This window comes from Ambystoma mexicanum, chromosome 2q (genome assembly GCF_040938575.1).
Source record: "Ambystoma mexicanum isolate Mex_15411 chromosome 2q, UKY_AmexF1_1, whole genome shotgun sequence".
In the NCBI taxonomy this organism is placed as follows: domain Eukaryota; kingdom Metazoa; phylum Chordata; class Amphibia; order Caudata; family Ambystomatidae; genus Ambystoma; species Ambystoma mexicanum.
In genome coordinates, this window is record NC_090924.1 from 452,090,810 (window position 1) to 452,162,898 (window position 72,089).

The window sequence follows — 72,089 nt, forward strand, 5'->3', positions numbered from 1 at the left end:
CATCCAGAGTTTTCACAGCAGCAGCAGTTCTCGTCCTCGGTTGGCATTAGCTTGCACCGATTGCATGTACACCAGGTGGAAACACCGTCCATGCGACTAGGTCCGGGGTCTTGATCCGTTGATTCGGCCTGCCAACTGCCGCCCAAAGCCCCATCGTTTTCGCATGTTTCCCTTTCCAGTAGTTCCTCCTCGGTATACTCGGGTTTGTACATGTAGGGCATTATTGTAGCCATTGTGTGGTAAACAAACTAAAATAATTTATAGCGATGGTACAGGTATCTGTTCACACGTGCTACAAGCGGCGAAGGTAGCTGACCAGAGCACAGAAACGAGTCACAGAATATTTAAAGTAACACAGAGCGAGGAATGGAATCGAAAATCTGCTGCTGTGTGTTGTCAAATGGTCTGTTTATACTTATTGAGTAAAGAGGCATCCTGCCATTTCCATGGTGACACGTCATTAGCTGAAGCGCAGCGATTGTTCACACGAGATGTGCTTTGGCGTTGGGAAATGGGTGGTACGCATCTGCTGATGACAGGCTCAGGGGCGGGGGATGTGATCTAGTGCCACAAAAGCAGGTCACCCAGGGCGATGGGGCAAGATTACCACAAAATGGCGGCGCCCTGCTGCATGTTTTCGCGTGTGTTTAGTAGACGAAAACTCAGGTAAGGTCTATAGGAAATTTTTCTACAATTGACCGACTTAGGCTTAAAAACACATGGCCGACCCGCAGGGACAATCAAAATTTCTGACCGAACCAATCCTTTAAATATTGACTTGCCAATCTTGGCAAAGGTAGTAGGGAATAAGCTAGAATGTTGATCCATGGGGGCCAGCTCAGATTCACAGGGTGCAGATAACCGTTGAAAAACACTAGAGCTAATATGGTTGGCACAGGAAGAGGGTAGGGACGCATGCCTTGCATCATTGGATGTCGAAAAAGCATTCAACTGAGTGGAGTGGGCATTTTTACGTGCTGGTCTAGAAAAAGTAGGTATTCGACAGAACTTCCTAACCTGGGTAGGTGCAAGTTATAATAAGCTGAAAGCTAAAGTTAGACTGAACCGGGTGATGTTAGAAGAATTCCAACTTTGCAGGTGAACAAGGCAAGGATGCCCCCTTTTGCAATTGGGATACAGCACCTAGCATTAGCAATATACAAAAACACAAACATTAAGTGACTCGCAAGTGAGGTGGAGGGAGGTGGAATTTAAGTTATCAATATTTGAAGATGACATTTTATTGTACCTCATGAACACGGCAAGTTCGATCCAACACCCAAGGGAGGAACTGGTAAAATATGGCAAACTGGGAGGGTTTAAAGTTACCCACACAAAATCAAGCATGCTACCGCTAACGGGGAAATAATTTGCCACAGGAAATATAAGGGAAATGCGAATAAAGAAGATAAAATACTTAGGAATATGGATAACGAGAGATCTAACAAAATTATATGACCTTAACTTTGAACCCTTGCTGCATACATTAAAGGCCAACCTTGGCAGATGGAACCAATGCGTGGCTTGGCCAGATGAGAGTGGTCAACATGAACTAATTATGACAGGTATTGGTCCTTTTTACAATGCAAATAGTGAAAGTTTCGGATGACTTCTCTCAGATAACAAGTAACAGAAAGTGCCACAAAACCAGTTACCCACCTATACACGCATTAGATGTGCTTAGTTGTAACAAGTGCTACTTAACATGTCGGTCAACAGATCCAAACAGAGAGAATAGAGATGAACATTTTAATCAATACATATAAAAACACTTGGAATATTTTCCATGTAAGACGATGGACAAAAATGCATTTTGTTGACAAACAGAAAAAAAGTATCACATAAAAAACAAACTCATGTGACGGTCATGTTTTTCAATAATTAAACAGAACCACAAACTTCATAAAGTGGCAACATTGTGATGTTAGTGGTAATGTGTGATGAACACATAATGATTTTCATAGTTTTTGAATGGTAATCGCTAGTCCTTGACTCCGTCGACACAGAGAAATGTGTTTCTGGGAAACAGTGATGATGCTTGGAAAGAATCTATAGCCGCCTTTAACCGCTAATAGATGTATACTGAACCCGTCTTCAGGACGAAAGATGGTGACATCACATAAATAGTGTCAAAATGGAGGGTGAGGAACCGTCAAATAACTTTTCCTGTTATGGCAATCTAAAAACCAAAAGGCACAAAGAATGGCAAATTGGTAACGTGAAAGTATAAAAACCAAACTTGAGGATGGCATATCTCTATTAAAGTTCACTTACAACTCATTACACTAACCTTTCAATTGCTTTGGTAACGTGTATGGTCGCGAATAGGGAGGATGGTTTAACCAAATTTGGCTTCTATCACTGTGTGGTCTCGCAGTGATTAGAGCTAAAATGAACAAAAAATGAAAGTAACTTAGGGAAACTCGCATTTTGCAAAATGTTTCTTGTTGTTTTTATCTATAAGCAAATTAGTATCATTATTTTCGTGAGCATCACGTGGACTTCTACACGTTAAATTTGTTATTCGTAATTGAAAGTGCTCGCACGCAAATCAGTGCATAATTATTACTGATATTGCAGTGGTGCCATACTGGCACCTGATGTGTGCAACCGTGAAACCAGCATGTGAACAGGAAGTTATTCACCACATGCAGAAGCTGATGGCATTTAAATGACATAATGTATAGAAATACCTCATATGGATGTTCCCGCAAACGAGGTAGTTGAATGTCTGTACGCATGGCCAGCGTATTGCTTAGCATTTCATGGTGCCGGACTGCATAAAAACGAAAAATTTAATATTTTTAGCCAGGCATAGTGTTAAGTACGAAAGACTTGGAAAAAGATGTGAGTGCACCGCGGCTTAGCTTACCTTCCGTTTATGTTTGCGATGTTATATCAGAGACCCGCTCCTCGTTTGGATGCAACTAGACGTCGTGCTGTATCAGGAAGTGGTTTAGTAGAGAGGCTGTGAAAGCCAAGGCAGGCAGAAACACAACACGGTTGTGTTTCTGCCTAAATCTGCTTTCCCATTTGGGGCTCTCGGGCTCCCCACGGGGGGGCCCGAGAGCCCCAAATGGGAAGGCAGATTTAGGCAGAAACACTGTAGCATTTAGCATTTCCCATTTGGGGCTCTCGGGCCCCCCCGTGGGGAGCCCGAGAGCCCCAAATGGGAAATCAGCTGTAGGCAGAAACACTGTGGCATGTAAACACAACCGTGTTGTGTTTCTGCCTGCCTTGGCTTTCACTTTGGGTCTCCGGTGCTCCCCTGGGGGAGCACCGGAGACCCAAAGTGATAGCCACAGCAGGCATAAACACAACGCGGTTGTGTTTGAAAATGCTGCGGTTTTTCTTTCCGAGTTTCTCAGGCTCCTCCGAGCCGGAGGAGCCTGAGAAACTTGGAAAGAAAAACCGCAGCGTTTTCAAACACAACGTTGTATTTATGTTTGCTGTCACTTCAAAAGCGACCGCAAACATAAATACAACGTTTTTAAAGCTGCGGTTTTATTTCTAAGTTTTCCGGGCTCCTCCAGCCTGGAAAACTTAGAAAAAACCCCGCAACTACTGCTTATTTTTTAAAAAAAATAAATAGCACTTACCGAGATTCAGCTGCAGCTTTCCTGTTCTGGTCTCCGGTCCGTGTCCTCCGAGTCCCGGCACCAATGAAGGAAAAGCCACCCAGCGGTAGCTTTTGTTTACTACAGCTGGCTGGCTTTTCCTTCATTGGTGCCGCAAAAGCAAAAGCCAGCACAGGCGGGCATCCATTTCACAAAATGGACGCGCCCATGTGCTTGCTTTTGCGAATTTTGAGCTTGAATAGCTCAAAATTTTCCATAGGAAGTTTAAAAAAAAATAGTGCTAGTATTATTTTTTTTATATTGCCTATCTATTTTTTACATATATTTTTTTACTGGACTATCCCTTTAACAAGGAAATGGAATGAAAAGGCTAATTGTGCACACACACACAGCTGGAAAAGATCTGGAATACAGCACAAAGTAGGAAAGGGATGAAAGTCAAAAGCTTTACAAAGCTCTACTAATTAGCGAGCCAACAAAATGCAAGATTCAGAAGACAATGCAAAATAACTTTGGATTCACATTCCCAGAAAAGCGCTGGAAGATCTTCAATACAACTTTCAGGGGTAATCTATCGATCAACACATTGATCCTTAACGATGGCACCATATCCCGGTTAAAATATCGAGACTGTACGTGGCAAGCTTTCCTATGTGTCCTAGAGGATGTGGTAAACCAGGCACTTACTTCCATATGTGGTGGGAATGGTCCATTATTCACATTTACTTAAGCAAACTCCTGAGCTGGATAATAGAAATCAAGGGAGAACGGTTGCACAAAAAAAATAACAAGGATATTTGGGGTACCCCCAAAAGATTACAGGTCCTATAGATTTTCAAAAATGCATGAAGCACTGCTCAGAGCAGGTAAAATTGTGCTAGCCCAAAGATGACAGTCCCCCGCTACCTCAGAAAGAGTGGAGTAGCTGGTCAAGGTGTGGGATGTGTTTATGATGGAAAAGGTCACATTCATGGCCTGCTGCAAAGTAGGCGAGTTTATGGAAGAATGGTGTTTCTTCCTCAGGAAACACTTGGAAACAGCAGAGCGTTTTCCAATACCATAGAAAATTGCCCAATTTCCTATTTATTGAGGACATTGGGAGTGACACAAATAGGGCAGAAGGGGAACAAATATTGGCAATGCAAATAGTTTTGGCGTTTACTGCTGTTAATTGCATTTTGCATTTATAGGTATCAGGGTGCAAGGAGGAGGGTGCAAAGTTTTAAAGGTGGAATGCGATAAGGGGTGCAGGTGTGCAAGAGAATGAGAAGGAAAGAGAATAGAGGAAGGGAGCAAATAATTCAGAGAGGGTGCCATTGATGATGAGTGTTAGGCAGAAACCTGTGCAGTTCCTTTAGGGACCACTGCAAAAGATTTAGGACTACAGGTGGTTGGCAGTAAACCCAATTGGTAGCAGTCTGTACCACCCAGATTTACCTGGTAGCTGTGGCACAGCAGTCAGACTTCTCTCAAGATGAGTTAGGCAGTATATAGAGTATACACAATAGGTACAGAGATATAGTAGCACAAGCAAACACTGACCAGAGCTTTGGTGTAAAAGTATATAATTATTTATTTAAAGACGCACTTGTAAATTACACTAGCACAAAGAGAGGTAAATAAATTCAACACACAGTCACTATTATATATATACAACCCTAATTACTTATTAGACAAGTCTTAATGAGAAACACCACTTATTTTCAGACAGAGGTGAGCGCTTAACATAAGATGGCACTCTAATAAATTATTTAAAAGGGAGGGGAAAAGGCAGAGTTATGAAAGCACACAAATTTCAATACTTTTCAAAGAACCACAGTGAGGCAGGTTGGGCAAAGTCTACTGGAGAGCAAGAAAGTTCAAATGCCAGGCCCACTCTTGGAGAGAGCAAGCAGAATGTGTCCAGGATCACACAGTGGGGTTATGCCCAAAGAGTCTTTGTAAATAGTTCGCAAAAAGGTTGAGATCAAGTCAGAAAAGTTAGTTAACAGGTCCCAGGCTAACCCGGGTTAGAAAGTCGAGGATTTACTGTCACCCCGAACGGTCTGTCGCAAGGGAAGCCAAGCGGGACACAGTGGCCCTCATTATGAGTCGGGCGGTACAGGGTTAACGGCACCGGTAAAGGTGCCGGTGCTGTCAACCCCATACCGCCCGATTCCGAGTTCCCCTCGCAGGACCCGCTCTGCACATCTGGTCTCACCAGACGTGCAGAGCGGGTCCCGCGAGGGGAAGAGGGAGCAAACAACGGGCCAACTCGTAATGGCCCGTTTTTTGCTCCCTCTCCCATTCCCATTTAGCCCTATAGGGGCTGAAATGGGAATGGGGAAGAACCGGTCCGGGTCCTCGGAGGGAGGAATTACCGGGCCTTCCGACCTCGGAAAGGCCCGGTAAGTCCTCATTCCGAGGACCCGGACCCGACGCGATTTCAGCAGCAGCCATGCCGCCAATAGCGGCATGGTTACCGCCGAACTCGTAATGAGGGCCAGTACCTGAAAGTGGGAAGAACGCTCCAGCGGGGTAGTTGTTCCTGGCAGCGTGTGCAAGTCAGTGTTTCGTCCAGAGGAAGAGGAGGTCTCGACGTGGAGGAAAGCTGAAGGTTGTTGCGCTGCCAGGGAAGAAACCAGCCGCAGAGTTTCCCGGTTACAAGGTACCACCCTTTTCTTCGCGGTAGTAGTAAACTGTGGTATTCCGGTTGCCGGGGTGCTTGGCACGGGTAAGGCGGCCACGAAATGTCCAGGAAGGCGAAAAGAGGGGCAAACTGGTTATCCCCACCAGTCAAAGGAAGAAGACTCTCCGGATTGGAGATCTCCTCTGTCGTCGGGAAAAGTGGTGAGACGGTTCAGCAGGACTCCACCGGTGGTGTCGTCGTTGCAGGTCGGCTCAGCTTCTCCCTCCTCGGATTCTTTAGGTCCTGTGGCGACTTCTGAAGTTCCAGTCCCCAAAGCCCTGCTTTTATGCAGAAAACCCCCATTCATTCAGCCTAGCTGTCACTCAAACATGCCAAGTGGGGAGCCGGGCGGCTCACCACTTGGGCCAATCACACAAGAGTGCGACTTGAGTTGCCGAGGCAACTCAGTCCAGGGTGCCTAAACCCCCTCCCACACCCCCTGTGGTACCCAGACAGAGTGGCACCACTTTTGGAGGCTTCTGTGGAGAAGCCCGCCAAAAGTTGAACAAAGGGCTCGACTTGGGTTGGATAACAGAAGCGAACACAAACGCCATTTTGGAACCAAGTTTCGGCAAAAAATACCAACTGGTGAATTTATATTAACTTAATAAACCGGCGGTATGTTCGAGGCTATTTTAAAAAGTGGTAGCCTCGAACAATGGGAAAATCCCATAGGAATATATTTGCGGTTGAATATAAAAAGTAGTATCCACTGCCACCAGCCAAAACTCGGTCGGGGGGGACTGGACAGTGCCCCCTCGAACAACAGACCCCGGGGCAATCGAATTGCCCCGACCAGTATGTCCACAATAGGATGGTTTGTACTGGTTCTGTTCACAATTTGAGACTAGTAAAGCCAATGGTGACTTTACATGCCCTGGGAGACAGTAGTCAGTCCCAGGGTATGGAGCCTATGTTTGGGGGTCGCTACGACACCCCTGGGTTATGGCACAGAGGGTGCTGTGTAACCCATATACCAAAAACACATGAAGCCCTATGGGGTAAAGGACCCCATAGCCCATAAAACACATACAAAGTCAAAGGAACACCTCAAATCATGTCTAAGAGTGGGAGGAAAAGAGTCTCACTCTTAGCAGGAGAAAAAAATAAACCCAAAAAATCCAGCAAAGCTGCTCGGGGACTCACTAGGTTTGGGAAATTAGCCTTTTTCAGAGAATTCTCCCTAACAATGAGCAAAAGGAAATATGACCGAGAAAGGATGAGTGTGATAGGGTAAGAAATAAAGCAAGTGTGTGAAGAAGGATGAGAGAGGGAATAGTGGTGGTGAGGTGGGCAAGTGGGTTGTAGAGAGAGTTGGTTGGGTGGTGGTAGAGATAGTGGGGGTAGAAAGTGGAGGAGGTAGGGTGGAGGTAGAGAGAGGGTGGGGGTATAGAGAGTCAGTAAGGGTGGGTGGGGTACAAATCTGTGTAATAAAAGATAGTTAAATGTTGTGGTTTGTGTTAAAGAGCAAGGAGATCCCAAATCATATAGTTACCTTGCATAGGGGTACTTGGAAATAGCTTTCCGATTGTTCGAATACCTTGCTTCTGGTATACAATTAATGAACATGCATCCGATTGTGTTTCCATCGACTGTTCTCTGTCATAAACACGTCAATTGCATCACGCTCCCGTTGCCCATATTAGAAAAAAGCATTTTCATTTAAGTGCAGTTTCCAGCGGGCATCAATACCAGCTGCTCCTTGGACAGTGCCAGTGCTGACACTTGAGTTGGGTTGGGAGTCAAAAGCCCAATTTAGAGGCAACACTTCGAGGACAAGGTGGAGAGCAGAAGAAATCACTGCACGGAACCTCCTCCTGCATGCAAAAGTTAAACAGAATACAAGCTAACTTTACATATTGTAACCCTCAAAAGAATTGGGGATGGAGCGGGCTATAAAATCACTGTAGAGCAGCCAGAAAAATACCAATTACTAGCTAAAGCAGCACACAGGACGGACAACCCACACTTATTTCTGAAAAATAAATTACAATCATCCCTTTCCTTTCCTAGTCTAAAAGGGGTGGTAAACAAGCGCATATCATTTTCCAAAAATAACAGACCATGTTAACACTTAAGAAAGGGTTTCACGTTTGAAAGGGTTTTTTTATTGAAACTTAGACCGTATTGAAACTTAGACCGTAAGGTAAGTACCTTAGATGTTTCACAGACAGAGTAAGGGTGAATTGGCACTAACTCAATGAGGATAAAAATGAGTGAGGGTGCCACCTGGAATTGTTTGCTTTGCAGGGTGAGCTAGAAGGCTGGTGTCAGTCAGGGCAAGAGACATGCCAGTGGAATGTAATATTGGGTGGAAACAGCAGGTCACTCAATCATTGGCTTGCAACCCAGGAGCAACTGGATGCCGGGATTTTCTTTTTTTAATAGGCAAACACATTCCTGGCCGCTTCGGAACTGTGCAGCTTTCCGAAGAAAAAAAATGCGGTGTGGTCTCCTAAGCTTCGGCAGCGCAAGGCTACTTGTGAGAGAAAAACACAGAAAATATTCACAGTGCACTAGTGAGCCGCGCACATGGGGGGCTGAACATGAACGCTTGCGGGCTGGTTTGGAGGCTGCTTAGCAGCATGATAAAGGGCAAGTTCGGGTAGAAAGACTTTGATGCGTGCGCCGGTTGAGCAGTTTGCAAAGTAAATCCGTTCTTTGTTTTCAGGTCAGTTATAGAATTTAGCATGGTTTTACAATTCAGCAGTGTGGCGTTGCCCGATGACGGGCGAACGCGGCGGCGTGACGCGTCACGCCGCCGCGTGGTGTTTAAATAAAGGGGGCGTTCCCGGCCGCAGCAGAGCGACCGGGAAGCCCGAACGAACAACACCGTGTCTCCGTGTGCTGTCTGTTGTGGGGCTTGCGGGACCGCATCGGGGGCGCGGATGGCGACCCCCAACAGTGGCGACGAGGTGTAGAGGAGACCCGGGCCCGGCGGTGAATGTATTCATCACAATTTTTCTCGTGGGAGCGGATCGAAGATTCGCTCCGATCAAGGCCGGGTCGCGAGGACGCACACGCGGCCGGCGGCCATTTTGTTTGAAGGCCATAAATATTTCGAAGGCTCCGGTTCGGAGCGGAATCACTTTATGGGCCTAATTTTTGGACACATCAGGAGCGGACAGCTCCATCTGCACGCCCATACCTGTGAAATGGTTTTTTGAGTTTTCCTGGGACTCACACGTCGTGTAGAAGCCCGGAGAAGGATTGCCATGTCTGGGCTTGCCTGATACCAATCCAATGCTCCAGGCTTAATTTTTGGAACTTTCTGAGGTGGAAGGGACATGACACAGTGGCTGCATGCAATTTTCTTCATCTCCCTCATCATCAGTGTGCTGTGCATTCTTTTTCGTCTCCTTCATCATCAGGTGGGTCTGAGTTGCGGCCCCCAACGCTGTGGCTGGGGGTGCCTGTGCGCTCAAGTCCATGGATGAATCGGATGGTGCTGACAGTGACTCTTCATTAACGTCGCAGCCCCGGGATCAGAGCCAGGTGACTGCCCCGCTGACCAACCAACAGCCTGCTGCTGCAACACCAGGTCGGCCACTGGGTCAACCTGCACCCCCCATCATGGCTCAACTCCCGGTGCCCATCGCACATGCAGCTCTGCAGCCCATCCCGGAGTTTGATGCATCGGGTCCGCCCTCAAGCATGGGGCCTCGATGGAGGAGATGGGTGAGTCGTCTGGACATGTATTTCAGGGCGGCACACGTGACGGATGACGACAGCCGAATTGCCACTATGCTGTACTCGGCTGGGTCGGCAGTCCAAGACATTTTTGAGTCCCTGACGCCTGCCAACAACACATATGATGCGGCCAAAGCGGCACTCCTGAATCATTTTATCCCCCTCGCCAACGCGGACTATGAGAGGTTTATCATGCTCTCGGCCAAACAGAAGGAGGAAGAGACGCTAGACACTTTCTATGGTCGCCTACGCCGTCTCTCTCTGGGATGTGCATGGGGTGATGCGGACGACATGATGCGCACTATGCTCATTCAAGCATGTTCTTCCGGAAAACTCAGGAGACAAATCCTCCGGGAGCCCGGTATCACGCTACAGCGCATACTGGAACTAGGCCGGTGCCATGAGGTAGCGGAGGCCAGGGCCGTCAAGATGGAGTCTGGATCTCGATCAGTGAGGTCGGAGGAGGTGTGTGCCGTGTGGCGAGGTGGGCGAGGAGTGAGGCGTCCAGGCGGAGGACCCAGAGACAGGGCAGGGAGAGCCGGTGAGTCATGCCAAAAGTGTGGCTACGACCTCCCTCATACCGCGGAGTGCCCGGCGGCCGGAAAGGTCTGTGGAAGATGCGGACTGGCAGATCATTTCTCGAGGGTGTGCCGGGCCGCCCTGCCCGTGATGGTGCCGAGAGGTCAGGCTAGGATATGGGCCCCTCGCCAATACCAGCAGCCCAGCGTAGCCCAGGTGGAACAGGGTGAAGGTGATCCTCAGGCGGAGGTGGCGGATGAAGAGGACGAGGAAAACATATTCATCATCTCGAGCGTGGGGATGCTTAAAGGAAAGAGCAGAAGGCAACCACGGTGTATTGTAGGGATCAACAACGCCCCGGTCCCAGTCCTGGTGGACACAGGTGCCTCGGTCAATGTGATGGCCAGGGAACATTATGACTCTCTCAGGCCTTCCCCAGTTTTGGTAACGCCGAGGGCCCGCATATTTGCGTTTGGTGGTCAAGATCCCATACCACTGGACGGGGCATTTATAGCGCAGGTGGAACATGATGGGTCGCACATCAAGGCTCGATTCTACGTAACACCAATCAGTAGCAACACCTTGCTCAGTTGTGCGGCTGCGGAGGCGTTGGGAATCGTAAAATTTGCGTACGCCGTGCACCGAGAGGACATCAGCGACCTCCTAGACCGCTATGCCAAGCTCTTCAAGGGGATCGGCAAGATGGCTGGAGAACCGATCCGATTGCATATTGACGAGTCCGTGCAACCGGTGGCGCTGAAACACCGCAGAGTGCCATTCCACCTCAGAGAACTTGTGGACAAAGAGTTAGACAATTTGGTACAACTCGACATCATCGAGAAAGTGGAGGGCCCGACACCGTGGGTGTCCCCGATCGTGGTTGCCAGAAAGCCCAAGCAACCTGACTCAGTACGCATTTGCGTCGACATGAGGCTCCCCAATAAGGCCATCCGAAGGGAGCGGCACCTTACACCGACTATTGATGACATTATTGCGGAGGTTCAAGGGGCTCGCGTATTCTCCAAGCTGGACCTCCGAGCGGGCTACCATCAAGTCGTACTCCACCCTGAGTCCCGGTACATTACGACCTTCACCACCCATCGGGGATTGTACCGGTACAAGCGGCTGAGCTTTGGAGTGTCATCGGCCGCCGAGGTATTCCAGAATATCATCAGGGGCGCGCTGGCAGATCTGGAGGGCGTCCTGAATATAAGTGATGACATTCTGGTGTTTGCCAGGACCGAAGCGGACCACATGCAGAGACTGGACAAGACCCTGGAGCGGCTCCTGTCGCTGGGCCTCACCCTTCACCGGGAAAAATGTGAGTTCCTGCGCTCGTCGATCGAGTTCTTTGGATTCATATTTAAGGAGGGTGGGGTATCGCCAGATCCAAAGAAAGTCCAAGACATTAAGGCGGCGAAAGCACCTGAGTCTGTCACGGAGGTGAGGAGCTTCCTAGGTATGGTCACATACTGTGGGCGGTTCATCCAAAGTCTGGCCTCAAGATCGGAACCCCTCCGGGCGCTCACCAAGAAGGACACGCTGTGGCACTGGGGCCCACTGGAACAAGCTGCCTTCGACGACATCAAAGGTGCCCTCGCCAGGGAGGATACGATGGCATTCTTCGACCCAGCGCTGGAGTCCGAAATTGTGGTAGACGCGAGCCCTTTCGGGCTGGGCGCTGTGTTGACCCAAATTGATATCACTGGGACCATCAAGCCCGTGGCGTACGCCAGCAAGGCTCTCACGGACACGGAACAGAGATACTCCCAAATCGAACGGGAGGCTCTAGCGGTGTTGTGGGGCTGCCGCCATTTCCGGCTCTACGTGCTGGGGCGCCCGGTGACGGTGGTGACAGACCACAAGCCACTGATCCCAATACTGGCGGGGTCCTCATCTAAACCCCCGGCAAGGATCGAGAGATGGATGCTGGCCCTACTGGAATACTCCGTAACACTTGTTTACAGACCAGGAGCTAACAATGCGGCGGACTATCTATCCCGCCATCCTGGAGCGAGTGGGGGAGAGGAGGACGAGGCCTGTGAAGAGGAAACTGACAGTCACATACGCATGGTCGTGGAGGCGGCAACACCAAACGCGATGTCCATAGAAGAACTGGAAGTCGCCGCCGCAGGAGATGAGTGCTTCCGAATTCTGAAACAAGCCATGCACAGTGGGTCCTGGAAGTCCGTGCTGGAGGCCGGGGCTGGACGCACGCCAGGAGCGAGAGCATGCCTGGAACAGTTGTGGAAGGTCAAGGAAGAGCTATCCTTCTCTAACTCCGGGCTGCTGCTCCGGGGGGACCGCATTGTCGTTCCACAGTCAAAGGTTCTTGAGGTAATCAGCCTTGCACACCATGGTCATCAAGGAGCTGCCAAGACCAAGGCGCGACTCCGTTTGAAGGTTTGGTTTCCCGAGCTCGAGAGGAAGGTCGACGAGTTCGTGGCCGCATGTGTGTGGTGTCAAGCGGCATCCCCCCTCCAACGGGAGCCCGCCATTCAGGCCATGCCCCGGGGCACGAGGCCGTGGGAGATCGTCCATGCGGACTTTGGCTCGACATCGGTGGGGACCCATTTCCTGGTGATCATAGATGAATACTCCAGATATCCAGAGGTTGAGTTCGTGGAGTCCGTAGCATTCGAACATGTGGTGATCGCCGTGGAGAAAATATTTGCGGCCCATGGTTTTCCACACACGCTCTGTTCCGACAATGGTTCACCGTTTCAAAGTGAGAGATTCTCTGAGCTGATGGAGAGCTGTGGAGTACATCACCGGAAGGTGTCCCCCCGGTGGCCCCGGGCCAATGGGGATGCCGAGAGACTCATGCGGACCTTGAACAAAACATTCAGAATTGCTCAGGGACAAGGCCAATCACTACAACGGGCCCTGTACCAGTTTCTCCGTGTGTATCGCACCACTCCCCACGCCGCCACTGGAGTGGCCCCGGCGGAGGTGTTGTTCCAGAGGTGCCCCCGAGGACTGCTGCCGGAAGTGGGGGACAGGGAACCAGGGGTCATCGATGATAATCGTGTTGAGAGTGAAAGACGGCTTCGGATTGAGCAGGAAAATCTACGACGGGGCCTCCAACCACAGAGTCTTGAGCCAGGGGATGAGGTTTTAATACGGAATAGACGTCCCCAGGGCAAACTATCACTCCCCTACGAACCCGACCCCCTGGACGTGGTGGCGGTGAAGGGTTCCATGATCACGGCCTCGGACGGCAGGTCGGCCGTCACCCGGAACGTTAGTTTCTTTAAGAAGTTGGGTGATTCGCGAACTGAAACCCCCCCTGAGCCTGATCCCCCCTACACGTTGTTCAATGACAGTTTCCCGGCCGAAGTGCCGGAGTCTCCCATCCGAGGTGAAGGAGCCGAGGGGCATCAAGTGCCAGAGGTAGGCCGGAGGTACCCCCAGAGACCTGGGCGTGGGAAGCCCGCCTACCTCAGTGACTATGTTGTGGGGCAGATGGCCCCTGAGTCTGGGGATCCGAATGGGGGTGGCTGTCATTAAAGGGGTCCACGAGTTTGGGTGTGCAGTGAAGTTTTTATAAGTGTGGGTTTAAGTTAATAAAGTTGACGAGTTTGCAATGTTTGTTGATCCTCCCGGAAAAGGAGGAGTGTGGCGTTGCCCGATGACGGGCGAACGCGGCGGCGTGACGCGTCACGCCGCCGCGTGGTGTTTAAATAAAGGGGGCGTTCCCGGCCGCAGCAGAGCGACCGGGAAGCCCGAACGAACAACACCGTGTCTCCGTGTGCTGTCTGTTGTGGGGCTTGCGGGACCGCATCGGGGGCGCGGATGGCGACCCCCAACAAGCAGCCCTTGTTAAATTTACAGAGCGAGATCACTGTCGGCAATGTGCGAAATCTGAGGGTGACCTTTGACCAGTCGATCAGGCTTCAGTTACCGGTTGACACTGATGCCACATGACAGTTCAAAGCTGTTTTTACCACGAGATGAATAAACACAATTGACATTGCTTCTGAATTGAACACCGGCCCCCAGCAGATGAGTCGGCACACTCATGATGTAACAAAATAACACCCTTACCTATCAAAATGGCTGTCCTCTGTAAACAGACTGGAGACCCAATCACATACTGACATCACTAAATGCACAGCCAATCAGATGCTTCCATAAAAAACACTAGACATCCCCCATAAATAACTAGATTAACATTTTCAGCAGCATTACCCTGTTTATTTTAAATACAAAATACAGTCAAATGTGTAACATAACTTGAAAACTGCAGTAAATATATTTTAAAGCATCAATCAAGTCAAATAACTTTATTAGCATTAACACATGGCCACTGCCATTTTGGAAGTAAAAATGTCAATCCCAGACCCCGAAGGACTCACTCTCACACGTCCTCTTGGTTCGGGCTTCCCGGTTGCTCTGACGCGGCCAGGAAACGCCCAGTTTATTTATGTTGCACGCGGCGGCGTGTCATCAGGCAGCGCCATCAGGCAGCGCCACACTCCTCCTTTTTCCGGGAGAACAGTAAACAATACTAACACTAGACATTGCAAACCATACCAAAATATATGCATAGCATTTCACAAGGCCCCATGTTCAAAACACCCCTTTATTAACATCCACCCGGGTCCCCTTACTTAAAGGCATGGTCTAGTAAAAATGTTTATTGTCCCTACGGGTCGGCCATGTTTTTTTAAGCCTAAGTAGCTTAATTTTAGAAAACTTTCCTATGGACCTTACCTGAGTTTTCGTCCATTAAACGCACGCGAAAACAAGCACCAGGGCGCCCCCATTTTCTGATAATCCTATCACTTGCCGCATCGCCCTGGCTGACCTGCTTTTGCGGCACTAAATCAATTCCCCCGACCCTGAGCCTGACATTATCCAAACATTCATATTCCCCGCCTCTCTCCGTGACGTTACTGTGCTGCGTAGGCAAACGCGCCCAGTTGTCTTCTACGCGACTCCACACAGAACCCGGAAACCAACACAGACCATCTCACAACACAGCGCGCCACAATTCGGAATATGAAACTGTACTTTAAAATCAAACAGCAACACGGTACATTTGGTAAAGTACATTTATTTTACATTAAATGTTTAGAGAATATTCAGCAATTGCCATATGAACTCCGAAAGCCATTTATTTTCTTTTATCTGTATCCGCCATGGTACACAGGGTGTTGCTTTTCGTTAACAGAAGCACTTTGGAAGCACGGTGAACCGCAAGGCTGTTCCATCAACTAGGCACTAGTCCATCGTAAATGTTGAAATGTTGCTTCTAGCCACTAGTACAGCGTAAGGGCATGTGGGCCCTTGGCGATCGTCCCATAAAATTGTCAGTGTGCTCCAGTTGTTCACACGAAGCTGCAGGTGTCTACTGTAAAAGCCATCTGCTGGTGTCTCAAACCGATGGCAGTAGCAGAAGGGGAGCAAATACCTGTTATGAAAACAAAAAAAATATAATTAGTCTCGCCAGCCGATCTTCATTAATATTACTGATTTTATTTATTACAGCCGATCAGAAACTATTTGCTTGCAAGGATAGTTCAATGTTCGGCTCTAAAATCAATGCGAAAAGTAACGAAATAAATCGAGGCCAACACACAATGATAAACAACAGTTAGTCTACATGCGTGAGGAATGATATGATATATGATATGGCATTTGTAACGCGCCTACACTCAAGTGTTTCTAGGCGCGACGAGGCAGGTGCGGAACAAGGGCAGACAGACAACGATCCTACTAAGCCAGGTGTCTTTCTGATCGTGCATGGGGAAGGGGGTAGAGGGGGTAAAAGTGCTGTACATGGTTAGTTGAATACAAATTAAATAATAGGGCCAGCTGGTGGCAAGTGCAAGGTAAATGCCGGGAGAAGGGGCTGAAGGATACAGAGACAGTCCCGTAGTGCAGGTAGGCAGTGCAGGGAAAAGTGGCTGGGCCAAGGACCGAGATCGGTGAGACCAGTGGACCTGCATGCCCATGTGCCCACTACGAACAAGTTTTCCTTGCTTTTCCTAGCTCTTCATTCATTCATTTATTCATGCATCCATTCATTAAATCTTCATTCCGGTATAAAAGCGTGTAAAGATTTACTTACATTATATTTGAAATTTCCATTGTGTCTCTTCGTAATGCAGTCTGTAAAACGGACCGTGCTCTTGACAATGATTTTTCGTATACTGAACTAAAATGAAACTCGGTCTAGTTTCTGAATTTTCTGCCTTATCGTCTCTTACGTTATTGCGCACCCCCCTCAAATGTAGTTCTTTCGGCATGGTCCCTGTCTCAAGGTCAAAAAACAATAGACCCTTATACTTCCAGTGCGACTTGTGGGCCTCATCTGGGCGCGAACTGAAAATCAAAGCCGCTGTCCTTCGCATTCTTTATTTGCAACATCACGTAGTATAGGCATCTGTGAGAACTTGAAGTTTAGAATCCGTCTATGTAGTGCGCCTCAATGTGCAAATGCGAACTGGCTTCTCTCCCAAATGCCTCGGCCCGCTTGGCTGGCGCGTTCTAAGTGCCCCAATTTTGTCCCCGTTGTCTGCGAGCTTTGCAGCCCAAATTGAGACATTTAATTTTTGGCGGAAGGTCAGGGAAAGTATAAAGTACCACAGGAGTTGAGTTAAAAGTGAGATTTATTGTTTGTTTGTTTTATTATTTGCAATACACAAGCCTCCCCTCTGTAAACAGTGCGCAGCATTTACATTTACATGAGATGAGACATGAGAAAAATATATACATACACATATATGAGGTGAATAGAGAGAATTCAAATATGACACCCAGCTTGTTCGCCACCCATGATGGTGAAGGTAGGGGTTAGGGTTACAGGTACACTGTACAATAACATTTATTTACAAAAAGACAATCGTATTGCAATTATTTAAACCGGGATTTGTACTTCACAACCAGCTGTGCTTCGGGTGGGCATGGCACAGTCGCAATGTTCGGTGGCAATGGATCACTGCTCTGCACAGAAACGTCCAAAATTCCATATCTGTGCTTCTCTAACACAGCAACAATAAGGCCTTTCACAAAGTCGAACTGCATTTCATCATAGACTGGTTTGATCACCCATTGCTTACTTCGTTTTGAAAACACCTTCGTGTAGCGAGGCATCCTTACTTTACCCCTAGTCCTAGATTGTTCACGTCCGACATTGCTGTTATGGGCCAAGACCGCTAGTAGAGTGCGATGTTTCATGCCCCGAAAGCTAAAATGCAAGCGCTTTGGCCTGTACTTTAGGCACATATTGTGGAACACCTCTAAATCTCCTGTGTGACAGAATTCTGTCAGTCCTCTCAAATCTCTTGATAGAGTTTTGTCGAAAACAATCTTCTCAATGGCTTTGTGTGTCGGTGAAGATGGAATCAACCACTTCTTCTGCCGTGCCTCCTCTGGGGACAAAGGGCCATGTTCACATTGGTGGAAATGTTGATTTGCTGTCCAGCGGTGAACGTTGGTACAGTGGTGCATCAGTGACCGCCATTTTTCAAGTAGTATTTCCACTGACCCTTCACAAGTTTTTGAGCTCCACCAAAGATGGTTGGTGATAGAATGGGACCACTGCAAAATACTTTCAAAACCTTTTTTTTTCCCTGCAGCCGAGATTTTCTTATTGATTGATTTAGCAAGATGCCATACATCAAATTGATGTTTAATATGTGGGAACTGCTCTCTCATTGTCTTGGCAATTGAAACGTGTCTGTCCGTGGCTATGAGGTCGATGTGCATTCCCCTTGATTGTAGATATTCCACTGATTTTATAAATCCTAGTTTCTCCATGGCCACTGACGATGTACATTGTGTTACCTGCACGACCACCGAACTCACAATTTTCTTACTATCCATGTCCTGAAAGTGGTAGGTGCAGTACTTGACAGAAAATCCAGGGCTGTCGCACTGTCCATCGCCGGCTAGCCTGAATCGTTTGCCTTCGAATGTACTTGCTATAGACAATTGTTCAATTTTCCAAGCATCACTAATGGCCGGAAACAGATAATCACGTTGGTATATGTACTACAGCGCTTTAGAAATGAAATGGAGTCCCACAAACTGAAAGAAAGCCTCTAACTTTCTAAAACTGGAGCCACTAAAAAGTGATGCAGCTGCACACAGTAGATTGCCTGCTGGCAGTTTCCCCAGCATCGGTTGTGCAGACCATGAGAACCTATGATTTAATCTACAGGTGGCATTTATTTTGACGTTACTGCCTTTTATTTGACGAGTCACATTAATCAATGGCTTCCCACATACTTTCCCTCTAATGGAATGCACACATTTCAGCATACTTATAATTTCCATCAAACAACTGTCGAATACAATGTATTTGCTCTCTTTCATTAGACTGTCATCCTGCGTCAACGTTGTTTCGGCCTGTGACTTTGTGGAGATTTCAACATATTGGAAAGTAATATCGCTGATATCAAGTTCTGATGAGTCTATGGATGCTGCGGCTGGTTCATTCTCTGTCATTTCGACATCTATTACTTCAACATTGATGGGAGAACACAACAATGTCGACAGGTTTTTTGGTGGCAAATTTTTGGCGGGTGTAGATTGTGTGAATTGATCTGCAACTACTTCAGAGCTATCTTCAATACATTCAATAACATCTTCTTGTGGTGGTGCGGTCGCACTGTAGCTATGGTCCAATGCAACTTTGCTGTAGTCTCCAAACACAGTTAATTCATGTTCTGGCCATTGGACATGAGAATCTCGAGCCTGAACACGCCTAGCCTCAATGAATAGTTCCTCCATAGTGTACATGGTCTGGCAAGCAACATCTCTCATTCGCTTCACTGTCTGTGTATGTATAGTTCTGACACCCACGGGTAACTGGAGGAGAGATTGGAAAAGGGATGTTCAGTTTAAACACAAGATAAAGTGTAGTCCAATTGACTGGAAAAAAACATAAAATAGTCCCCAGCACAAACATTTTTTTAAAGTTATGAACTGTTTGTAACTAACCTTTTTTTGTTTTTTTTTCTTTGCAACTTTTTTGACTCGACCTTCAACATCTGCACGCTGTAGCTCCGATTCGTTTCCGCATGTCCTCCCTTCCTCTTGCGCTGCAACGACTATATTTTCTGTATCCGCATAGACAGCACGGAATGAGGCTCCATCGTCTCCCTGAAACATAGTACTTTCATTACTATGTATCAAAATATTGTTAGCATAAAACACACGCGAGGACGAACACACAGGTACATCTCAATAGCCAAATACGATTTAAACATTGTGTGCAACAATCAAACGACAAGTATTCGACCAGTGATGATCTATTTCGATGGAACTGTCAGTATCCATACCTCCGGCTCTGCATGGACAGCCATGAATGGTTGTATTGGAGAGGAGGCATCCGCATCTCCCTGAAACACAATACTTGCATTAGTATGCTTTTCAATATTGGAAACATAACACACACTTGGGGTCGACGGCACAGGTACATATAAAGAGATAACTGCAAATGATGCATTGTCCAAAAGAATCAAGGAAAATCTAAATATGATCATATTTCATCGACTTATTTCTCCGATTCCTTTACATCTGCATCATCTAAATGAGATGTTGTGATTGTGGTGGAAGCTCCGTCGTCTCCCTGAAACACAGTACTTGGATTAGTATGGTTTTCAATATTGGAAACATAACACACACTTGGGGTCGAACGCACAGGTACATATAAAGAGATAACCACACATGATGCATTGTCCAAAAGAATCAAGGAAAATCTAAATATGATCACATTTCATCGACTTATTTCTCCGATTTATTTACATCTGCATCATCTAAATTGGATGTTGTGATTGTAGTGGAAGCTTCGTCGTCTCCCTGAAACACAGCACTTGTGTTAATAGGGAAGAAAGTATAGCAAATGGAATCACGTTATATGATCACGCATGATGGAGCTGTCAGTATCCATACCTCGTGCTGCTGAAGAATATCTATGGATGTTGCAAATGTAGTGCGCACTTCCGAAAGCTGTTGCGCCGATTCGTATACGCATGGTCCCGCTTCCACTTCCCCTGGAATTACTTGAATGTCAGGCTCTGCATCAAGTGCAGGGGTTGACGCTCCATCAACTGCCTGAAACATAGTACTTGCATTAGTGAGGATTACAATAGTGAAAACATAACACACACCTGGGGTCGACAGCACAGGTACATATCAACGGCTAACCACGAATGAAACATTGTGTAGAACAATCAAACGCCAAGAATTCCAGCTCTGATGATGACGCTCGATGGAGCTGTCAGTATCCATACCTCCTGCTGGTGAAGAACATCTAGAAATGTTGTAGATGTGGCGGACGCTTCAGCATCTCCCTGAAAGACAGTATTTGCATTAGTATGGATGACACTAATTATCACTGAAAACAAACACCAGTTGACGATAACTAAGGCGTATATCAATTGGAAAGCACTAACCAAACATTCGGTAAAATAATTACACGATAAAATAAAACTATTACTTGACATGCATAAAACAAGTCTGTAGCGGATTAGCCTAGTAAGATTACCTGATACGCGCTAGAAGTGGTTTATAACTGCGACCACGTCAAGGATGTAGAATGTTCTTGCTTCAGATTTAAGGGGTAGTCAAGAAGTTGTAAAGGTAAATTAATGATTGATAATGAAATGGCAATATTAAAAATAGCCATGTAAGGCGACAGAATACTTGAAAAATGCTCAATACAGCACAGTTCCCTGTTCCCATATATATACATTGCTTTTGTGGGTTATGAAATCGAAAAAGAATATATTGATAAATGTCATTATTCAAAAAACTATACACTCATATCAATATCGAAATTATTACAAGGGATAGAACACCTACAATATCAATTAATCAGTTCGGCTACCTACACACTACCGCAAGGCCTAAAGCTAAATCTGGACACTTGACTCACCGGTGGTGGAATGTGGACGAATAGAGTGGGAATAGCGTTTGAGCAATTTCCGTGTCGTTCGCCGTTTATTCTTCTTTGTTACCCAAGATGTTGTGTACATGTCCAAGGAAAAGTGCCGGCTGCAGATGCGGTATCGATCACCCCTCTTGTCCTGTAAGACTTGTTGGACTCTACTTTCCAGCTCATCCAGTGGATATACGCAATGTCTGACCCATTCTCTTATTCGATCAACAGTTTTCGGGAATACATGCATTGTAGTGCCTTCAGATTTCGCATGGGTCTTCGAAGGGCAACCGCTAATCGAACAGGCAGGCATTGTTAATAAATCTGAAAAGTAAATATCGACATTATTATACAATCTTCAAGAATAAAGATTTGATACAAAAGTAAATGAATCATACAATGATCAATGCAAGATTTGTTTTGGTCGCAGGAACTATACCAGTTCATTATGTGCGGCTTAGTATTTGCATAAGTTGCAGAAATGTATAAATGATGTGACTAAAATCTGAACATGTGACTCGTCCCTTGGATGTTCTGTCTTGCACGAGAAGGAAACATGCTTACATTATAGACTGGACCCCCGAAGGATGCAATTCGATGACAATAGACACAGATGAAAATAAATAGATCTATTGATAGCATAGCAATGGAAACTCAAGTCAATAGCAATGAGACCAATGAACATAGCACTATTGTGTACTCTACTCGCAAATAGATAGAAATTTAAAAATCTGCGAAATATGACTAGGATACATGGCCTTACCTTGACCAACAAACAGTTGGATTCAGCAAGCAGAGCAGTATGTTGCAGGAGAATAGGTGGGTGGCCACAGGTAGCACACTGATGGGTTTGCTCTAAGCGGTCACAGAAGTTCACGGATAGCACGACGATGAGCAGATTAGCGTAGATCTCAGTGGTTGCCAGGTAACTCGTTCAGGAGTTGACTTGCAAAGCACAAAGATGTTTTCATGAGACATATCAAGTGGTTTATAAAGTATTAGAAACAGGGGTGTGTTTGTGAATGAATGACGTATGTATGTCGTGGTCTTAGGGGGGCGGCCTGCTTGAAGGGGAGGCCTGGCTGGAGACACGGGGTCTGAGGAGGCCATGTGACCGATGGCCCCTTGGCGTGGGATACCTTTTGAAGTGTACATGCTGTTTGGCACCTTGGCCGTTTGCGCCCATCACAGCCCCCCATGCCAGCGCTCATCCCCGGGTACGAACCGCCTTTGATAGAGGGGGTGGGATGGATGGGCCTGGGGCGTGCAGATAAGGCACAGGAAGACTGCTGAATGGAGACACACTTATGTGGATTGCAGGGGGGCGGCCTGATTCAAGGGGAGGCCTGGCTGGAGACACGGGGTCTGAGGAGGCCATGTGACCGATGGCCCCTTGGCGTGGGATACCTTTTGAAGTGTACATGCAGTTTGGCACCTTGGCCTTTCGCGCCCCTGACAGCCCCCCATGCCAGCGCTCATCCACTGGCGCGAACCGCCTTTGATAGTATATTGTTGCTTATCAATAACAAATGCCACATACCGGAGATTCTTGTGAGCACAGACCCACACTTCAACCGGTGTATTATAGTGGTCAAGACCCTTAGGCCTCTATAATACAATGGTAATTGTTAATATAGATTTTTGTGTGACTTTTATAGAGACATAACCTACTGAAAGACTTTGAACAAGCGTTATTTAGTGCATGCATTATCGAGAATATGTTATGTTAGCTTAGATAGATAGTGACCACCCTGCTTCACAGCAACCAGACCTTCACCCATTCGGAGCACAGATGTCTGACGTCCATCCTTGAATGGAGACACCACTTGATTCATTTAAAAAAATCGAAACAACCGTTGTTAAAATATATGTGGTGTTTTATTTTGTATCTTATTTTCATGACACAAAAATACAAGACTTTAAAGATTATACAGGTCAGGTTGCAGCACAGCGAGAGAAAATCCCCTGTACTGACCTCTGTCACTCGGGAACATTTCTCTAATGGCACGAACGGCACAGGCGGGTATCACTCTTCGAACGCGGTGTCCAAGCCTCCCGTGGAGCCACCATGTAAAGGAACGATAGGCCACCAGCCTGTACCACCTGTGAAAAGAAATGAAACAAACTGTTTTTAAATGACCAAGATAAGTTTAATAAACATTTGTTGTCAATGACAATTCTTGTAACTAATGGCATTCTACATGGACAAATGCTATCTAGACAATGCACACTATTGAACGACTTACATGCGTTACAATGATATGTAGATGTAATTTTGGATATAGTAGAAGAACATGAAATAGGAGTGGCATGACAAGCAGAGTATACTTACTCGTTACTCGGATTACGAGGACTAACAGTTGTGCGAAGTTCGTGCATAAGCACCATCATTATCCTCAACACGGCCCGTGTGAGGCAGGCTGCCCTGAAGTCTGGCAGCTCGGTGATGCATTGCGGTCGTGGCTCGCCTTCCGAAATGTAGGCCAGGCATCCCGCATTTTCTCGGCAGCAGCAGTTCTCCTCCTCGGTCGGCATTAGCTCGCACCGATTGCATGTGCACCAGGTGGAGACGCCGTCAATGCGACTAGGCCCAGGCTCTTCATCTGTTGATTCGTCCTGCCAACTGCCGTCCGAATCCCCATCGTTTTCGCGTGCTTCACTTTCCAATAGTTCCTCCTCGGTATACTCGGGCTCGTACATGTAGGGCATTATTGTAGCCATTGTGTGGTAAACAAAGTAAAATAATTTACCGAGATGGTACAGGTGTTCACACGGGCTACAAGCGGCGAAGGTAGCTGACCAGAGCACAGAAACGAGTCACAGAATACTCTAAGTAACACAGAGAGAGGAATGGAATCGAAAATCTGCTGCTGTGTGTTGTGAAACGGTCTGTTTATACTTATTGAGGAAAGAGGCGTCCTGCCATTTCTATGGCGACACGTCATTAGCTGAAGCGCAGCGAATGTTGACACAAGACGTGCTTTGGCGTTGGGAAATGGGCGGTACGAGTCTGATGATGACAGGCTCAGGGGCGGGGGAAATGATTTAGTGCCGCAAAAGCAGGTCAGCCAGGGCGATGGGGGAAATGATAGGATTATCACAAAATGGCAGCTCCCTGGTGCTTGTTTTCGCGTGCGTTTAATGGACGAAAACTCGGGTAAGGTCCATAGGAAAGTTTTCTAAAATCGAGCCACTTAGGCTTAACAAAACATGGCCGACCTGTAGGGACAATACATTTTTTTACTAGACCAAGCCTTTAACAGTTCTCATCATTAGGACAATCAGCCAGATGACTCAACACATAGTCGCTGAGGTAAGCAGGTTTCCCTCGCCCAGCCCTCTGGGGGTACCTCCTGCTCACTTCCGGCACGGGTGATCTGTCCATAGGCATGCCCCGGGCCGGGGACTCAGGCAGACAAGGTGTTTCCCCTTCGTCCTCAGGGACCTCTCCTGGGTCTGGATCAGGAGGTGGATCAGTTCTTGGATCCCGCAGCTTCTTGAAGAAGCTCACGCTGCGAGTTACCGCAGACCGGCAGTCACCATGGATCCCCGGACTGCGACAACGTCCAGCAGTTCCGGCTCATACGGTAGGGAGAGCTTTCCATGGGGATGTCTATTCCGAATAAGGACCTCATCGCCTGGCTCCAGCCGCTGCGGGCGAAGCCCTCTCCGAACGTTCTCTTGCTCGATTCTTATTCGCCGGTCCATCTTGACTTGTTGGTCATTGATCACCCCAGGTTCTTTCTCTCCTACCTCCGGCAGAAAACCTCGAGGGCACCGCTTAAAAAATGCCTCTGCCAGGGCCACTCCAGTGGATGCATGTGGCGTGGTGCGGTACACCCTCAGAAACTGGTACAGGGCTCTCTGGAAGGACTGCCCCTGCACCATAGCAATTCTAAAGGTCTTATTTAGAGTCCTCATCAGCCGTTCTGCTTCACCATTGGCCCGGAGCCAGAGAGGCATGATCTTCCTGTGCACCACCCCATAGCTCTCCATCAGCTCTGAGAAGCGTTCGCTCTGGAATGGCACCCCGTTGTCCGAGCACAGCGTGCATGGGAAGCCATGGGCCGCAAACACCTTCTCCACGGCCACGACGACATGCTCAAACGCCACAGACTGCAGGAAATCCACCTCGGGATACCTTGAGTATTTGTCGACCAGAACCAGGAAGTGGGTGCCCATCGTGGTGGACCCAAAGTCGGCATGAACAATTTCCCAAGGGCGCGTCCCCCTAGGCATCGTCTCTATGGCAGGTTCACGCTGCAGGGGAGATGCCGCCTGGCACCAAACACAGGCTGCCACAAAGTCATCGACCTTGCGCTCCAGCTCGGGGAACCACACCTTCAGCCGTAGGCGTGCCTTGGTCTTGGCGGCGCCCTGGTGACCACGGTGTGCCAGGGGGATCACCTCGCCCACCTTCGATTGGGGCACCACAATCCGATCTCCGCGGAGTAGAAGGCCGGATGCTGAAAATGATAACTCCTCCCGGACCTTCCATAGCTGCTCAAGTCTGGTCCTGGCCTCCTGAGTGCGCCCCGCCAGAGCCTCCAGCACCAACTTCCAGGAGCCCTGTTGCATAGAGTGCCTCAGGATTTTGAAACACTCATCATCCGCTGCAGCTGCCTCCAGCTCCTGAAGAGGCATGGCATTCGGCGTGGCCGCCTCCACCACCACCCGGACGTGCTCCTCGGCCTCCTCTGCACAGATGTCATGGTCTTCCCCCCCGGACACCCCAGGGTGTCTGGAGAGATAGTCTGCCGCGTTGTTCGCCCCCGGCCGGTATACCAAGGTGACTCCATATTCCAAAAGAGCGAGCATCCACCTCTCAATGCATGCCGGTGGCTTGGATGACGACCCCGCTAGGATGGGAAGCAGTGGCTTGTGGTCTGTCACCACCGTCACCGGGTCGTCCGAGGACGTAGAGCCGGAGGTGCCGGCATCCCCAAAGTACTGCCAGCGCCTCGCGTTCGATCTGCGAGTACCGTTGCTCCGCCTCAGATAGGGCTTTGCTGGCATATGCCACCGGGCGGACACCCCCATCACAGTCAATCTGCATTAGCACGGCGCCCAGGCCGAATGGGCTGGCGTCGACGATGATTTCTGATGGCAACGCAGGATTGAAAAATGACATGGTATCCTCAAATGCCAAGGCACCCTTGATGTCATCAAAAGCCGCCTGTTCAAGCGGGCCCCAGTTCCAGATGGCATCCTTCCTTGTCAGTGCCCTGAGCGGTTCCGACCTGGAGGCAAGATTTTTTATGAATCGTCCACAGTATGTAACCATGCCAAGGAAACTTCGCACCTCAGACACGGACTCTGGAGGCTGCGCCTTCTTTATGTCCTGCACCTTCCTGGGATCAGGAGTCACCCCCCTCCTTAAATACAAAGCCAAAGAATTCTATCGATGGTCGTAGAAATTCCACTTCTCTTTGTGGAGGGTGAGGCCCAAGGATTGTAGTCTTCCGAACGTCTTCGCCAATCACCTCAGATGGTCTACCTCCGTTCTTGCAAACACCAGGATGTCATTGCTTATATTCAAAACGCCCTGTAGATCAGCCAGGGCGCCCCGAATAATGTTCTGAAACACCTCCGCTGCCGAGGACACACCAAAACTCAGTCTCTTATAGCGTGTGTAGTAAAGGTGGTAATATACCTCGACTCGGGGTGGAGGACAACCTGGTGATAGCCCGCCCGGAGGTCCAGTTTCGAAAAGAAGCAAGCACCCTGTACCTCCGCAATGATGTAATCAATCGTCGGGGTGAGGTGTCTCTCTCTCTTAATGGCTTTGTTCCTTTTCCTTTCCTTGTTCCCTCAACCTTTTCTATTATGTCAAGATTGACCAAATTGTCCAGCTCCTTGTCGACATGTTCACGGAGGTGAAATGGTACCCTTCGATGTTTCAGGGCAAGGGGCTGCACCGATTCATCAATGTGCAGCCTCACTAGGTCACCGGCCATCTGCCCAATCCCCTTGAACAGTGCGGCATACTTCTCGAGCAAGTTATTAATGTCCTCTAAATAGACAGAGTATGCGAAGCTGACAATGCCGAGGGGCTCTGCTGCAGCACAACTTAACAGAGTATTGGTGCTCACCGGTGTCACGTAGAATCGTGCTGTGATTTGGGAGCCCTCGTGTTCTACCTTTGCCACGAACACACCGTCCAGAGGGATAGGGTCCACACCACCAAAGGCAAAGATGCGGGCCTTGGGTGCAGCCAGCTTGGGGGGCTGGTCCATAGCATCATAGTGTCCACGGGCCATTACATTCACCGACGCCCCCGTATCCACGAGGACCGGCACTGGAGATCGATTCACCTCGACCACGCACCTTGGCTGTCTCCTGTTCTTACTTTTCAGGTTCCCCACTCTCGAGACAAAGAAGATGTTCACTTCCTCCTCTTCTTCCACTTCCTCCACCTGGGCATCCTCCTCAGTCTGGTCCACCTGAGGGACGTTGGATGGTCGACCCTGGCGAGTGAAACTGGACCGTCCCGGGCCCCTCGGCACCAACACCAGCATTGCCGCCTTGCATACCCTCGAGAAATGATCCGGTAGCCCACACCGTCCACAGGTCTTTCCAGCCGCAGGGCATTCTGCTGGGTGGGGCAGGTCATACTTACATTTTTGGCAGATTTCTCGTGCCCTCCCGGCTCATTCCCGGGGACCACCGCCAGGTCTTCTGGTGGCCCTGCCACCTCACCACATCGCACATACCTCTTCGGTCTTGATGGGGCGCGACCCAGCCTCCATTCTAGCTGCTCTCACCTCCGACACCTCATGGCACCTCCCCAGTTCAATGATGCGCTGAAGCGTGATTCCGGGCTCCCTTAATACCTGGCGCCTGAGCTTGCCTGATGAACACGCCTGGATAAGCATAGTCCTGATCATGTCCTCTGCATCACCCCAAGCACAGGCCAGCGAGAGACGCCTCAGGCGCCCATAGAAAGTGTCCAGAGTCTCATCGTCTTTCTGTTTGGCAGAGAGCATCACAAATCGCTCGTAATCCGCGTTGGCGAGAGGCAGATAGTAAGCCTGCAGAGCGGCCTTTGCCTGATCATAGGATCCATCCCCCGGCGGAAGCGATTCAAAAGTCTCTTGGACAGAGGGACCTGCCGAGTATAGCACGGTTGCCAGCCTGGTGTCATCATCAACCACCTGGGCAGCCCGAAAGTACATGTCCAGGCGGTATCACCCACCTCCTCCATCTGGGCCCCAAACTGGAAGGCGGACCCGATACATCAAACTCCGGGATGGGCTGCAGAGCCGCCTTTGCACGTACCTGAGCCATGGCGGGGGGAATTTGCTGAACAACAGGTACTGCCGCGGGCTGTGCTGGAAGTAGAGGACCCGGAAGACATGCCTGACCAACAGGAGGCTGCTGTGCCGGCTTCACTGGAGGCAGCAAACCTTGAAGTGCTGCTGGCGCACGTGGAGGCTGCTGCACCGCCGCTCCGTCCTGGTCCTCAGTATCACTCGAGCGTGGAAGACAGCGGCCGCAACTCAAACACCAAGTCCAAATGACTCCAGCATGCACCATTGAAGAAACAGCTACTGCAACACACCTCTGTGATGATGAAGAGGATGAAAAGAAGCCTCAGCTTCCAACTGCTCCAAAAATTAGGACAAGAAAGAAATGTGGGCTATGCAGGCCCAGCCATTGTAGCCCTCCTCCTTGCTTGCACTCGATGTAGGAGACCCAGGAAAATGAAAAATCACAAACTGGGCATATTCACGTGCAGGTATGACTGCCTTCTGACATGATTCCCAAGAATTAGGCCTGGATTCACCTCCCTGCTCAAACCGGAGCGCAGAGAAGTTTCACGGCCTGATCTGCAAAATGGCCGCCAGCCGCGTGGGTAACGCACGGCCTGCGGGCCGGAGCGAAGTCTCAGGACGACCTCGCTGCATCAAGAAAAATTGCCGGATAATTCACCGCCGGGCCCAGGCATCGTTTCCCCCACTCGTCGCCAGTGTTGGGGGTTGCCTCCCGTAAGCCGCAGACCCCGAAGGACTCACTCTCACATGTCCTCTCGGTTCGGGCTTCCCGGTCGCTTTGACGCGGCCGGGAAACGCCCCGTTTATTTATGTTGCACGCAGCGGAGTGCAACGTCACGCCTCCGCGTGCGCGCCCTGTCATCGGGCAGCGCCACAGCATCAATGCAAATGAGAACGGGAAGGGAGAACAAGATGGGTTAGAAAACCAAGAGTTTAGCGGAGTGCAGCCATTCCTAAACACAAAAAGAAGAGAAAAGGATTTTTTTAAATATTATACTTTATTGTTCTTGTTTGCATATGTAAAAGGGGTTTCAAGTCCAGTTGTTGGTCAAATAAATGCCACATGTGGACATACAAGTGAGAGGTGATAGATAATTTGCGGAGGTAGAAAGGTGCAATCAAAATGGTCCTTGGCATTTCACTGTCTGGTAAGGAAATACAGAAGGGAATGAATGCAATGATGCAATAGTGACGAAATGGACGTTATGACACTGCATTTGTGGTGAGATGTTTACCAATTTCTTGTGGAAAAAAAAACCAAATTCAACGAAAAGAAAACAAGCGCACTGTCCCCAAATAAAAAAGGTAGGCGCACAAAGAAAGCTCTTCCTACCTCCAACCAATAGGGCAGACAAACAGGACCAGGGAAAGGGGTGAAGGAGTGCAATGCTTGAAAGGATGCTATCATGTACCGGCCACATTTTAAAGGTCTTAAAATGACAGTATGCTCTTTGGAGAGGCGTTTTTCCATCCAGCCTACAGAACAGGTTTACGCAAAATGTTGGGGAGAGCAGGATGCCAGAATAAAATATAGATTTAAAAGTGCATCTAATGACTAAGACACACAAGTAAACCTAGCTCTTGCAGCAGTATCCAAAGTCTGCATGGCTCTGCTGGATGTAGAGACAATTGGGGGAGATGAAAGAGAGGGGGCATGCGTCAGTCTCAATATCTGCCACATCCATATAATTTCTCCATTTTGTTCACAGGACTGGCTAATAGAGTAAACTTTCCTGTTTGCCCCTATACAAATGAAGTATTTTCAAAATTTTCTTTTAGTGACCAGCTAACTGCACACCGGATGGTGGCGACACACCCAAAACGGGACCCTCATGAATAGTTCACAGAAGCATACTGGAGACAGCATTATGTATAATTGTGCCAACTTCAATTAAAACATCTGCCAGGGTTCCAAAAATGGTTAAGTTAGCACAAACCTGCCACCATGCAGTGAAAATTACTCACTAAAATCTGCTTTTTTAGCTGTGGAAGCAACCAGTGCAGCCCATATTCGGAGAGTTAAAGAGCCAATACAGGAACAATGACAGGAGGGATCATGTGTCTCATCTGCACCCCTCGCCTGCGACACAGACCACAGGTCGAGGCATTGGCAGAGCTGGAGTAGAAGGTGGGGGTGGAGCCTAATGTGTGTAGACTGAAGTCATCAGGAGGACCTGAAAACTGCAGCTTCCACCTTAGCAGTATAGGTTACCTTGTTTGAGCAGTCAAGATCACCAAAATATGTCTAGTTCCTAATGGGGGTGTTAGAGCACCCTCCACCCCCATTAATTTCCTAGAAGCGCGAAGCACCTACCACATGAAGGCACTGGGCATAGACTCACTTTTAGCCTTCACCGGTATGTGACCCCGCCACTAACGTTACAGGAGAACTGTATTCCCTTGTGTGCTACTAGCCCATTCAGAGGATTTGGTGGTCTGATTAAGCTCCCTTCTTGGTACTTCATACTGCCAGGGGGGCAACGTGGGAGGCTAGGTGCTTGTTGAAGCCAGAGGATGATGGATCTGGTAGCACTATGGTAAGGACCCCCTAGTTACGTTTCCTTGGTCCCAGTCACTTGGGGGAGACTATGACCGATAAACTGTACAATAAATCCAGAGCCACACAGACCCTCGAGTCCCACAGCAGTGCAAATGCCCAGGCCTTTCAGGACCCTCCATGGGGTTATTATACAGCGTTTACGGATAATAGCCACACTGACCTTCCCCAACAGAGAGCCTGAACCTCTGTCAAAGCAGAACCAAAGTTGCTGTATTGAAAAACACAAGGGCCTTTTAAGCAGAGTGATTCATTCACCTAGTTTTAGATGTGTAGATTTAGATACTGTTATTAAGTTAAACCACAAAAATCCAGAAAGCTTTCCCAAAACATTAAAAAGATGTGCAGCAAACCCAGGAGTCCGGACAGGCACTTACAGGCTTGGTCAGGCCCCAAAGCACAAAGTAGACCCAGGAGCACTCCCTCACAGCAACCAAAACCTGCCTTGTCCCAATTGGAGACCATAGGTGTATATGATCATGAAGAGTCCCACCCATGGGGAGGGAAGGGGAGAGAGCAGTACATCAGTTGGTGTGGGTTGTAGGACGCTAATAATCTGGTGGTAGTTGGAGACTGGAGAGAGTTGGAAAAAGCAAAGGCTGGAAAGATTGAGGAGGTTGGAGCAGTGGAGAGCAGCTGGTAGTGCCGAGAGCTCAAGATGTAGAAGGAGGCAGTAACATCAGAAGGAGTGAGGGTGCAGGAGGAGGTGGTGGAATCTGTGGGCAAGGGAGAGGTGAGAGCATCAGACAGGAGTGGCCCAGAGGAGGTGGCAACATCAGTTAGAGAGCGATATGGAGGAGGGTGAGATGAAAAAAATTGGCAAAGGTGGTAGCAAAAGCAGCAAAGAGGCAGGAATTGTAAGAGAGGAGAAGATTGTACCAACAAAGAGACCATGCTAAGAACAGGTGAAGGCCGTACAGACTAGGTGGCGACCAGGAGACAGAATGACGGTGCAATATCAGGAGGGGAAGAGAAGAAGTGGGAGAGCTGTCTGCTAGGCAAGACCAGAGGGTGGGAGGTGTACGAGGGGGCCATGAAGTTAACTCGAGACAAGGGTAAGGAGAGAAGCAGCAAGGGTGACCCTCGTATAGGGCAGAACCCCATATTCACCTGACTGCTAGGAAGACTACATTTCTGAGAATGTCTTGATGTACAGGACGGCAGAAAGTCTGAAAATATATCAAAAGAAGAAGGGTTTAGGAAATCCTAAAACTTAACACCCAGGAAAAGGTGACAAAAAACGTTTCTAACTTAAGACTGGGAGAGACAATCCAGACACCAAGAAAGCCTGAAATCCTCAGGAAGCAAGAGAGCATATTGTGAACATCTCTCAGGGAGAAAGATTCAGCTACATCAAGGAGAATAACCATCCTGGCCATTTATGTTTACTCAGTGGCTCCCTTCCTGTAACCAATCTTAAATCAAGGTATTGACCTTAAGCCTACGTCCTTGGTGTCTTCTTTGGTCTCAGTCAATCTTATGAAAGGTGTCACCTGGGTCGAGGGCACATCGAAGGATGGAGAAAAACCAAAGAAAGAGGGCCCTGAATAGCTTTTCAAGCCCAAAGGATTGCTCACATAAAAAGGGTCAGAACAAGGAGGACAGCCCAGGACGCCAAGGATGACAGCAATTTGACTGCATGGCTTCACTCCATCTGTCCTTTACACAGAAATGAAGCCGAGTACAGGAAATGTGGAGTGGCAATTAAGGGAGTAGAGGGGAAAATTGATCCATGGCTACCAACATTAGGCGGTGGGCGAGGGAGTAGACAGACCTGAAAAAGCAGGAATAATGACTCAAGGCCTAAAGACCTAGCACATAAGTGAAAGGCTCCCTAGAGGGGGTTCAGATTTTCAAGAAGTGTGCCATTCAAAGCATTTATTTTAACCTTAGATTCCAAAGTGGTAATGCTGGAGAGAGCCTGTTGGGGGGTGGGGTTAAAGGTGGGACATAGGAGCCTCTCAATCAGTCCAAATGGAGGAATGGACCACCAATTTGGATAAACTTGTTAGGACAGATAGGGACTGCACTGGAGCCTGATTGCTACGGTGAAGAATACTTATAGATGATCGACAAAGGGGTCTTTTCTCCATTCCCAAAAGATTAGGTACAGAAAGTTTCTGGATAGTAACAAAGGGTTGTTCAAAATGGGGGTCTGTGGTATTGTAGGGTTCCACACTGCACCTTACAGTGAAACAGGAGGGGAATACATACCAGTTTCCATAAGAAGCCAAAATAATCCAAAACAAAACTTTGTTGAAAGGAGATTTTAGTCAGCAAGGTAATACTGGCATCTATGGGTGTTGGTTTTTGGTGAATTTTCATTAGGAAAATACTTGTTTGGGATGGTGGTTCTGGAAAAATTTGGGGTTTCAAATGCATACGAGGTATCATTGTTAAATGTGTTGTTCTATGCGACTCCCTTCCATCCATGACTGCTTCGGAAGAGAGGGGAGTGGAGGAGTTTGGGGCATTTATTTTGTGATGCATCAATTGATTTGGTGTTTCAAAACATTACTTTCGTATCCAATATGTTAGTCGAGTCTTTGTTGGGTTGGATAGTAGGCCTTCTAGGCATATGCCGTTTTAGTATTGTTGGTAGATCTTCTCCATTTGCCTGGTTGTGATTTCTTTTCTTGTGTTTGTGACTCATTTTTCAAAATAAACGTTTTTTTTAAACGCTACTGCATGCTCTCAGAATTCAGCTTGGCATTTTAAGTCTTTTTTCATTGCAAGACCCGTTGACAAGCCCTAAGAAAGATGGGAGAAAGGATCATTTCAGTAATTTTTTTTTTATATTGTTGAGTTTAATCAAAAAAAAGAAAACATTTTTTTACAACAGCTTCAGTTTAGTTTCATAGTAAGTTGGTCACAGTGAGTCTTATCTTTAAAAGGCGAAAAGGAGTCTAAAGAGTCTTGTTGCGTTTAAGTTCCAGTTTTGTCGTTAGTTGTTGCAAAATTTTAAGTCACTAGTTGCCAAGCTGTTCTATTGCCACTGATCATTCTTCCCCACCATGTCTCTTCGTCTGTCACTGTTGATTGACTGAGTAGGTGTTTTATGTAAGGGAGCCTGGTGGCCAACGTGCCTGGGCATGATAGTAGTAGATGGCGAATTGACTCCTTTTCCTTGCTACAAAATCTACAGATGTTGGTCAGCGAGAGTCCTCTGATTTGGCGGATTTCATTAGTGTCAAAAAGGTTTAGTCTAGCTCTCAATATGGTGTTTCGTGCTGATCGACTCGGGAACCTTTTAATATAGTTCTGTAGAGAGTTCAGTTTTTTCCACACTGGAGGGAGGTGGAGTACCAGTTTGCAGCTGTTTGCTGCAGCTAGAGTACGAATCCATTCCACCTCTTATTTTTTTGTTTACCTTTGTGGGGTTGTACTTTAGGTCATCTTCTGTGCACTCTATGTTTTTTAGTAGCGCTAGGTTTCCATCTCTCCATAATTTGAGCATTTTGCCATTTGATGCACATGTTTCTTTGAAGACCAAGCCATGAAGGAAAGTGCGGGCCGGAATGACACATTTTCTGTATAGCATGAGTGTATTGCACTCGACGGAGCCCTGTACGGAGAGTAGGCTAGGTTCGCGTCTGATCAGCGAGACTGGGGTTGAATTTGGCAGCCCCAGAACCGTTCTCCAGCAGAGGGCCTCCAGTTTTGGCCAAATTGTTTTAGGTAGGTAGGGCATAGCCTCAGAGACGTAGGTCACAGTAGGGACAACCTTTGATTTATAGAAGTTTAGTATTGGGATGGTGGAGAAACGTCCAAACTTCTTGTCTATTGCCTTCCCTTGTGTCGCCAAATTTCTGGTCTTCATTAGATTTTCTTGCATGGTGAGTTCAGTTTTTGAGTTGTCTAAGACCACACCCAGGTATTTAAACTTTTTGACTTGGTCAACGACAGTCTTGTTTAAAGACCAATTGAGTTTTTCCAGTTTCCTCGTCGAGCATTCCACAACCATTATTTTCATCTTTCCAATGTTTATTTCAAGGTTGTTTTCAGAGGTAAATCTGAGTAGGTTGTCAAGTTGTAGCTGTAGGCCTATGGAGGTCTGGTCCATAAGGATGAGGTCGTCTGTGTATAGTAATCTGCTGATGTTTACTTGAGCTAATTTCGGCGGAAAGGATCTGATGGACTCCTCTGTGTATTGATAGTCCCCCATGTAGGCTGGAAAAGGGCAGGAGCCAAAGGTCACCCTTGCTTGACTCCTTTTTTTGTCTCGATGGGGCTGATAAACATCCGTACTGATTTAGACGAACTTTGATGGTGGCTTCCGTGTATAAGGCTTTGATGGGATTAAGGACCTCATTAGGAAATTTCCAGGTTTCCCCAGAGTGATGGCTCGGTCAACTCTGTCGAAAACCTGGGAGAAGTCTATGAAAGCGGTAAACAGTCTTGGGCCTCCCTCCATCACTTTGCTTTACAAGATGGACAGTAGAAAGATGTTTATCGCTGTTCCTAGGGTTTTCTTGAAACCCGTTTGGAAGTTGTCATTGCATGGCGCTTGCGATGCCCATCTTTGAATTTTTTTTAGCAGTAGAGAGCCGTAGACTTTTCCTATTGGGTCCAGGAGAGCAATTGGGCGATAGTTTGTAGGGTCTTGATTGTCTCCTTTTTTGTATATCGGGACCACAATTGCAGATGACCATGATGGCGGAATAGATAGATTTTTAGTAATTCCCTACTCGCGTTCATGCTGAAGTCTAGTTCATCCTGAAGTCTAGAGAGCTTCAGCATAACCATTTGTATTATTGAAGAGGATCGTCAAAGATCATTTTGTCACCAACTGTGACAACATGGTGCTTCCTTATGCTGTGGAGAACAGTCACATGATTACAATTGTTTTCTTGTGGTGCAGAACTGGAAGGACTGAAAAAATAATTCAAGCACACTGATATGTAGCAATATTTTCCTTAGGTATTGGAGCCCAGAAGTATGTACGTAACTAGGTGCGCGTGCGCTAGCACACGTTAACGTTATGCTCTTTGGTGGCACCTGCTGCAAGGTCATCTCCTGCACTTAGTCATCATCCTGCAACCCATTACCATACATTTTTGCAGAATAAAACTAGAAAACCACATCTTCCCGGTCACCCTGAGAATAGATGCTTTTGTTGTCCAGAGGTTTTAGAAGTGCTTTAATTTATGCCAGATTCAACAGAGATCAGCAAAATCAACGTCGTCATGTGCATTAGAAGCCATTATGCTTTCTTCTTTTGTCTTCAGGGCACAATTCTTGGACTTCTGTATAAGCCACTTGTGAGCTTCATACCAACCTACATAAATGTATACCCACTCAACATGTACTATTTTCGAAACCTCATTTGCAGAAAACAGCAGACTGCCCTAGCTTTTAATTATATAAGGTGCAAGTTACTAAATCTTCTGAATTTGTCATAATGATCAAGTTGCTCTAGTAGGGCGATGTGTATTGTCTTTGTAGATATAATGCAACCATTGTCAGGCACTTTGTGAATGTTTTTGGACCCACAACGCAAAGCCAAATTATTTTTTTAACCTTAACACCGACAAACTTGTTGACTGCAGACAAAGGCTTGAGACTTAATATGTATCTAGGTTTTTCCAATAAGAAAGCATAGTGTACGTTCCTTGAGCCAAAAACCAAGAGGGGACTACTTTAATGGTCTTTCAAGCACACCCTATGTCTTGCCAAGAACACTGCTTACATGGTTACAAAACCGTATAAAAGCTTGGAAGTAGAAGATGCCATATATAGACAAACAGTAACTTGCAGTCTATCCAGATCGTCCAAAGGGTTCTGCTACCAAGCATATACATAATGTGACCACACTCATGAAGGTGACAAATACCAAGCATAACACTTTGGCTGTACGGCCACATGGTCAAAACCAATTTTCTAATGTGTGCTCAACACACAGTAAAAGGATCTATCCTTTGTGAAAGATTATGTTGAATGACAAGGGACAATAAAGAGTGAATACATGGTCAAACTCACGTGCTAGACATCCTTCTCCCACGCCCAAAATAGTCTTTGTAGTGTCTAATCCAGGCTTAATTTTGTACACCTGTGGTCCAATCGGCATTGAATCACCTAACAATCTTATATGGGGCTTCTAGTCAAACGCCCTCCAAATGCTTAACCACGCAGAAGATAATTGGGGTTGTCCAATAGTCAGGAAACCAGCATGAAGGGGGATGGGAAGGTGGAAAATAAGCCCATGTGTGCCCCCAATGTGGCCAGACAACTGTATAAAAGGAAGTTGTGTAATCCCATTGCCAAAAAGGTGTGAGTAGTTCGTTGTGGCTATCTAGTAAGCAGGTTCAGGGAGGTGTGTATCAGAGTGTTTTCCCATTTTCAGGAGGAGGATGGGGTAGGGAGGAGTCTGACTGAAGACCTGGGGGATCTCTCCCCATTGAAACAAAAGAGCGTCATGCTGGCATCTGCATTCCCAAAATGTACAGTTTAAGTAATATGGTTCTAATCTTTGAATATTTACAGATAGTGCAGTCTGAAGCGCAATGTCTTCACACAAAGCAGTTTTAAAAGAGGCAAAGGATACATAAAATGGCTGCAAAGAAGAAACAATTAACCTGAAAAAGAATTGTACATTTAAACAGCATGAGAAGAGGCCATAGATTCCAAGACGCTCTGCTTGATGGCCAAAAGTGAAACTGAAACGGACAGCAGAGAGGGTTACAGGCTCGCTGATTTCCCTCAAGAAAATAAATAAGACCTCTAGATTCTCACCTAATGTCTTTGAAAGATACAATACTAATACTAAATGTGAAACTATACAAGATCTAATGTTGGGCAACCTACTGTTCCTTTGACCTCACCACAAATGTGAAGGAAAAAATAGAAACTCTGAATATATAGAGGTGCTGGCAAAATATAGCCCATTACATTTGCAGTAACTTACATACAATGCACATCACGCTGCAAATTAAGTGGCTTCTGCAGCATTTGTTCTTCCCTAGACTCGCATACTTTGACTATTTCCTGTCGTCAGACTGTGACTCCATGGTACACTAATATAATATTAGCATAACCTAAATTGAGCCGACTATCCACCTGATTTTTGTTCATTCACACCCTGACCAAGGAGGTTGAGTAGGCTTAAGTTCCACCTCGGGGAGCACATTTCAGATCCTTAATGCACTTCAGGCTTGGAAGTCTACAAGCTACGCACTGGGATTTGAACTCTGAAAAGGGTTTGCTAATAGGACCTTGGAAAATAGCATCCTTGGCTCTGCTTGCATTTCATCTGGTGTGCAGATTGCTCCTGAAATCATTACATATGTCCAAGGAAGAAGGTAGCAGTAGAGGGGATTGGGGAGGGGGCCGGAGATCCTATCAAGGCTAAACTTTATATTTTTAAAGACTCAAGCGTAATGTTAAAAATAATGTCCCCCTCACAAACCCTGTATTTACTACCTGCTAAAAGGGCATCCACCAGAGGAATGTCTCATCAGTCAGACCTTACCCTCAAGCCTCTAAAGAGCAGAAAGACAGAAGAAAGTTGTATGCGCTTCCTCAGTGCAGGACTCTGTGTATATATAAAGGGAATAACCCATCATGACAGCCCAGGACATCTTGAAAGAGACAGTTCAAGGCTGCCTGCTCAGTTCAAGAGGAGAACTCATTGTGCAGAATGGGGTAGAGGGGAGAAGTTTAAAGGTTTCCAACTGATCACAGATGCTGATAAGCCCAACCTAAAGACCATATGCTCAACTCCAGAAGAGACTAGCAATGGGACAAAACATTTCACATTCTGTTGTCACCCGACTGTTGGGACACCCATCAAGAGAAGGCCTACCCGTACTGTCCATTTATCAGTGCAAGGCATGATCAGCTTTACAGTCGACACCACACGCCCCATCCATAAAAAGCTTTAAGTAAATGACTCCGTCCACAAAGGCTCATCAATGGGTAAGATGCCATCTATGAAGCTACTGCAGAAGAAGCGGTGTCAGTCATTGAGTCTCCACTATTCCATATGTCCTAGAGCATGCAGGTAAGTCAACTGTTTGCATTAGCTCTGGTCAAACAGAATTGAATAGGGCTTGTCTGTTTATTCTCCACCAACCCCATCCTGAGAGCTCAACAGGATTCTGTTCAAATGAATAAAACATCACAATGAGCCAGAGCAAAAGGCAGAGATAAAGTGCATATTGTGGAAGACTGCTTTCGCGGTATCCATTACATTGCACAGAGTGAGCAACCTACAGGTTTTGTACTTCAAGGAACCCTTCATCGCATTGACACAGGTAGTGTAGCTCAGTGGCAACACGCTCGTCTTGGAAGCAGGACATAGAGCTACACAGGTTTGAAATCCCAGGTCCGCGCTTAGAAACCTCTTCGGTATTAAGTGCGTTATAAAAAAAACAATTATAATTATAACATTTAATAGACCCAAGCAGCTTGGTACAAGCTAGCACTCCTCAAAGTCAAGACTTTCCACCCTGCATAGAGTTTCAGAACTGTTGTCCAAGCCCTGCCCATCTCTCACGTGGACAATGGCAATGCCCTATTCACAGGGGTCCATGATGCGACCTTGGCCAGTTTGGAAAATATCCAGCACACTGGAGCATGTTGCATCACAGGACTAAGAAAATTTGACCACATCGCCTCTAGCCTCAAGGAGTTACACTGGCTACTCCTTCATGGATGCATTATGTTCAAGGTTGCCTGTATCCCCTACAAAGCAGTAACAACTCAAACTCCACTCTACTTGGCAGAGAAACTCACCATCTCCGGATGCCAGCTCACCTCAAAAAGCCACATATTCACAAGGCTTGAATCAAAGAGCATTAGCATGCTAAGAGTCCAGCGAGACGCCACTGAATCCACCATGCAGCTGCTCCGATTTCAACATCCACTGAGGAGCGCATCGATTTCAGTTTTTAATGCCTTGTGATCACTGTACAAAGGTTGCCACGTACGTGAAGGAGGCAATGTGATGAGGATTGCTACATTGTTCACACAATGGAATTGCTCACAATTAAACATTGTGTTTAGCTTAAAACAGATTCATCCTCCCTTTCCCCATGTGATGGAATTGGACTTTCCCTGAGAAAGGCTGGGTAGATGAATCAATCAACCCACACATACAAAACTGGAGTTGGCAGGGTGTCGAAATTGAGGGGAGCTATTTTGCTCCTGCTTCTGGCCTAGGAGAGCCTAGTTAGCTTGAAAGCAACAGTTACCAGGAGCTAGTTTTTGCTCCCCAGGCAATTGGTGCCTTACAAACATGCATATGTGATATTAACAGAGTATTTGAGAATGCTAATAAAGAAGACTTAGGACACATCTAGTACACATTTAAACATAGGGAAGCATACATAATGGACAAAAAGTTAATGTGTGCATCTCGTGTGAAAGTAAGATTTGTTATGCGCTGGGTTCTAGCTCCTGGTTTCCCAGCAGTAGCTCCTGCCTACTGGATGATGCCTGGCACCCAGGAGCTGGATTTAGCTCCTGCTCATCAGATCTTGATTTCAAACCCTGAGTTGGCATCTTATAAATCACTCTTCGTGAAATGTGCCTTGGCGTTTGACACAACTTGCTGTTACCCTGTGGCCAAGTTTCCATTTTAGGCTTGGCCGGGCTTTAAAATAACAAAGGGCATGTGTGTTAGGGCATGGTGAGGTGTCCTGGTTGCAAGTTCAGCAGCTAAATTATTTTTTGATCCACTTATAGTAACATTTGCATGTTTTCTAGATTCACTGGTTTATATATGCAAGTCTGTATCCATGCAGTATGAGACTATCTCACAGGGGAAATTTATAATAGATGCACAATTTTTTATTGTATCATACACGAGAGAGTTAGAAGACATTGGAAGAATTAGACAAAGTATACTGGAAGGAAATCGTCAAAGCAAAACAGGAATATTTTAATACTCAAATTTTGAATGCAAAGAATGAGACCAAGAAACTGTTTGAAATTCTGAAGACCTTATAAAAACCTCAGGCTCAAACAAATAAATTAGACCCCAGACAGGAAGATTGTGAGAGAGTTCAAAGGCCTTTCTCTAAAAAAATAAAGATAGCTGAAGCTAGTGTTGTACAAAACCAAGCAATGCTTGCATTTAAGTTGGTACATACAGATGTGGAAATTACAAGGCAGATGAATCCGACTCCTTTTGCTTTTAAAACTTTTACTAGAACCGATTTAGAGAAGGTTCTTGGAACTATACATCCTACGACTTGTTCGGCGGATATTATCCCCTTAAGAATCATCTTGGAAAACTTGGACATTTTTACTCCATTTTTATTATGATTCGCTTATGCCACTTTTATAAATAATTATGTGCCAGCATCAGTGAAGAAGGTGACCTTCACTCCCCTGTTAAAGAAACCAGGGCAGGATTATAAAGACTGCAATAATCTAAGACCCATAACTAATTCACCTTTTCTATTGAAAATGGTTGATAAACTTGCTACTATCCAGTTACAAGAATATGTGGAAAGTCAGGAAATTCTGCACCTGAGACAATCAGGATTTAGATCGTCCCATGGTACAGAGACTGCCCTCCTGGACTTCCAATCGGAAATGCTTAATATCATTGACAGGAGTAAGGGGTGGCTGCTTATGCTGTTGGATTTTTCGGCAGCCTTCGACCTTGTATATCAGGAAAAACATCTGGCTAAACTTGAGGATTATGGAGGGTGGATATTGACTGGATTAGGTAATTTCTCTCAGAGAGGAGTTCTAGAATAGTCTAGGGTGAGGCATGCTCTCAGTGAGTTCATCAAATGTGGTGTCCCACAAGGAGCATGTCTATCCCCAATTTTGTTTAATATATTTTGCTGCACGTTATGTGATGCACTGGGAGTGCGCTTTTCCAACTACGCGGATGATACTCAGTTAATCCTGGACCTGAGCGCTGTCTACGAAAAAGACCTAGAGAACATAAAATAAGTGTATGAGGCCATACAAGATTGGATGATTTCAAACAGTCTATGTTTAAATGCAAATAAGACAATTCCTGATGTTTGGATCAACGCAGTCACGTGCTAAACTCTCCATCATGTATGAGGGCTTTTCCATAGAAAATCATTACATTAAAGTAGCACTCAAAGTAAAGACTCTGGGAATAACCTTGGAACCATCCATGGGCTTGGAAGCGCATGTGAGAAGCGTAGTCCGGAAAGCTCAATATCATATCAGGCTGCTTCGACTAGTGAAGCCGTATATATCCATAGCTAACTGCACAATACTGGTGAGAGCAGTTATCATGCCGAGATTGGATTACTGCAATGCCCTTTTGGCAGGAGCAAGGGATGTGTAAAAAGATTGCAGATACACCAGAATGATGCGGTGCGGATCTTCAAGAGGATCAGAGGACAGGATCTAGTTTCCATACATAGAAGAGAGCTACACTGGCTTCCAGTAGAAGCTAGAATATGTTTTAAAATAAACACTATTGTACAAAAGTGTTCATATGGAAAAGCGTCACATTATATAAAAGAAAGACTGATCCTGGAAAATGTAATTAAAGTTACCCGATCCAAGGACTCGGTGCATCTGACACAATCAAGATGCAAACGAGTATGAGGTAACAAACAGGCCTTTGCCTCACAGGCAAGTGTAATGTGGAACAACCTCCCTGTGGAGATGCAATGGGAAGATAATAGATCTGTCTTCAGGAAAAGCCTCAAGATACTGCTGTTTGCGTAGATTGTTGTTTGTCATCCTGTCCTTCGTTCTGTGCTGTGTCTGCGCCCTGATGCCTGCGGGCTCCAGTGCAATATAAACCAATAAACAAACATACTTTATGCCTCCTTGTTATTTGCTATTGCAATACATCTTTTTAGTATAGTTTGAGCTTACACATTTAAGTACATTCACATCTGCATTGATATTATAGTGAAAATTGCTTTATCAAGGTTGAATCAGTTGTAGGATCCTTTTTTGCATGCGTTTGGTTGGATTCCATTAATCCTCCATCACTAAATGATCATTATAGGCAGGCCTCAAATGTGTGGTTGAATCAAAGTGCTGCATGCGGTGAAAAGCAGGATCCATGCCTTTTCCTTCTATGCACCATTTCTCTAGAACAGGTTAACAATACAGACTGCCTCTTCCTCCTGCCCTCTGCAACTTACACTTCAGGAAGGACCTGGAGACGCTACTCTTCAAAGAACACCTTGCCAAACACTCTTCTCAACCTTACAGCTCCTGCTTTGGAGTTCCACGGTCATGGGCGTAGGACATGGAGGGAGGGGGGGGGGACAGATCCCCCCATAATTTTAAGTGGGGAGATATAATAGCTTTTATCCCCTCCCCCCAGATTATTTGTGTCACTGCCGTAAAATACGACTGCAGCCTGCAGTCGTCAAGTAAGCACTGGAGTAACTGGGGCTCCCACACCCCCAGTGGTACACGGGGCCACGTCCATGTCCTGGTAGGGGGCCCTCAGACAAAAAGAAAATATATATTTTTAAAAATATATTTTTTTTTACAAAATAATTTTTAAAAACAGAAAAAATTACGTTTCTTTTTGAAGTCACTCTGCCTTCATAAAGATTTTTTTTTTACAGAAATAATTTCTTTATGAAGGCAGAGTGACTAAAAAAAGATTCTATTTCTTTATGAAGTCCGAGGGCTCCCCCACCTCATGACGTGGAAGCCTAAAGGCTAGTGGCCTCCAAGGCATGGGGCGGGGAGCCCTATGACTTCAAAAAGAAATAGGGCCTCATTACGAGTTCGGTGGTAAACCGCCGGTGTGACCGGCGGGTTGCCGCCGACCTTGTAATACCATTTCTGACACCTAGCTTCCAGGTGCTACCGGGACATTACAAGTCCTGGCGGACTGGGAAGTTAGGTGCCGGAAAATGTTAGTCCCAACGGGTTCACGGAAGCACCAGCACTGCCACTGATGGTGCCTGTGCTTCTGTGAGGAGTCTGCCTACTCGGGCCGCTGCGCCCGCTAGGATCAGACTTGTTGGGTGCAGTGGTCCCAGCAGGCATACTCTGAGTGTGGCAGTCCAGAAACAAGGGTGCCGGAAAGCTTACCAGCACCCTTGTTTCCGGACCGCCACACTTATAATGTGCCCATCATTTGTTTGCAGTAACTCTGTCTTCATAACAAAATTATTTCTGTTCCGGTTTGGTCCTTTAACGGAAATCATTTCTTTATGAAGTCAGAGTGACTTCAAAAAGAAACCATTTATTTTTGAAGTAATGGGAGTCCCTCCACCCCATGACACGGGGGCTTCCCGATCCTCTGCAAATGACGGGAACAAGAATTCCTGGCTACTGCAGGGAACTGAATGTCTCGTTCCCTGGACCAACGGGTTGAAGGTAAGAAAATGTATTTTCTTTAAATGTGTGTGCGTGCATGTAAGTATATGTATGTATATAATGTAATGTGCATTAATGAGTGAGTGCATGATGCAGCCTGGATATGCCTGTGTGAGTGTATGGTGAAAGTGTACACACTTAAATGTATGGGTGGCTGGGTGTGTGCGTGTATTTGTATGGTGAATGGTGTGTGTGCTTGTGTTCAGGGTCTCATCAAAACATACATTTTGGGAGACCACTAACCCTTCAAATGTTGGGAGAGCGCTAACTTCACGAGCGGTGAGGGAGTGGCACATTTATTTGTGTGGGGGCATCTAACTTCTTTTCACATACTAATGAGACTATTCTAGTGCAGCTTCAATGTTACAAGCAGTTACGCCTCTCCTTTAAGTCTGAAAGCACCCAGATATGGACTGCTGTGAGAATGAGCGGTCTCCTGTCCCCCCCTCTACCCTTCCAATCACTCCCCTGACTTGCAAGTACTAAACACATATCATGATTTCAACTGGCTAAAAACGAACAGTGAAATGCTTTACATTAGTATTTACTGGGCCTTTAGGAACAAACACAGGTGCCGTTTAACATCTGTGTCCTGTTCTGTCCGGCAACGGATTTGTAGGTCAGCCAGGTCGATCCAACATAGCTCAAAATTTCAGGGGGTGGGGGAAGAGGACTAAAGCCCAGTCAGACCAACGGTGTTGTGCCACTGCTGGTGTTTAATGCCATAATTACTTATTGATAATCTTCATTACTCGTATCCCCTTTCTTCCTCATCCCAGTACTTGTGTATGAGGCACTTTGCCTCATACACAAGTACTGGGATGAGGTAGCGGGACATGGAGGTAATGCCTGGCTTAGTTACCTGTAATCTTCATTACTTCTAGCCCCACTCGTCCTTGTCCTGATCTATGAGGGAAGGTGCCTCATACGTCAGCACTGGGACAAGAAAGAGGGACGTGGAGGTAATTCTGGGCCTGCGTGCTGATTTTGGGGGGTTGGAGCAGGTGGTTGGAGGGATGGGGGATGTGTTGGGGGCAGGGATTGTGGGATAAATCGTAATGGCAATCATCTCCAGGCTAAGCAGGCATGATATGTGGTATTAGTGGCTAGAGAGGCATTTTGGTGCAGCCAGTCTAGTCATTTGTTAGTTTTGCTTGACTTTCTTTAACTGGGCATCGCTGATTAAGCAGTACTGCTAAGTGTAATTACATGGCTAGACTGGCTTTTGGTTGCTGCCAGTCTAGTCGTTTCTTACTGTGGCATTGTATATTTTTCTGGGCATCTGTGATAAAATAACCATGATAAGTGTTATTGCTTTGACTGCCATGTTGGTGCAACCAGTCTAGGTATGTCCATGCTTTACTGTAATATGTTATTACATGTCTAGAAAGGTCTGCATTGTACAGCCAGTTGGACATGTTGGCATTTTTTATGTGTATTTTATTGAATTTATATAGCACTTTAATCCAAAGTGCTTTACATGAGAACAAGAAGAATTACAACAAACAGAAGATGGTAATTAAATCACAACTTGAAAACAGTATAAGGAACAATTTACATTATTGGTGAGGGGGGAGTGGAGAGGCACAAAGGAATAAGAGGGAATGGGAGGGATGAGCAGAGATGTTAGCGGAAGTAAGAAGGGAGGCAAGAGGGTGTGAGGAAGAAGATAGGGAAGAATAAGACTATGTAAGAGCAGGAGGTAGGATAAAAGGGGAGTAGAGGGGAAGGAGAGGGTATAAAGGTAGAGGAGTAGGGGGGTGAGGCATGGGCGGTGGGAGAAGTAGGAGAGGAAATGAGGTGTTAGGGGTGAATGGAAAAGATAAGATTTTAGAGAAGAGCGAAAAGAAGGGTAGGAGGGAGAAGAATTTAAAAAAAAAGATATTTTATGGGTTTGTTACAAACCTTTAAAACGTTGCAAACAAGAACCAACAAAACTCTCAAAAAGCTAAAAAACATATGCAGAAACGAACAAGGCAGCCGTCGAGTGGCATCATCTTGATGCATGCAATCTACTCATTCACCATGAAATTAAAAAAAATATTGCATGATATCTGATAAAGCATAGTTTTCACACATGCTGATTTACCTAGCCACCGCTGATGGCTTTAGTTACTAGTGATTGGAGTTCATCTCTGCCTTTGTAAGTTTTTCCATCATTGATTCCAGGAAGAAAGTTAGTTCAATTGTTAGACTACGATCTGAATCTTGAAAAAATTGTCTCCACCATTCTTCAATAGACACAGAAGGTTTTGCCAGTATGAACCTTCCAAAGTGCTTTATGCGTTCCTGAGTAAGTTTGGAACAGACTAGCGTTAGGTGTTTCAATGTTTCATTGCCTTCTCCACACAGGCGACACATGGTGGAGCTAGAATCCGCGCCATTCCGTAAAATCATGTTTTCTCGTGTCAGGAATTGGTTGAGCCGGAATTTCATAAATATCGCTCGACTATTTTTGTCGGGAAATCTATGCAGATATGGCTGAGTCTCATTCAATTTTCTCTCAGCAATGGGCATTAGCTTCATTATTCGATGTTCTCTAGAAGTGTCACCAGTGTCTATCCAGTCTTGTGACCACAACAATGATTTCACTTTATTTGGATTTTCTTGTAGTAGATTTTTATCCGCTCCTATTGTAACGCTCACCTGATTCCCGTAGAGGCGCCGGTCTTGACTGGGCGTATACCGTATCTGCAAAGTTGATGTGTAACACACGGCTGGCTCTTTGGGCTGGACCTCTGTGCACTGTATGTCTGACTTGAAGGGTAAGATGTCTGCAGATAGAAAATATGGGATTAAGGAACTGGGTTATTGAATGTCTCTCTCTTCTTCCCTTTCTCTTCTCCTGTAGAACCCCAAAGGTTAACGCTCTCACCTTAGGTAAGTGAACGCCGTGCTCTCCATCTGCCTCGGGGCAGGGTGCTGTAACCAGTTTCTTCACTGGATAAGGGGAGCAGGCCTCTTGACTTCAGAGGACTGCTGTCTGTCGTTTACTGCACGAACGGTAAGTTTCGAGTAATTCTAATGTCTTTAAAGTCTTTAGTAATGATGTTTCTAGTTTTGCAGGGTTCCGGCGATGGCGGATGACGGGCTGAAGTGAGTTGAAGATGGAGCCCGTGTGATGAATAGAAGCGCCTGGAAGCACGTAAGTAAGCGCTTGTTGCCTGCTTCACGATGCGCTCTAACTGTCTTTTTATTTTGCAGGTACAAGTTCGGAGCGGCTGCAGGGTGCCGGAATACCCATTGGGTTAGATGTGGAAAGGAGTAATGGCACGTGAGTATTAAAGTTCCCCAATGTCTTTAAACGCACCTTGTTTTGTCTTTCAGATGCGGGATGCAGCGCCGAAGGCCTCCGGAGCGTGCGAAGAGTTGGTAAGCTTTTGTCTTTCAGATGCCGGAATGCAGCGCGAGGCGTTGGTGACAGCAGATGGACCAGGTAAGTGAAGAGCTGTCACTGAAGACCGTAATTGCTAACCTGTTCTTTCTTGTCTTTATAGGTGTTGCTGAAGACTGGATTCTGGATGGTAAGCCTTTTTCCTTAGGCCCAGGATCAGATGCAGAAGACACGATGAGCGTTCTGCTGCAGAGGATGCAGAATAACGCAAAGCAAGATTCATCCATCGGGTGTGGTTTAAATAGCCTCCTGTAGTGCTTAGGTGTCTCCTTCCACAGCCACGCCTAGGTAAGAAAAGAGTTCCTGCTTTCCAGAAGAGTTCCAGTGTTCTGAATCTAGGGAGTGGCTCCTGCCCCACCCAACAGGAAAAGTAGTTCCAAACAGAAGAGGATCAGAGGCTCAACTGGCAGGCAAGTAAGCAGCATGGTCTGCTGCAGGTAAGTCCACCCAAGCATTATGAGCCCGGCGCTTCCAGCGCTGGGACTGGGCATATTTATGAGCCTGGTGCCACTGGCGCCAGGACTGGGTCCAAAAGGTCCCAATTGGGACTGGTTGGCACTCGGAACCTGGGTTATGGATCTGCTTCCAAGGGAGTTGGGAAAACCCTGACCTTTTGGAAGCAGAGATCATGACAGTATCCCCCCCCTTCAAGGCCCCTCCCAAACCGGGCTTCTCCGGGGGTTTTGGCTTGTCAGGAAATGTTCGGTGAAATCTTTTGATTAGGCGAGGAGCGTGGACATATTCAGCAGGTTCCCAGGATCTCTCTTGGGGGCCGTAGCCTTTCCAGTCAATTAGGTAAAATAGTTTAGATTTGGAGATCTTGGAGTCCAGAATGCTTTTGACTTCAAACTCGAGTTCTCCATCAACTAGGATAGGTTTTGGAGATTTAGTTAGTCGGGTTTGAGGTTGCACGGGTTTTAATAGAGAGACGTGGAAGACCGGATGTATCTTCATGTGCGGGGGCAAGTCCAACTTGACCGCTACTGGGTTTACTATGGTAGTGATGGAATAGGGACCAAGGTATCTTGGGTTGAATGTACGTGGCCCTTTTAGAGGTAGATATTTGGTGGATAACCAGACTTGATCCCCTACTTGATATTGAGGGGCTTCCTTCCGATGTTGATCTGCTCCTTTCTTGTATTGTTCTTTAGCCCTTTGAAGGTGAGAAACAGCTTCCTTAAAGGCTTGGGTGATTGTAGAATGCAGGTAGTCTACTGCCGGTGTTTCAAGATCTTGGAGGGGATCCAACTCCGAGGTTCGAGGGTGACTGCCGTACAAAAGAAAAAACGGGGTTTTCCCAGTTCCCGAATGGACAGAGTTATTGTAGGCATATTCGGCTATCCAAAGGATGTCTTTCCAAGTTTTTTCAGTTTGTTGCAGCATGCAGCGTAAATACTGTTCCAGAGTTTGATTGGTCCTCTCGGTTTGTCCGTCGGTCTGAGGGTGGTGACTGGTCGATAGTCTCACATCAATTTGAGCCGACCGACAGCAACTTCGCCAAAAATGAGAAATAAATTGACAACCTCGATCCGAAATTAGAACCGAAGGAAAACCGTGCAGTCGGACGATGTTTTCGAGAAATTCTCGGGCCAGAGTTGCTGCTGTTGGCAAGCCTTTGAGCGGAATGAAATGCGCCATCTTGGAGAATAAGTCCACGATTACTAGAATCGTATTGTATCCGGAGCATGGAGGTAGATCGGTGATGAAGTCCATAGAAAGCGTATGCCAAGGGCGAGGTGGGATGTCAATAGGGCGTAAGAGGCCTGCTGGTCTTTCCTTTTGACTCTTGTTTTGGGCGCATACTCCACAGGACATTATAAAGTCTCTGATATCTTTTTTCCAAGACGGCCACCAGAAGTAGCGCTTGATCTTTTCTGAGGTCTTGGCCATACCGGGATGTCCTTCCATTAAAGAATCGTGATAACAAGAGATAACTTTTTTCTGTAAATCTGTGCTGGGTAGGTATAATCGTTCTTGGAAATACAATAAGTTGTCCTTTACTGCAAAGTCCTTTCCCTGCAGATGCCAATTCTGTATGTCTGCTGGAGTTACAAGTTGCCTGGCCTTATCCTTAACTTCCTCTATGGATTCTGTGGCGATTACACCCAGAATTCTTTGTTCGGGAATGATTGGTACAGGTTTAGGGTTGATCAAGTGTTCTTCCACTCCCATCCGAGAAAGGGCATCAGCTTTACCGTTCTTTGTACCAGGTCGATAGGTAATTATGAAGTCAAACTCGGCAAAGAATAATGCCCAACGGAGTTGTCTAGAGGATTGGGCTTTTGCGGTTTTCAAATATTGCAGGTTTCGGTGATCCGTAATCACAGTAACGGTGTGTCGGGCCCCCAGCAGATAATGCCGCCAAGCCTTAAAGGCAGACTTGATAGCCAGAAGTTCCTTGTCAGTAATCGTGTAATTGATTTCAGGAGGCGAGAATTTGCGGGACCAAAATGCCACGGGATGCAACTGATTGGTTACCGGGTCCTTTTGTGATAGAACTGCCCCCATGGCAAGGCTTGAAGCATCAGTTTCCACGATGTAGGGGAGTTCGGGGCGAGGGTGTTTTAAGATTGGTGCAGAGATAAATTTAGTCTTCAAATCCTGGAAAGCTTGTTCCGCCTCGGTAGACCATTCAAAACGTTTGTTTTTCTTTAACAAGGCAGTGATGGGCTGGACTATTCGAGAGAATTCGGGGATAAACCTGCGGTAAAAGTTAGCGAAGCCTAACATGCTTTGCACACCTTTTACGGAGGATGGTGATGGCCATTTGAGAACTGCATCGACCTTCTTTGAATCCATACGCACTCCGCCAGGTGATAATATGAATCCCAAGAATTCAACTTCAGTCACGTTGAAAACACATTTTTCCAACTTAGCTAAAAGTTTGTGTTGACGCAATCTTTCGAGGACCATTTTCACGTGTTTCCGATGTTCAGATTCCGATGAAGAATAAACGAGGATGTCGTCAATGTAAACAACAACACACACATCTATGAGCTCTCTGAGGACATCGTTCATAAAATATTGAAAGGCGGCCGGGGCATTGCAAAGTCCGAAGGGCATGACCTGATATTCAAATAGCCCATACTTGGTGCGGAAGGCCGTCTTCCATTCATCGCCCTCTTTTACTCGTACCAAGTGGTAAGCTCCTCTAAGATCCAGCTTTGTATATATGCATGCTTTTCTGACTTGGTCCAGGAGTTCAGGGATCAAAGGTAACGGATATCTATTCTTAACGGTGATCTGGTTCAGGGAGCGATAATCTATACAAGTTCTAAGGTCTCCTTCCTTTTTTGGAACGAAGAACAAAGCTGAAGAAGCAGGGGACTTGGAAGGACGAATAAACCCATTTGCCAGGTATTGATCCAGGTATTGTCGAAGGTGAAGGTTCTCGGGCTCGGTGAGGGCATAAATTCTACTACAAGGAGGAGTAGATCCAGGTATCAGGTCTATCTGGCAGTCATAAGACCTATGAGGAGGTAGAGAGTTAGCCTGATCCTTCCGGAAAACATCTTGGTATTCTAGGTATTCGGGAGGTAACTGGGGAGTCTCTGAAGAAATTGCTGCCAGTGCAACACCAGGTGGAGGGTGACAAGTAGAGACACATTCTGGAAACTGGACCGTTCTTGCTCGCCAATCGATCAGAGGGTTGTGTTTCTCTAACCAAGGTATTCCTAGAATAATCTGAAACTGAGGGGCCTTGATCACATCGAACACGATCTTCTCATGGTGTCCATCTTGACTTACTAGCGTCACCTCTTGAGTGGTATGCGTTACTGGCCCGGAGGCTATCTCCGTACCATCCACCGTAGTAATGACGTCCTTTACAGCCTTGGGACAAAGAGTTAGATTCATCCTCAAAACCATTTCATGATCCACATAATTGCCGATGGCACCGCTGTCGACGTAAGCTTCAATTGCATGTAATCGATCCGGATTATCAGGGCTAATGAGGACCATAGGTATCACGAAATGCGAGGTCACGGAACTGGTTTTCACGCTCGGCAAGAGGACCTCTATTCTTGTCGGGCGAGGTCGTTTCCCTGCTCAGAGTTTGTAACTTTGGTAACTGCAGCTCCTACTGCCTTCTTGGCAGGTTTCACCGGACAGTCTCGAAGAAAGTGCCCTGAGTTTCCGCAATAGAGGCATAATTGCAACTGTTTTCTCCTTTCCCGCTCCTTTTGTGTTAGAGGACCTTTCAGACCCCCTATTTGCATGGGTTCCCCGGAGTCTACTCCTTTGGAAGGAGTTGGCGGTTTGGAAAATACTCGAGCATCATCCTTGGAACGATCGGCCTTCCTGTTCTGCAGTCTGTGATCTATTTGAACGACTAAGTCTATATAGTCCGAACAATCTTGTGGGGGATTCACTACTTGGGCTAACACATCTTTGAGCTCTCCACGTAGACCTCTATAAAACAGCGTAATCCTTTTGTCCTCAGGCCATTGAGTTTCCACTATCAGTCTGTTGAAAGACGCAATATAAGCCAAAAGGTCTTGATTACCTTGTCGCAACGAAAGAAGCTCATTGTCCAAGGCCTGCCCCTGTGAATGTCTTGCGAACAGTTTTTCCATACTGAGCTGAAAAGCTTGAAAATCATGGAGGACCGGATCATCTTGATTTACTAGAGGGATCGACCAGTCTGCCGCATTGCCACTAAGGTACGAAAGCACAAAAGCTACTTTAGCTTGATCAGTTGGAAAGGCTGCTGGCCGGCATAAGAAATGCAACCGGCACTGATTGATAAATACTGCAAACCTCTTTGGGTCACCAGAAAATCGTTCGGGCGGAGCCAGAGGTACATTCCCAGGTAGGTTGATCTGCACTGGATTCATAGAGGATGTAGAAGGAAGATTTCCCCCAGATGCGGGTAACGGGGTCTGTCCGGCTTGTGACTGTAGCAATTGTCTAGCGAGATCATCTGTTCGCTCCTTGGAAATAATCAGTTCCCTTCTTAGAGCGTTCGTTTCCTGACGGGCTGCATGCACTTCTGCCCTTAGTTCCCCAAGTAACTGGGCTAGCTGGTCGGTATCCGAGGTTTCCATAGCGCCTGGACGGGAGTTTTGTGGTAGGCTTTGCGTTCTGTAACGCTCACCTGATTCCCGTAGAGGCGCCGGTCTTGACTGGGCGTATACCGTATCTGCAAAGGTGATGTGTAACACACGGCTGGCTCTTTGGGCTGGACCTCTGTGCACTGTATGTCTGACTTGAAGGGTAAGATGTCTGCAGATAGAAAATATGGGATTAAGGAACTGGGTTATTGAATGTCTCTCTCTTCTTCCCTTTCTCTTCTCCTGTAGAACCCCAAAGGTTAACGCTCTCACCTTAGGTAAGTGAACGCCGTGCTCTCCATCTGCCTCGGGGCAGGGTGCTGTAACCAGTTTCTTCACTGGATAAGGGGAGCAGGCCTCTTGACTTCAGAGGACTGCTGTCCGTCGTTTACTGCACGAACAGTAAGTTTCGAGTAATTCTAATGTCTTTAAAGTCTTTAGTAATGATGTTTCTAGTTTTGCAGGGTTCCGGCGATGGCGGATGACGGGCTGAAGTGAGTTGAAGATGGAGCCCGTGTGATGAATAGAAGCGCCTGGAAGCACGTAAGTAAGCGCTTGTTGCCTGCTTCACGATGCGCTCTGTCTTTTTATTTTGCAGGTACAAGTTCGGAGCGGCTGCAGGGTGCCGGAATACCCATTGGGTTAGATGTGGAAAGGAGTAATGGCACGTGAGTATTAAAGTTCCCCAATGTCTTTAAACGCACCTTGTTTTGTCTTTCAGATGCGGGATGCAGCGCCGAAGGCCTCCGGAGCGTGCGAAGAGTTGGTAAGCTTTTGTCTTTCAGATGCCGGAATGCAGCGCGAGGCGTTGGTGACAGCAGATGGACCAGGTAAGTGAAGAGCTGTCACTGAAGACCGTAATTGCTAACCTGTTCTTTCTTGTCTTTATAGGTGTTGCTGAAGACTGGATTCAGGATGGTAAGCCTTTTTCCTTAGGCCCAGGATCAGATGCAGAAGACACGATGAGCGTTCTGCTGCAGAGGATGCAGAATAACGCAAAGCAAGATTCATCCATCGGGTGTGTTTAAATAGCCTCCTGTAGTGCTTAGGTGTCTCCTTCCACAGCCACGCCTAGGTAAGAAAAGAGTTCCTGCTTTCCAGAAGAGTTCCAGTGTTCTGAATCTAGGGAGTGGCTCCTGCCCCACCCAACAGGAAAAGTAGTTCCAAACAGAAGAGGATCAGAGGCTCAACTGGCAAGCAAGTAAGCAGCATGGTCTGCTGCAGGTAAGTCCACCCAAGCATTATGAGCCCGGCGCTTCCAGCGCTGGGACTGGGCATATTTATGAGCCTGGTGCCACTGGCGCCAGGACTGGGTCCAAAAGGTCCCAATTGGGACTGGTTGGCACTCGGAACCTGGGTTATGGATCTGCTTCCAAGGGAGTTGGGAAAACCCTGACCTTTTGGAAGCAGAGATCATGACACCTATGTCGCCTAGGGTTTTTTCACGTCGGTGGACCCACATGGAAAGAATGGTTTCATTCTGATTAATAGTTGACATTTTTAGAATATTATATTGAGGGGTTGGAGTTTCAACGGATGCTTTACGGTATTCATTTAGTGAGTTCCATGTAATCCTCCCATTGATAGATAAGAGACTCAGCTCATGTCATATGCAGGCGGTTGGTACGCCAGGAGGTAAATGTAAGACTTTAGACCAAAACGAATGCTCCAAGGAGGCCCATAATCCAGCTGGGCATCCAAAGGCGCAGTCAGCACCATGGATTAAAGCTGGTATGACTTTTGACTTGTAAAAGGTCAAGACAGGTGTTAATGAGTATTTTCCATATTTCATATTCACGATGCAGGCTTGCGCTGTCAATTGTTTACATTTAGATTTGACTTTTTCTACCCATGGGGAGTCATTAATACTTGCACTCAACACCATGCTGAGATATCTTGATTTGTTTTTTAGCTCAATTGTACCACCATCCAGTTTCCATGTGAACTTGTTTTTTCCAACAGGTTTTTTGTCCTTTTGAAGGTCTTGCAGAATTAGGAACTCCGATTTTTGGGTATTTACATTTAGTCCATTTAGGTCGATGTATTGTGCTATAATTCCGAGTTTACGTTGCAGGCCTATTGGAGTCAGATCTAAGAGAACCAGGTCATCTGCATACAATAACCAGTGAACGTCATTTCCATTCACTTTTGGTGAAAAGGTGTTGGCATTTGTGTAGGCGTCGCCCAGATCTGAGATAAATAGATTGAAAATAATGAATGCTAATGGGCACCCTTGTTTTACTCCTCGATATGTTTTTATAGGAGCTGACAAGGTCCCCCTTTTGTCTAGTCTTATTTTTATCTCCGTGTTAGTATGCAATGCTTTTATTGCTAGAAGCAGGGCATTTCCAATCCTTCATTTTCTTCCAAAGTAGCTCTCTGTCGATACTGTCAAAGGCCTGTGACAGGTCCACGAATGCCAAGTAGATCTTTTTATTTCTTTTTATAGCATCCATCTTGAGTATGTTCAACAGAAGGAGATTTAATCCACAACCTACCCCTTTGACAAAACCCGCTTGTCGGCAAGTCAAATGGTTTGAATTTTGTATCCATTCAAGTAGTTGTTTTTGTAATTGGGTTGCGAATATTTTTCCCAAAACGTCCAATAAAGCAATAGGCCTATAGTTTTTAGGTTCTGCTCTATTGCCTTTTTTAAATATTGGGCTAACAATCGCCGTTTTCCAACTAGTTGGTACGTTTCCTTCGCTGGCAATTGTAGCAAACAATTTTGATGCGAAGTAGGCCCACTCTTCCGGGTTTTGTTTGAGAGTAAAGTTTGTTAGACCATCAGGTCCAGGGGCCCTAGAAGAGGCTCTTCTTTGGATACTCCATAGAATGTCTTCTTTATCAAATTGCAAGTCCCATTTTGATAGCTCAGGCAAATTTGGATCAGCGGTGGTACTTTTTTTCTCATACACAGTATTATAGTGCTTGATCCAATCTCTTTCGCTCACCATACTTGATTGAATAGCATCTTGCGAGCAATCAATACTATTTATTAGCTTCCAAAACTCAGATGAATTTTTATTATCAAGGCTGGCAAACATAGCTTCGCTGTCATTTTGGTACATAATTGATTTGTGAGAAATGCCAGTTTTTGTATTTTTGTTTACTCTTTTTGATCGCCTGCATTTGTTGTTTGTTTTTGAGGAATCTATGTTGCTTCAATTCTTTTCGGAGTTGTTGCTTTCTTTCACGAACTTGCTTGTCAAAATGGTGTTTCGGTTGAAAGGATGGTCTTCTCGTTCCGTTATCTACAGTCTTAAACTGTTCAAGGAGGCAGTTGTATTCAACTCTCATTTGTGTCGTATTCGTTACGTACCTGTCGTAAGACTCTGTTAAGATCTTAACTTCTTGAGATTTTATTCTCAACCGGGACCTATTGGGTTCAACAGTCACATGGTTGGGCCATTGTTGAGGCTTCCTGACATTCGCCATTTTTAACGACAATTTAATTGACAATGGTCACTATTCAAGTTAGGTGTGATTACCAGCGACAATGTTCGTTGGTATAGACTATCAGATAAAAATAAATAGTCTATAGTTGAAGACTGCTTCATGCCTCTCCAAGTCTTCTCTGGCTGGATGTCACTCGCGATTGACCCGTTTACAATGGTAACGTTTCTTTCCTCAAGATCAACGCACCATTTTTTGTATTGGTGTCTTCAGTCCAGATGTCTTCATTTCATTCACAGTCTAAATTGAGGTCACCACAGCATATGATGTTTGGATTTCGGTGAACGCTATTTATTTCGTCAATCAAATTACACACCATATCTATGAATTTGTATCTTCCCGCATTTTTATGATGCCAATATAAATTGATGATATGGATTTGTTTTATAGTATTATTCAACTCATTTTTTGTGGCGATTACGCAATACTGTATGAATGAAGATAGATTTAATGATTTCACTAAATTCCAGCCTGAATTTTTCTTGATCATGGTCAATAGTCCAGATGACGGGAGACCCTTAGCTTTTGTTATAGCAGGGTTAAATGCAAGCTCATATGCATCTGACAATGGACATTTTGCCATCCATGTTTCTTGCAAACAGATTGCAATCAAGTCTTTTCTCCAATTTTCTGTGTCATTGAATAAATGTACAAAGCCTCTCGTGTTCCAGGATAAGATGTTTGCAATCGGGCCATCGGGCCCTTGTTGGCATTAGCTCGAGTTTCCACCTAGAACACCAGCCAACCAATTCCAATTTGAGTTCTTATTAGACTTCTCTGTGTCTTCTACTGCATTATTTTCGTTTATTGCAGTATTTACATTTCCATTTATCGTGATTTTAATTTGTTCACCCAGCCTAAAGCATGATTGTTTTTTTTCGTCACTCTTTTTCAAGCTGAATTATTTTCAATTGCTCGTCTGTTTTTTTTGTTATCGATGCTGTTTGGGCAGCATCAGTTTCTACAGCATTTCTTTCTTGATTTTTAGTTGCTTCCGCGTCTCCCTTTGTGTTATCATCGCGGTTTACACTATATCATGCAAGGCACGCTCTTCATGAATATCAAACCCCAGGGCCAACAAAAAATGGATCGCGTTAGTAAGTAGATCACATATTAATCTGGAGTTAATGTGAATTCGGACTGTCATCCTGGTGGTCGTTTACAAATTCCAGTTTGGATGTCATTTGATTCTATGGAGCGAAGACCAGGCACATGGTGCAATAGGCGTAATACAGTATTTCTATTTAGTATTAGGCCATCCTTTGTGTCCAAGATTCGTTCCAAAATCAGCACATATCTTCCAGGTTTTTTGTGCTTCTCATGTCGAGGGCTATTTTTTTGTGTAGAGTGTCTCTTTGTTCTATCATATTTATTGGCAGTTGTTCTTGTGTCGAGATCCCTCAGAAACGCTCCGTTTGCCGGTTCACCAGCTGGAGTGTGAGGCCGTTGAATTACACCAGGTTCTTTCTCCTTTACTTCATCCAAAGAGGGCCTTATATAAATTCGGCCCTGCGAAGTTTCATCCACTCCGAAGGCCGCTCCTTGACGTTTTCTTTTTTCATCCATAGTCACAAACTTAGTCTCTTGTTGAATCGGCTTTGAAACTTTTGAGTCTTCAATGGGTAATATTAATTGACATAGTCTTCCACTTTTTGTGAGGTCTAAACTAGACTTTATCACTAGATTATCCTTGGATTGTGCACTGGTTGATTTCGTGCTTTCCTCAGCGGTTTGTTCGTTAATATCTTCATAGCAAAGTTCATCTTCATAGGTGGATAAATCTAGAAGCTTACTCTGTGGACTTTCCACACTTTCAGCCTCAATAATTGTTTCTTCAAGGATAATTCTTTCATTTGTGTTTGTGTTTAGGGGTACTTTATGGTTTTCAGATGACTGTTCAGTATTTACAAAAACGTTCACTGCCTTCAAATTTCTTAAGAATTTCCTAGACCCCAAATGATTCCGTTTCCTTTTACATTTCTGATTTTTAGGCTTTTTTCTTGTATCTTGGTTTGAGTTGACCAATTTTGGTTTTAGAAATATGTCATAAGTTTTATCCTTAGTAGGGATTTGTTCAGATGACATCTCCACACTTAGTCCAATACTACCCACTTCCTTTGCCACGACTGGAGTAAATGTGTCAGTCCCAGCTAGTTCTTTAGGGACATTTCCAGACTTTTCCTTTTCACTTTGTTCGAATGGAGTCTGAATAACTTGTTGACTTTGCAAAAGGGCCTCAACCAGACCCAATTATGCCGTCTGCATTGGCAGAAGTAGTTGGAATCTCCTCAGATTGAAGAGCTTTACTATGATCAACTGTGTTACTCTCCTTTTCAGAATAATTGGCAATAGTTGGATATGGCGATACAGAATGACAAGGATTGACTTTGTTTGTACCGTAAAGTGGTGGACAGGACGAGGCTGTAGATTGCTTAAAAATGGGACGTAAAAATCCTGAATTGACTTGATTTGTACCGTCCATTTTTTCTGTTTGAGCTTGCACCATGACCTTGTCTGTTTGTGTGGCTAGTACTAACATTTGGGTGTCAGTAACTCTTGTTGATTGTTGACTCATTTCATCAATATATGACTTTTGTGTAACATCTAACTCTGCTGGAAGGCGCAGAATTGGAGTTGTCGCTACTTCTACTTCATCCCTTTTCCGTCTTTGGCTCAGTTTCAATAGTCCCAAGGCTTCTTTTGTCACTTCGGCTAGCACTCTCTTGTCTTCAGTATTATTTCTCTTTTGGTCTGCTAAGTCCTTTATGGACTGATCTATTCTTTGGATGCTTGCCCATAGTTTATCGGTTACCATAGATCATTGGGGATTAGGCAATGGCAGTTTTGAGTTCATCAGGGCGGACAGCGTTGAGAGATCTTTTTATATTTTCGCTGATTTGCTCATACAGCTTGAGCATAGGAGCTATCGCTATTGTCAAAGAGGACATAACGAAAGGTCTTAAATCATTTAGCGCCTCCTTGATTAATTTTTGAACATGAGCATAGCCTCTGCTTTGATTTGACGGAACTCTGTTATGCCAACGTTTTGATTTTAAGTTATTCCGTTCTTTCTCTGGTGAGTTCAATAGAGATTTGTCATTACTAGATAACTCTGACCTCTCATCAACAATCAAACAAGAAAGGTTCTTAGATGATATGCTTTTCTCTTGCTCATAGCGGTTTGGTTTTAGAGGAGAGTTCTTGTCAGATTGTCTGACTCTATTCTGTGAGCATTCGAAAGGGGGTGACAGACTTGCAGCCACGCGTCTTCTCTTTCTGGCACCCATCGGCGATTGATGCCGCGGGGTAGATTCCTTGACTGATGCCATTAAAGATGGCTGTGGTCTACAGGATTCACTTTTCAAAGCCTCTAGGTTAGGTTTCGTTTCATTGGCTGCCGGGGTTTTTAGATTTAAAGACCCATTTAGTTCAGTCAAGTCTAGCAGCAATTTATTTACAATTGCAAGCGAGTTTCTCCTTTTGGCCGGAGATAGCCAGATTTCACTCGCTGTGTTGTTCTTTGTAGGGGAAGATGAATTGTAGTCTTGTGCAACGTGTCTCGATACAAAATCTTTGTATTGTTCCAGTTTTTGCATGGTTGACTTATTATTTACTATTGGGTTATTAGTATCATGATTTACGTTTGTCATTTCTCGCGTTATAGAATTTTCCGTGCTCTCTTTGTATATTTCCGACTTTTCTGAAGGGTCAGTGTTTATTTCACACAGCGCTGGCAGGAGCGTGAGGCGGGAGAGGTCTGCAGTATGACTTTCATGAATGCTGGCCAGGCCCTCTGGACAACCCATTGCGCATTCCAGCCAATCTCCCGTGCACTCTGATGTCAAACGCCTCACTCTCGGCACTGCTACTCCACTCAATGGGTCAGCAGCCAATTCCACAGGCAGCGCCGCAGGCGCGGCCACAATTCTCGGTGTCTATAAGGCAAGTGCAGCATCGTCCCCCGCCAGGGCCGCGGGGCGGTCGGCCATCATCCTCCAGCCACGCACGCTCGGCTCCCGCTGCTCGCCCAGATCACCCAGGTCACGACCATCCAATTAATCTCCTAGCACCTCCACTCCAGTGCACAGGCAGCCAGCCGCTACATCAACACGCACACAGGCAGCACCCACCGCTGACTCCCCCATAGGTGAGACCACATTTTAGGGAGAACACCCACAGACTTTATGAACGGGGTGGAATTGGGGCATGTTATCACTTGTGTGCGTCGTCTGTGTTGCCCCACTCGCATTATCATTAGTGTTTACAATATCACTCATGTCTGAATAACTTTCCCGCGGCTTAGTTGATATATGGTGTGGTAGGGAGATTACGCGAGGGGCAAGGGAAGATACACCACGAGGTTTGCTTACTTGAGGAGCCGCTGAGTTCACATGATGTCGATTTGTAAAATCAGGCATTTTCAAGGATTCTCCACGCTCGGTACGACGCAGCTGTAGTCGAGTTAAGGGATGGTGAATTTCTTGAATTAGATGAGTCTCGCGGTTCATGATTGTGCAGTGTTCCACGTGCTGGAAGGTGCCTCGTGAGCCTCCAGAGACTCACGAGACTCTGCACCGACTCTGCGCCGCTCCGAGGTTAGCAGGGGGTTTTAAAGTCCACACCCCTCACACAGATGGTAGAAAGAAAAGAAGGCCAAATTCCACCAGCAGCAGGAACTCCAGGAAAAGCACTCGGTCAGAGACTCATGAGACTCTGCACCAACTCCGCCGGAGGGAGAAGAATGGATGGGGAGGGGGTTCCAGTGGAACAGAGCAAGGAGTTGGAAAGAGCGGAAGCGGGAGGAGGTGCAGGGAGGCGGAGGAGGAGAGTAGGAAAAGATCAGCAGAGCGAAGAGAAGGAGAGGGGGAATAGAGAGTAAGAAGGGAGGAAAGGTAGGTGGGGGCAAGACCATGGAGGGCTTTGAAGACAAGACAGAGGAAATTGAATTTAAGCTGGGAGTGAAAAGAAAGCCAGCCTAGGGAGGTGAGAGAAGAGGAGATTGAGTCAAAAGGTGAGAGAAGGAAGAGGGAGCGGATGGCAGAATGGTAGATAGATTTTAGTGGGGAGAGGTGAGAGGAGGGGAGTCCGAAGAAAAGGGAGGAACAGTAGAAAAGTCTGGAGAAGATGAGGGAGGTGATTAAGAGTTTAGTAGCATGAAAGGTTAGGAGGGGTCGAATTTTACGAATGTTGTAAAGGTGAAAGCTACAAGATTTGGCAGTGATAGAAATGTGGCGAGATAGGGAGAGGTAAGGGTCAATATGAAGACCAAGGTTATGGGCGTGGAGAGAGAAGGAGAGTTGGGAGGAGGGAAAGAGAATGAAAGGGGGAGGGAGGAGGAAGAGTGTTGGCAGGGAAGAAAAGGAGTTCCATTTTTTCAGCGTTAAGAGTAAGGAAGTGAGAGGACATCCAGGATTTAATAGCATAAAGGCAAGAAGAGAGTTTATCATGAATGTCAGGGGAGAAGGAGGAGGAGAGGAAAAGCTGGGTATCATCAGCGTAGAAATGATGCGAGATACCAAATGAGGAGATGATGGGAGCTAGAAAAGCACTGTAGAGTGAGAAAAGAAAGGGGCCAAGGACAGAACCTTGGGTGACTCCATGGTTTAGAGGATATGTGGGAGAGGTGGAGCCACCCCAGGAGACAGAAAAGGTGCGCTTAGAAAGATAAGATGAGAGCCAGTTAAGGACAGAGGGCCTCATTACGACCTTGGCGGAGGTCCATGGCGCTATTGGCACCATGGACCATGGCGCTAAGTTGCCAACTCCGCCATGGTGGTTGGTGGACTTACCGCCCCATTCCGACCTTGGCGGGGCGGTAAGTCCCCAATCCCCATTTACCCTTCCCCATTCCCATTTTTGCCCCATAGGGCATAATGGGAGTGGGGAAGGCGTTAATTACGCCACCGTAAATTACGGTGGCGTAATTAACATCAAGGTCCCTTAGCCCCATGGATTTTAACACCTGCTAAAAGCAGGTGTTAAATCCGCCATGGCGCTAAGGGATCTCGTACTCAGGCGGTAAGGGTCGGCGATGTTTACGCTGGCGTAAACCCCTTACCGCCTGGGTCGTAATGAGGCCCAGAGTCTTTTAGGCCAAATGAAGAGAGAGAGTTGAGAAGAGGATGGTCGACAGTATCAAATGCAGCGGAGAGATCAAGGAGAATAAGAATGGAGTAGTGCTTAGAGTAGCGTGCAGAAAGGAGAGCGTTAAGAACAGAGATGAGGGCCGTTTCAGTTGAGTGTAGAGGGCGGAAGCCGGATTGGGTAGGGGGAAGGAGGGAGTGGTTAGAGATAAAGGAAGAGAGCTGAGAATAGACAATGCGTTCGAGAAGTTTGGAGAGAAAGGGAAGGAGAGATATGGGGCAATAGTTGGATGCAAGATGGGGATTAGCAGAAGGTTTTTTGAGAATGGGGATAATAGTTGCATGGTCAAAAGGAGTAGGAAAAGAGGAAGTTGAGAGACAGATGTTAAAAAAGGAGGTGAGATATGGTATAAGGAGAGGGTAGATTTTAGGGATGAGGGGGGTAGGAATGGGGTCCGCGGGAGAAGCTGTAGGATGAGTTTTGGCTAGAAGGAGGGAAACTTCAGAATGAGTGACAGGAGGGAAGGAGAACATGGAAGAGGATGGGGAGGAGGAGAGGAAGAGGAAAGGATAGTTTGACGGAGATTGAGGAATTTATTAGATAAAAAGGAGGCAAGATCAGTGGCAGAGAGAGGAGAGGCAATGGAAGGGTCAGGGGGAAGCTGGGGAGAGAAGTCGGGATGAAGTTTGGAAGATGCGGCGAGGGTGGGAGGATTGAGACTGGAGGAGGTCAGAGAAGTAGGTGCGTTTGGCAGAGTTGATGCAAGAATCATAGAGGGTGTGCTAGGAGAAGTATGCAGATTGGTTAGAGGGGGTGGGGTGTTTAAGCCGGAGGGATGGTAGGGGAAGAGAGAAGGTAGGAGTCAAGGATGGATAGGGGAGGGAGGGAGGGTTAGGAGGAAAGATGAAGATTAAAGTAGCCAAGTACAAGTAGTGGAGTGGGGGGTGGGAGAAATGAGGCTAAGGAGATGGTCAATGTCCTCATAGAAGGAGGGGCGGTAGGTGATTAGGAATGAGATAGCATGAGGAGAATTAAAGATTGTGAACATGAATTCGAAGGAAGGGAAGGTAGGTAGAGAAGAGGGAGAGGATGTGAAGTGTGGTCGAAAGAGAAGGCCTAAACCACCTCTGCGGCCAGAGGATCGAGGGACATGATCAAAAGAAGAAGAGGAGGAGGTGAGGGAAGCAGGAACGGAGGTGTTGTGGGGTGGGATCCAGGTTTCTGTAATACAGAGAAATTGGAGTTTGAGGCGTAGGAAGAGGTCGAGGACAGCTGTGGTTTTGTTACAAATCGACCTAGTGTTCCAGAGGACGTCAAAGGCATTGGTAGTGTTAGTGAGAGGAGGGTAGATGAGGTTGCAGCGTTGGAATGAGGCATTGGGGAATTGGGTTGAGTGAGTTTGGGAAGTGAGGGGAAGATTGAGAGAGGAGATGGCCATGAGGAGAAGGCTGAGAATTTTGAAGGGCGGAGGGTAGGGGAAAGAGAGGAGGGAAGGGGAGCGGGGCAAGCCAGAGAGAGGGAAAAGAGCATAACAGGGAGTAAGACAAGTTGATCAGTAGGAAGTGAAGCTTCTTATGTGGGTATGCTTGGGAAGGAGAAGGGTAGGAGGAGCAGGGTTCCCCCCCACAGTGACACGATGTGTGATCTCCCGATAGTGGCTCGAAGTTGGTGTATCGAGTCACTGAGATAGGAAGCTGGGAGTGAGCAGAGGGAGCAGAATCAGAACGCTGAGGAGAGGGTTGCAGGGCTGGGGAATAGCTTAGACAGACCAGGGCAGGAGCTCACAGGATGAGGGTGGCGGAGGAGGAGGGTGTCCCCCCCACAGAGACTCGATGTGTGAACCCCAACAGTGACTCAAAGTTGGTGTACCGCATCTCTGAGATAGGAAGCTGGAAGTGAGCGAAAGTTCAGACTGTCCAGGGCAGGAACACACAGGATGAGGGTGGCGGGAGCACAATGGCAGTTGGGACAGTCCAGAAATCCAGAAGTAGAGGTGGAGGCCGCCCTGGCGTAGAGTAGTAGTGGAGTAGAGTAGAGGTGAAGGGCCACCCTGAAGGACTGCTTAGAGCACAGGATCAAGCTTAGAGCATAGGATGAGGGTGGCAGGAGCATGATGGCAGATAGGGCAGACCAAGCAGACCTGGGGTCTAGTAGTGCTGCTTAGGGCACAGGACCCAGCTTCGAGCACAGGATGAGGGTGGCAGGAGCTCAAAGGCAATTAGGGCAGATCAAGCAGCCCTGGGGGCCAGTAGTGGGGGTCGCCCTGGAGTAGATTAGAGGTGAAGGGCCACCTTGATGGAACTGTTTTGACCACAGGATCCAGCTTCGAGCACAGGATGAGGGTGGCAGGAGCTCAAAGGCAATTAGGGCAGATCAAGCAGCCCTGGGGGCCAGTAGTGGGGGTCTCCCTGGAGTAGATTAGAGATGAAGGGCCACCTTGATGGAACTGTTTTGACCACAGGATCCAGCTATGAGCACAGGATGAGGGTGGTGGGGGCTCAATGGCAGTTAGGGCGGACCAAGCAGTCCTGGGGTCCAGCAAGTAGAGATGGAGGGTAGGCTTAGTGGAACTGCGATGGGGCAGAGCTCACAGGATGAGGGTGGCTGGAGCAGTCAGTGCAGACCTGCAGGGTAGGGGCAGGGGCAGGTAGAGGTTGCACACAAAGACCAGTGCAGGCAGTAGGAGAGGCGGCAGGGAACCGTGGTTGGGGCAGGTTAAAGAACAGGCCGAATCCTAGATGGGAAGCAGCAGATGGGGGAGGTGGAGGCTGCCCAAGTAGACTGCTGCGGACGGAGGGAGCAGTAGACAACAAACACTGTGGAGGCAAACAGAGCACTGGCTGAGCAGTGGAGAGGCAGCAGCAGGATGAGGGTGGGTGGAGCAGACTGGAGACCTGGAGGGTAGGGGCAGTGGCAGGTAGAGGTTGCAGGCGAAGACCAGTGCAGGCAGTAGAAGAGGCGGCAAGGAAACGTGGTTGAGGCAGGCTGGAGCATAGGCCGAATTTTAGAAGGGAAGCAGCAGCAGGCGGAGGCTGCCCATGTAGGCCGCTGCATGCGGAGGGAGCAGTAGAAAACAAGCGAGGTGGAGGCAAGCCGGAGGACTGGTTGAGCAGTGGAGAGGCAGCAGCAGATGGAGGTGGACGGCTGTCCTCACAGACTGATTCAGGCGGCGGGAGCAGAGGCTGATAGTCGCTAGGGCAGCAGGCCGGCGCACTGGTGGAGAGCTGTGGGACAGTGCTCCTCAGGAGACGCTCCGCCGATGGCTCAAGATCCGAGACTGGCCGCACCTACTAGGGTCTGTTGTGTGCTGGGGGAGCAGGCCGGCGCACTGTCGATGAGCGGTGGGACAGAGCTCCCCTGAAGACAGTCCGCAGAAGAATCACGTTACGGTACGGACCGCTCTTACCAGGCTCTGCTATGTGCTGTGGGAGTAGGCCGGCGCACTGGCGATGAGCGGTGGGATAGCACACCTCTGGAAACGCTCCGCAGATGAATCGCGTTCAGGGACGGGCTGCTCTTGCAAGGCTCTGCTGAGTGTGGGTAGATGTCGCTGCCTGAAGTGGCTCCACACGGGATGGGTGACTCCCACCAGGCTCTGCTGTGAGCAGGCAGATATCACCGCCTGAAGTGGGTCCTCACAGCGTCTCACCAGGCTCCAGGAGACTCGCAGTAAAGATGGATGCTTACACAGCAGAAGTATTCAGGTACAAGCAGATCGGGGGAGAACACGAGCCCCTGAGCCCTGATCTAGGGGAAGGCTCTGTGTCAGGCAGTGTTACGCTTACGTTGGAGGCACTGCAATTTTAGCACTCTTCAGCCACGTCGCCTGCTCCAAAATTTGGCAGGCAGGCAGCAGGAGCTGCACGGAGCACAGACTGAGTGTGGCGAAATGGTCAGCTCAGGCAAGGATGAGGGGCAAGCACCGCAGCAGTGAGAGACTGGACTAGGATGCCATGTTGCCGCCGGCAGGCGGGAAAGGTGTAGAGGAGGCAATGGGGCTGAATTTGCAGGAAACAAGTAAGTCCAGAAAAACACAAGGCTTAAATGAATAAGATAGGCAGGTTTGCAAAAAGAAAATTGAAGACTAAACAGCCTTCAGCAGGGGTGATTCAGCCTGATGAAAGGGAGACGCCGGCTCAGGCATCCGATGCTTGTGCGCCCCCTGGTGGAGATAGCAAAGCATTCCATTAATGAAAGCATTAATGTTCCGGTGCACTGTTGGTGACATGCATGTATTGGATTTTTGGACTGGCGTTACCCTACATAACAATTGCAAACGCTCTGGCTTTCTAGCCAATTTTTCTCAGAAAGAAAGCTGTTTAATGCATTAAAACACACATATGTATGCTGCTCCAAGCACAGTGTGCAGCGTACTCTTGAAGCAGCACGCTCGTGCATATTGCGCAAGCATGGTAATCTAGGCCAGCCCATAGTGTGGCGTGACCCACAATTTGTTGCCGAACTGGAGGGGGCCCCCTCAGCATGGCTTGCAGGGGGCCCCCAAACGTAGTGTTACACCACTGCATGTAAGCTTGCAAAAGTTAAAGTAGAATCTACTTTTACAAGCTTACAGTAGACTGACTGTCTGCAACTTCTGCTGCTGTCCCACGCCTCTGCATAATGAACGTGCCCAGGCCGGGGAACAAACTGCACGTGCCCTGCCTGCGCAGTGCACGGCTACGCAGCCTCAGCCTTCATTTTCCAGAACGAAGGAGAAGCCAGGCAGCGATACATGCTGCAGTGACTCTGTGCTCGTGACAACGTGTGTGTTATCGAGGGAGACAGAGTGAGAACAGGCTGAGCACAGTGAGCAGGCAGCAGCTACCGTAAGGTAACTCAGTCAAGTGCCGCCCCCTCCTCTCCGAGGTGCTGGGCGGCTGGGGGAGGATTTATTGGAGGGAATCTGCGGCTGTCCCAAAGTCAGATATAGGGGTCGATTCATGGAATTAATGTGCGCCGAAAATTCCCGCGCAGAGGTGCCAAAACGTGCGAATCGCAGGAAAAGTGCGAAAATCGCAGTGCAAGTGCGAAAATCGCAGGAAAACCAGCGCACAGCGATTCATGGAAGTCCGTGCGCGAGAAAAACATTGGATGTGCGCTAAAAATGTGCGCCGCGCACGCCGGCGCACAGGTCATCCAACAGCGTGCGCCACGGCCACTGCGAAATCGCACATAGCGCGGCGAACATCACAAAAGTAGGCGGAACGTGGGGCGTAACACTCGGAATGGGGAACAACGCGTGAAAATATGGGCGCACGGGGGAAGTACAGGAGGCAAGTGCGCGGAACGCCCACACGCTCGCCTACAACCCGTATTCATGGAATCGAATAGGGCAAACCAGCGCACGGTCAAAGACGCGCACAGGGCCAAACAAGTACGCCACAAGAAAGCAGGCGGTAGCGCCCCTGGGACTGAAAAAAATGTGCGCCAAAATGTGCACTAACAAAAAGCACCCATATACAGCCATGATGAATGGCCCATACAGTGGCCCTCTAGGACAAATGAGGTGCAAAGGGGCACCGACAAACACGAACACCCGCTGTGTGAAAAATAGCATGTGCGCGTGTTCCTGGGTGCGCGGGAAGTTCCACACGCGATTAGCCTGGGTACGTGTACTACTTCGGGGTGCGTGGGAAGTTCCACACGCGATTAGCCTGGGTACGTGTACTACGGGGTGCGCGGGAAGTTCCACACGCGATTGGCCTGGGTAGGTGGGGGTGCGCAGGAAGTTCCACACGCGATTGGCCTGGGTACGTGTACTTCGGGGTGCGCGGGAAGTTCCACACACGATTGGCCTGGGTACGTGTATTCCGAAGTGCGCGGAAGATTCACACGCGATTTCTGCAGGGTACGTGTATTTCGGTGGTGCCAGGGAATGCTACACGTGATTTGGCCATGTGGGTCCCCCCAGGTGTTCCCTCTACACCCTCCATGGCCCCTGCAGGCAGCCCACACCACAGGGTACTACCCTGCACCCCTGTTCATGTCCCACAGGCAACCCATCCACCATGGCCATGCCCACCAGCCAACCCACATGTCACCTTGCACTACTGATCACCAACACATGTCTCCCACCACCCCCACCCCCCAGGGGCAGCCTCCACCAGGCCCCCACTCATGTCTCCCACCCCCCCCATCCCCCAGCAGTGCAGGGGCAGCCTCCACCAGGCCCCCACTCATGTCTCCCACCACCCCCTACCCCCCAGCAGTCAGGGGCACCCTCCACCAGGCCCCCACTCATGTCCAACTCATGTCCCCCACTCATGTCCCCTATTACCCCCACCGGCAGCCTCCACCAGGCCCCCACTCATGTCTCCCACCCCCTGAACCCCCCAGCAGTGCAGGGGCAGCCTCCACCAGGCCCCCACTCATGTCTACCACCACCCCCACCCCCCAGGGGCAGCCTCCACCAGGCCCCCACTCATGTCTCCCACCACCCCCACCAGTGCAGGGGAAGCCTCCACCAGGCCCCCACTCATGTCTCCCACCACCCCCACCCCCCAGCAGTGCAGGGGCAGCCTCCACCAGGCCCCCACTCATGTCGCCCACCACCCCCACCCCCCAGCAGTGCAGGGGCAGCCTCCACCAGGCCCCCACTCATGTCTCCCACCACCCCCACCCCCAGCAGTGCAGGGGCAGCCTCCACCAGGCCCCCACTCATGTCTCCCACCACCCCCACCCCCACCCCCCAGCAGTGCAGGGGCAGCCTCCTCCAGGCCCCCACTCATGTCCCCTATTACCCCCACCCCCCAGCCACCAGGGGCAGCCTCCACCAGGCCCCCACTCATGTCTCCCACCACCCCCACCCCCCAGCAGTGCAGGGGCAGCCTCCACCAGGCCCCCACTCATGTCTACCACCACCCCCATCCCCCAGGGGCAGCCTCCACCAGGCCCCCACTCATGTCTCCCACCACCCCCACCCCCCAGCAGTGCAGGGGCAGCCTCCACCAGGCCCCCACTCATGTCTACCACCACCCCCACCCCCCAGGGGCAGCCTCCACCAGGCCCCCACTCATGTCTCCCACCACCCCCACCCCCCAGCAGTGCAGGGGCAGCCTCCACCAGGCCCCCACTCATGTCCCCTATTACCCCCACCCCCCAGGGGCAGCCTCCACCAGGCCCCCACACATGTCTCCCACCACCCCCACCCCCCAGCAGTGCAGGGGCAGCCTTCACCAGGCCCCCACTCATGTCTACCACCACCCCCACCCCCCAGCCACCAGGGGCAGCTTCCACCAGGCCCCCACTCATGTCTCCCACCACCCCCACCCCCCAGCAGTGCAGGGGCAGCCTCCACCAGGCCCCCACTCATGTCTCCCACCACCCCCACCCCCCAGGGGCAGCCTCCACCAGGCCCCCACTCATGTCTCCCACCACCCCCACCCCCCAGCAGTGCAGGGGCAGCCTCCACCAGGCCCCCACTCATGTCTACCACCCCCCCCCCAGGGGCAGCCTCCACCAGGCCCCCACTCATGTCTCCCACCCCCCCACCCCCCAGCAGTGCAGGGGCAGCCTCCACCAGGCCCCCACTCATGTCCCCTATTACCCCCACCCCCCAGGGGCAGCCTCCACCAGGCCCCCACACGTCTCCCACCACCCCCCAGCAGTGCAGGGGCAGCCTTCACCAGGCCCCCACTCATGTCTACCACCACCCCCACCCACCAGGGGCAGCTTCCACCAGGCCCCCACTCATGTTTCCCACCACCCCCACCCCCCTGCAGTGCAGGGGCAGCCTCCACCAGGCCCCCACTCATGTCTACCACCACCCCCACCCCCCAGGGGCAGCCTCCACCAGGCCCCCACTCACGTCTACCACCACCCCCACCCCCCAGCCTCCAGGGGCACCCTCCACCAGGCCCCCACTCATGTCTCCCACCACCCCCACCCCCCAGGGGCACCCTCCACCAGGCCCCCACTCATGTCTCCCACCACCCTCACCCCCCAGGGGCAGCCTCCACCAGGCCCCCACCCATGTCTACCACCACCCCCCAGCCGTGCGATTTGCCTGGGTACGTGTACTTCGGGGTGCGCGGGAAGTTCCACACGCGATTGGCCTGGGTATGTGTACCTCGGGGTGCGCGGGAAGTTCCACACGCGATTAGCCTGGGTACGTGTACTTCGGGGTGCGCGTGAACTTCCACACGCGATTAGCCTGGGTACGTGTACTTCGGGGTGCGCGGGAAGTCCCACACGCGATTGGCCTGGGTACGTGTACTTCGGGGTGCGCGTGAACTTCCACACGCGATTGGGCCTGGGTACGTGTACTTCGGGGTGCGCGGGAAGTCCCATACGCGATTGGCCTGGGTACGTGTACTTCGGGGTGCACGTGAACTTCCACACGCGATTGGGCCTGTGAGAGTGGGGTACATGTATTCCAGGGGTGGGCGGGAATATTTACCCGCGACTGTGCCTGCGAGAGTGTGCTACGTGTATTCCTGGGGTGGGCGGGAAGATTCACACGTTCGCCTACAACGTGCCGAAAAATAAATGGTCCAATCCTGAGACACGTACGCCAGCATGAAGCAGGCGTACGTCGACCCGCGCAGTATAAAAGTGCGCGCAAACAACAAACAAGCTCATACGCCAGGATGAATATACCATTCCTAGCAGCAGTGGCCGTGGGTTACCAAAGGAGGAGGAGGATAGTGAGGGCCCGAATTTTCACTCCCAGAACCAGCCTTTTTGGGATGCCTGATGACCAGGTGTATGGGAGGTACAGGTTTCCCCCACACATAATACTGGACCTGGTCAGTGAGTGGGAGGATGACCTCACATCACCCACCCTGTGCTCCCAAGCACTCAGCCCCCTGGAGAAGGTCCTCAATGTACTGCACTTCTTGGCCACAGGATCATTTCAGCGGACAAGTGCCATAGTGGGTGGGGTGTCACAGGCCACGCAGTCACACTGCCTACACCAGGTCTTGAACATCATCACTGCACGCCCATCAGTCCGTAGGCACATATACCTGCCCAGGACACCTGCAGAAAGGCAGGCTGCCACCCTCGATTTCTACGGTGTGGCACAATTCCCAAAAGTGCTAGGTGCCATTGACTGCACCCATGTGGCACTACGTCCCCCCAGGGCATCTGAGCACATCTATAGGAACCGCAAGCACTAGCATTCCATCAACGTGCAGGCAGTATGTAATGCTAAGGGAATCATCACCTCAGTATATGCCAACTATCCAGGGTCCACCCACGACAGCTTCATTTACCAAATGTCTACCCTAAGCCGGGACCTAGAAGCTGGGCGGCATGGCGATACATGGCTGCTTGGTGAGAATGAATGCCACTGCACATGCATGCATGTCAGATGCAGAGTTATGTCACTACCCCACTAATGATACCCATCACCTCCTCACCAGGGGACAGTGCCTACCCTCTGAGCACCCACATGATGACGCCAATTCGGAACCCCATCACGCCTCCAGAGGTAAGATACAACACAGCCCGTATTGCAACCCGGGGCATAGTGGAGCACACATTCGGAGTGCTCAAGTCACGCTTTCACTCCCTTGACCGTTCTGGCTGGCAGCTGTTATATGCGCCCCCAGTAGTGTGCAGGATCATAGTGGCAGCATGTGTCCTGCACAAAGTTGCAACACGCCGGGGCCTGGCCGTGGACATGGTG